Genomic DNA, 72,089 nt, shown 5'->3' with positions numbered 1-72,089 from the left:
AGGAAAGTGGGAAGAGCTAACATTTTACATAGGGTAGCAAGGAAAATTCTCAATGAAAAAGTAAATTTTGACTAAAAAGATGAAGGAAGTCAGGAAGCAAGCCAAGATGATATCAGGTGAAAGAACACTGCTGGCAGAGGGAACAGCAAATACAAAGGCAGGATTGTGCCTGTCTAGCATGTTTGAGGAACATCAAGTATGACTTATATGGCTGGTGAGAAGAGTAAGAGAGGAAGTCAGAGATATAATGGATTTGGGGCAGGAAAATGCCAATATATAACCTTGCATAGGTCATGGGAAAAACTTTGGCTTTCACCAAGTGGAAAGGAAAGCCATCCAAGTGTTTGAGCAGGGAAGCTCCATCATTCAGACCTACATTTTGAAGGACCTCTTGACTGTCCGGTAGAGACTGGTGACAAGGTAGAAGCAGTGTGACAGCTTAGGAGGCTACTGGGACAATCTAAACAAGAGGTGATTGTGGCTTGGAGTAGCATGGAGTGAAGGATTTGGATTCAGAGTGTATTCTGAAAATAGAGAGGACAGTATTTGCTGGTTGATTGGACCTGGAAGATGAAAGACAGAAAAGACTCAACGGTGACTCCAAGGTCTTCAGCTGGAGCAACGGAAAATAGGAACTGCACTTCTGATATGGGCAATTCTGCTGGAAGAGCAGGTTTGGAAGTAGTGACTATCAGAAGACGTGGGTTAAGTTTGAAGTGTCTGTGGCAGAAGTGGTTTATGTCCCTCATCTGTCCTCTTGTCCAATCCACTGTACACCTCCCCTACTTCCATTTCCAGAAATTCACATCTTTGCCTGAGAATGCTCTTTTGCCACAGGAGTCTGCTTTCCACCAAAAGTGGCTGGATGTCTGGGGGAATTAGTATCTTCCAGAAGCAGCTGTCAACCAGTAACTGACAGGATTTGGGGTATAAATACCCCCAGTTCCCTCCCCCTTCAGCTGGAATAAGTGAGGCTTGTGTTTTACACTGGTCCCCAGAATTCTCCCAGCACTCCATTTGCCCAGAGGGTTGCTGGTTTGATAATGAATCCTTTATTGGATTTCTTCATTTCTTTGTCTCATTTCCCCATTTCCTTACCTTTATCTCCCCTACTCCAAAATAAAACGTAACAACAAAAAATGTAACAACAGAAAAAATCTGCTAGTACTTGAATCCTTTCTGGTACAGCTGAAATGAAGACAATACCTATTAGACCCCGGAAAGGCAATGTCGTGGTAGCAGATGGACACCCAATCTCTAAAACTTACAGAAAAATCAGGTAAGGGATATAAATTTGGAAGTTACCAGAATATGGATAGCTTGGAAGTCATAAGAGTGGATGAGATCATTAAGAGTGAGTAAAAATAGAAGGAAAAGCAGTCAAAGAATGGGTTAGAACCTTTGGTCACACTAAAGTTTAGAGGTAGGAGAACTGAGGAGGAACCAACAAAAAATGCCAAGCAGCAGCAGCCAGGGAGCTCAGAAGAAACTTAGGCAAATGATAAAAATATTTCCAGGAATAATAGTACTGATTCCTGGGTCTCACTGCAGATCAAAAGAACCAGAGTCTCTATCGAAGCTTACATTTTTGAGGCCTTATCAGATATTCCTTAAGCACAATAAGAGTCAAGAAATACGCAACTAATGAATCATCGAACTTTACATCAAAAACCAGGGATGTACTGTATGGTGACTAACATAATATAATAAAAAAATATATAAAAAAAAAAAAGAAATACTGAACCTTAGAAAATCCTATCTTCTCAGGGGCACCTCTGTGGCTCAGTCAGTTAAGCATCTTCCTTCGGCTCAGGTCATGATCCTGGAGTCCCAAGATCAAGCCCCTCATTGAGCTCCTCATTGGACTCCCTGCTCAGTGGGGAGTCTGCTTCTCCCTCTGCCCTTCACCTCTCTCTCTCTCTCTCTCAAATGAATAAATAAAAATCTTAAAAAAAAAAAAAAAGGAAACTCTTATCTTCTCTTTTTTTGGGGGGGGGGGGGGGGGGTTGTGGTGTAGCTAGCATGGCACAGATAAGCTTTTATTCTTTCTTGGTAAGTTCCCAACATTATAGGTGGGCATTTAAATTAACTTCTCAAAAGTTTATCCTGATACTTAAGCATATTGTGCCCTTGTAATTGGAGGTTATATCTACGTACGATTTTGAATTAACTAAATATGGATTTTTTCTCTGTAGTTGAGATTATCCTGAGTTGATAATGTTAGTTGCTAGGTATTTCACGTTCTTGAACTAGATCATTTACCCAAAACAGGTCTATAGAAAATTTGCTTCTTTTTAAGATGTGAAATCATATCAGATAGCTAGGTTTCATCTTACCTTAGTTCTACAGATTATTTTTTTTGTAATCACAACTAATAATTATACTAATAAGACTGATTTTTTAAATTATCAGTATTTATACACCCAAGTGAAATCTCCTTGAAATAGTCCTCTTAGGAAGCCATATGCTACATTTCTGAAAATCTTTAGAAATACCCTCCGTACCTATGACAACCACATTTGACAAGCATATCTTCATTTTTTTAAGTACTTGATTTTAGAATTACTTATACTGATACTAATGATAGTTAACACCTTTTCATGATTTCCTGAAAACTGAATGTGTACCCCCAGATTCATATGTTGAAACCCAGCCCCAATACGATAGCATTTGGAGATGGGGCCTTTGGGAGGTGATTTGGTCATGAGGATGGAGCCCTCATGAATAGGAATTTGTGTCTTTATAAATGAGAGCCCAGAGAACTACCTTGCCTCTTCCCCCAAGTGAAGTTATAGAAAGAGGGCTATCTAAAAACTAAGAAGCAGCCTGTCACCAGACACTGAATCTGCTGGTGCCTTGACCTTGGACTTCCCACGCTCCAGAACTGTGATAAATAAATACTTGTTGTTTAGCCGTTCACTCTATGGTACTTTTGTTATAGCAGCCTAAACAGACTAGCTCAATGATTATCATAAACTGACTCTACAGAGTGGCCTCAAGAAGGTTTGCAACAAAGTGGTGTAAGTTTAATAGACGAGCATAACCACTTACAGGAGAAAATTCTTGAATGGCATGATGTTATTAGGAATAAAAAAACGATAGCGTTCCCCAAAGAGACAAGAGCAGTCCCGTACTTTGCAAAGCCCAGTACAAATGCAGGGCCTCTATTCAGAGAGCAGGGAAGGTGTTGTTGAAAGTACTAAATCCCAAAGCTGCTCGAGCACAGCCCCTGTCTCACCAGACTTCACTTACAGAGCACAAGTCCAAAGGCAATCATTAACTTTAAGATGGCATCAGCAGAGCATTAGTCCAAGTGTGGGTCCCTTCTGAGCATGGAGTCTATGTGGCAGCTCGGGCCACTCTCCCATGGAGCCAACCTGCCCACGGAGCCAGCCCTGCAGAGATCACTGCTATTCACACACTACCAGTTTCCACTGATGCGTATGAAAGTTACAGACTTTGTTTTTAACCTCCTCTTTTAGATATAAAACTTCTTGTATTTTTAATCTTTGTTTCCTTGTAGTAAAAGAATAATAAGATTCAGGATGTCAAGAAGAGGTGTACTAGTTAGGACGACAAAAGCAGACCTCTACAGTGGGGTGAGAGGCAGGGAACTACCTGGAGATAGCACCCTCCAGGCTGGCTTACTGAGGCAGGCCAGGAAGTGCAGGACACGGAAGTTTATTTTACCTCAAGTTCCAATAAAACAGCAACATTTCCCCTGTGGGTGAGTTTCAGCAAACATCCTAAAGGCCACTTAATACAAAATTTCATGGAAACACAGTGGGACAAAACTAGCATCACCCCTACCCACTCTCTGTTTGTCCAACCTCATTTCCTAGGCTTCCTGTGGCTGCCATGTCTAATTCAAGACAACCACAAAAATATGGGCTATTAAACAACTTACGGTTAATTTATATTCTCATCAAGTTCTAGGTTTCTGCTAAAACACACATGAGTGCTTTAAAGGGGTATACCAGCTCTGAACTTAAGTTTCTTTAATTCCCTGATATAGCGCAGTTTCCTGTGAGTGTTGTCTTATCTTTTCAATGATAATTTTCTCCCTGTGGGGCAGGGAGGAACACTTAGTTCTTTTGTATCTCCTATATTCTTTATTATAAGCACTAAGCATGGGACTAATTACATATTGAATAGAGTTTAGCTATATATCATAACTGGAGAAAAATGTGTAGAAACTATATATAAATGTTCACTTCTCCCCTTTTCTTCAAACGCAGCCTTTTTTATTTTATCTATTTTATTTTATTTTATTTTATTTTATTTTATTTTATTTTATTTTATTTTATTTTATTTTATTTTATTTTAAATAGAAGGCATGTAAGTTTACCCTCTGGCCAGTATTTTTTTTTTTAAGATTTTATTTATTTATTTGACAGAGAGTGAACACAAGCAGGGGAGCGGCAGAGGGAGAGAGAGAGAGAGAAGCAGGCTCCCTGCCTAGCAGGGAGTCCGATGCAGAGCTGAGGGCTGAATCCTCAATCCCAGGACCCTGGAATCAAGACCTGAGCCAAGGCAGCCGCTTAACTGATTGAACCATGCTGGCTCCCCACAGCCAATTTAAATGTAAATTTTGGGGTGTCTGGAGTGGATCAGTCAGTTAAGCATCCGACTCTTGATTTTGGCTCAGGTCATGATCTCAGGGTTGTGAGATTGAGCCCCACATTGGGCTCTGAGATGGGCATTGAGCCATTAAGACCCTCTCTCTGCCTCTTCCTCTGCCCCTCCCTCCCAGACATCCCTTGCTCTTTTTCAAATAAATAAATAAATAAATAAATAAATAAATAAATAAATAAATGTAAATATTAACCTTGAAGCACTTTCCTAACTACTACTGTACAGGATAATTTACAGTGTTACTCAAATCTGGTATATGCCAAGGGTTAGAGTATTAGAGTGAGGTTACTATATTTCTCTCTATATATACTATATAATTCATCAATTTCCTGGCCAATTTATGATACATCACAGATTTACTTAAATCATTTGGGATTATTTTCTGAAATTCTTGAAAGACTTTCAAAACAAAACAAACTTTATCTTAGATGATTTTAATCATGTAATAGTAAGATAGTGAGGAAATCATAAAATCCATTTTTTAAATATCAGGTATTCTTTCTACTTTCATAGAATTCCTCTGTCACTACTTCACTCATATTAATACTAATATTGAATTGAAGTTGTGCCAGCTATATTGCCTCACAACTTAGTCTAAGCAATAAAGAACAATATATTTTTATGCAAGGGAAATAACAATTACTAAAACAAAATCTGTACAATACAATAACATTTTAATTGACCTTGAGAAAGAAACTCTTAGACCAATGAGCTGAACTTTCCATGAAGTTTCTCAGACAAAAGAGAAGAAGGCAAATTAGTGAAGGAAGAAATTAGAACAGTAGGGACTAAAATTTCCCCAAAGTGAACATGAGGTAAAAGATTTTCCAGTCACAATGAAAATAGAATTTGCTGACAAGGTCATGATCACATCAGACAGCTCACAACTGGGAACAAGGGATTTACAAAAAACATTATTTAACTACAAATTTGGAAGGTTTCCAAGCTACATCTGGGAAATGCCTGCCTGCCCTTGACCATTATATTGCTCAATTTTCCCTCTTATATCTCATTTACCACACTCAAGCCACCTTAAGGGTAGTAAGGAGTTCACTGACATGAGGTAGCTAACATAGTAAAAGGCTCATAGAAACAGTAGAATGGTGGTTTGCCAGAGGCCAGGGGGACAGGGGAGTTGCTCTTTCATGGGTATAACGTTTTAGTGATGCAAGGTAAGTTCTAGAGATCTGCTATGCAACATTGTGCCTATAGTTATCAACACTATATGGTACACTTAAAATTTGTTTTAAAGGGTTGGTCTCATATTAAATGCTCTTACTACAATCGTTTTAAAGGTAGTAAGGAGGCACTCAATTGCATTTAATTCTAGCCATATTTTGCTCGTTTAACTGGTATAATTGATTCAGGTGATTCAGATATTCATCATTGGTAAGGCATTCCCTATTAAGTGAACTGGAACATCTGTGCTCCTAATTTAATGCAAAACCCACATGACTTTCTGATCTTTGGGGCCTGGCATTATTTTTGAGAAGTCCAACTGGGTACTTGTACTGTAACTGATTAACACACATCCTCACATTATAATTCAATGCAGTAAACCTTCCCTGACAACCAAGACTTTATTCACAATACAATGAATGATTCTGAATCCATCAGTGACAGTGGGAAATGGCCTGTATTACTGTTCATTGAGGGAGGATTCTACTGTTTTAAGATAGTAAATGGAACAAGGTGGACTTCTACTCATTTCCCAAGAATGACATTGATTTGCAGCAAGATATCTGAAGAATCCTTTCTCTACCATTAGAAGACATAGCTTCTTCCTAAGACCAAAAAAACACTTAGGATGCCTGGTTCCTTTGCAGATACCAGTTCTTTGGACTTCCCTGGACTGGTGGCATTCATGTAGATAGATGGTTAAAGTTGCACAAAACACAATATAATGCCTTTGAGGCAGCTGGAAGGAACACACTCCCTCCAGACCATGCAGCCTAGAGTACTTCTGGGATAATTAAATGAACTCCCTAACCCAAACAAAGTCCAGGGTTCATGAGGCCCAGTCTTTTCAGGTGCTGCTTTCAAAAAAACGCAATCAATTGTCATGGTTTCTAAATAATATGGGCTCAAGGAATTATATTATTGGAAGGGTGTTAGAGAGCCTATGATAGCCACATTTCTGTAGCATTTTACACAACATTGAAAAAGAGCAGATTATTTATCTCAGAGAACTGACTTTCTTGATGACACCACTGAAGTTCGAAAGTCAAAAGCAGGTAGGTGTAATTCTAACCCTTATTTGCTTCTGTAGTCCAGCATCAAAGGGAATTCAATTCATAATCCACATTATGTTTAAAATTCCCTTTTCCCATTTCTCTTTTTCTTTTCTTTTCTTTTTTTTTTTAAAGATTTTATTTATTTATCTGACAGAGAGAGACAGCCAGAGAGGGAACACCAGCAGGGGGAGTGGGAGAGGGAGAAGCAGGCTTCCCGCCTAGCAGGGAGCCCAATGCGGGGCTTGATCCCAGGACCCTGGGATCATGACCCGAGCAGAAGGCAGATGCTTAACAGCTGAGCCACCCAGTTGCCCCCCCATTTCTCTTTCATTCGTTTCTTCTCTCTCACAGCTCCCCCATCTTTCTTTCTTTCTTTTTCTTTCTTTCTTTCTTTTTCTTTTTCTCTTTCTTTCTTTCTTTCTTTCTTTCTTTCTTTTTCTCTTTCTTTTTCTTTCTTTCTTTCTTTCTTTCTTTCTTTCTTTCTTTCTTTCTTTCTTTCTTTCTTTCTTTTTCTTTCAAGATTTTTTATTCATTTGAGAGAGACAGAGAGCCCGAGCCAAACAGGGGGAGCGGTAGAGGCAGAGGGAGAGGCAGGCTCACCGCTGAGCGGAGCCCAATGCAAGGCTCGATCCCAGGACCTGGGATCATGACCGGAGCCAAAGGCAGACGCTTAACTGACTGAGCCACCCAGACACTACCCCCCACCCACTGCCATCTTTCTTACCCCACTCCCCTGAATGTTTTCCCTGAAGCCCACTGACTTACTGGACCCTTTTCTTCTATCTCTTCTCATTTTCTTCTATACATAGTAAATCTGAATTTTCAATTCACAAACTCTCCTCATCCATACTTTCTCCTATTTTTTGCCTTACCAATTACCTTGGTCTACATCAGTGTTTCTCAACCTTCTTTTTAGTATTGCTTCCCCTAAGGAGACTTTTTAGACATCCTTTTCCTAATTCCCTCCCATGAAATTTTAAAGTTACAAATGTACCATATATTTGCTTACATGTTATATATGTATATAAAATATCTGTGCTTTATTTTATATATATACATATATACATGTGTGTATGTACACATATGATCCACACACATACATATATATATATGTATATATAAAATAAATGTCTACAGGGAAGGCTTTATGTACAAAGCATGATTTTTTTATCACCCCTCCAAGAACCAGTCCTCCCCCTTGGGAGCAATATCAATATCATCTCAGCTGAGAAGGCATGGTCTGCAACATAGGTGGGACAGCAAAGGCGGGCAGGAACTGACAGGCAAGGAGTGCCAGCCGACTGCAAATTCCTTTGTGAGAGTCCCAAAGCTACTCCTTTTCTGCCTATGTCTTAGTCATTTGGGTATATCACTCTAGCCCATGCCTGTCCTAAGCAAAACTGTATAATCTGGCCTCCCTTCTTTGTTCCTGTCTTCTCTTATTTTCCCTGGGTAGCTAGTACCCTGCAACACTTCATTCAAAAATCATTCTTATTCCTGCACCCAGTAAATGCCTAAGCATTTGGAATCTCACATCCTAGCTATCTCTGGGGTAATTTTTGCATGTTATAGACTAATCCCACAAGGTTGATATACTACTCTTCTGGAAATCATTTACATTTCCCTCAAAAAGGAAACTATCTCTCCCACAGACGTTAAGTTTTGCTGGTAGTTCAGACACCATAGAAAGCAGGTAGGGAGATGACCTGGAATAAAACTCTTCTCTAAATATCCCTAAAATTGTAAAAGAATAAATCACTGAGGTGACCCCTACTCTGCCTCTTCACAATACTCAGGATGACTCTCTTACCCATCATCACTCTCCCCAATAATATCACCTGTTCTAGACTGGAAGCTTGTAAGGGAAGGGAGAGCATCGTTAATACCTTTGTAGTCACTGTTACCACCTAGTGCAATACGTTGCATATTGCTGTCACTCAGTGAAGCCAAACTGAATTCCCAATTCCATATATTTCTCGTTTTAAGAAGTAGTCCTGCCCTGCCTCACTTCTAGTCTCAATCTCTTCATCCCTCAGCTAAAAAAAAAAATCTCTATTTCTATCTTCTCCATATGCCTAATTAAGTTTCCTATGAGGGACAACAGTGTGTTGGCTGTACTTTTCAAACTTATTTTTGCCTCCAAAATATAGTAAGCATTACATTTCACATGATGACCCAATTCACTTACACACACATAGAGGTTTCACAAAACAATGTCATGTGGGATGTACCCTGCTAAATTCTATTTTATTTCTTAACATCATAGTTGTGATCCACTAAATCATCTGAATCTGAAATGGGTCCAAACTTGGACAATCTGACATTGAACAAATGATTTAGCCTCTAGAGGCTTTTGTGTTCTCTCCTTTAAGACAGAAGTAACAACAGTACTTACCTAGAAAGACTGTTGTGGGAAATTAAATAATGCATACAAGGCCCTTTGTTCAGCATAAGACATACAGAAAATGTTAATAATTCTTAGCTCTTATTATTCACTCTTTGAATTCTTTAGAGAAACTTGGAAAAAGAAGTTATGTAAATGTAAAATATAATACTTATATTTCACTCACTATGTGCTTAACTATGTTCTACAATTTTTTCAAAGATTTATTTATTTATTTTAGAGAGAGAGCACATGAATGGGGGGGGACAGAGGAAGAGGGAGAGAATCCTCAAGCAGACCCCCTGCTGAGCAAGGAGCCCAATTTGGGGCTTAATCCCAGGACACTGAGATTATGACTTGAGCTGAAACCAAGAGTCAGATGCTCAACTGACTGTGACACCCAGGTTCTATAATTTTATGCCCTTAATTTCATTCAATAATTTCATGTGCCTATAAATCTTGTCTTCTCAGTGATAACTATGCTGGAACTCCTCATGAAGTTTTTCTTCTACTACATGAAGCATTAGCCCAGAGCTGAGATTCAAGTACTATTAAAGTTCTCATCTAGCTGCTTTTTTTGCAAATGATTTTTATAACATGTAAAGGAAAATGAAAATGTAAAATAGATTAGGGAGTAGGGAAAGGGTAAATTACTTGCAACTTTGCATTAATACCTCCAACAATGGCTGAAATTTATCTTAAAAGAAGATAGTTTTCATTACTGTAATATGGAACTTTTCCCAAACAGTAACTTAAAATAAATATGAGAACCCAAAATCATAGAATCATGGTATTTTTGCGAAGTGCCACTTAGAATGAAAATGTCTTATGAAAACAAGTACTCTCCACTTGCTCTGCCCTCATAAATCAGGAAGCGGTATTCCAAACTGATGTAGGAAAACAGTGAAAACCAGTTTCTGAAGATTACAAAACCCTATATTGCTATGCTCAAGGTTATAATAAGATTACTCCCTAAGGGAAGAATATGATACTGTATCACACCAAAAATGCATTTTTATGAAGGCATTTTATACAAATAATAATAAAACAGTAAAATAAAGCTAATCTAAATAATGCCAGGAAGAGTAAAATCAATAATTATTCATTAAACATCTCAACTAAAAACCATGGAAGATTAAAGAATTAGGTGCTCAAAAAATTAACATGTGCTTGGGCAACTAAGACGAATACATGTAAACCTCATTATCAAATTGAGTTAAATAATATGCTGAGACAACATGAGAGACATCACAGACGAACGTATGGCTGATTGAACAAAAGAGGAAATATTGCTGTGGGTGAAGATGCTAGGGAAGAGTGAGAATAAAGACTTGACACCAACTGCTCTGCACAATTGTCCTTGTGGAAAAGGACTAGTACCATCTGTCTTAACCCCTACTGGGAGGAGTTAGTTAAAGGGTTATTGAGTATGTCAGGTTCACTATGAACTCAACCCTTGACTAGACCTAGGACATAATAGGGCAATGAAATGTTTGAAAATACTGATGACTTCTGTTGTTTACAAACTGGTGAAGAATTATATATTTTATAGTCAGTGGATGCCACTCTGGCAACCCTTTAGGATCCACACAATTCCCTCCCTTTTTAAATATAGTAGTTGTGTATTTAGGATTTGAGGTTAGACACATGTTAAAATATGACACAGTCTTTCCTGCTGGATAGCTCAGAACACCCAATTATAATTATGTAAACACTGAAAAAATGTTACAGAGGAAGTGAGAGGTTTACATATTAAAATGAACACTAGCATTACCAATGGTACGCAAATATAATTTAAATCTATTCTAAGTAAAAGCTCAAGATTTATTCCAATCATTTCTACCAAATTTTGCTCTCACTTTGTGCTAGAATTTAAGAGTAGAAATGTCTTCAAGAAAGATTTGTGTTTTATATTATCCAAGAAGGTGATTTCTATTAATAATTGTCCCCAGGTGACATCTGGGGCCTTGACAAGAGTAATGAGGACAATGGGACTAGTGACTAAGCATTTTTATATTGATTTTTCAATTTATCCTCCTTTGATCGGGTTTTCAGGGGACTTCCTGAAGTTGACAACCACAGCAGCCCACCAAAGAGGAAATGATTTGGAAAAATAACAAACCCAGTACTAGGGAAGATAATTTGCAGTTAACTAGAGTATGTATATATCTAAAATGACTCTGAAACATACTTAAAAATATTAATAGCTAGACAAACTATCAACTAATCAACTAACAAATTTGTTGGCCTTAGAGTAAATAAAGAGCCTTTCAATTTTCTTTTTAATTTAGTTATTTACTTTGGAGACTCGAAGTACAACCACAGATGAAGAAGAAACATCAACCCTTTGAAGGTTCAAGCAAACACTTTCTTTGTGTGCCCAATGTGAGTCCACACGAAAGAATCAACCAGGTGCTCTGGGCAACAGGTCTTGTATTCACACAGCAGATGCCCTAGAAAGATAGCATAAATATTTTCCTCTAATTGAACACATAGCTATCAGAACTATGCTCTTTAATTTAAAAGCTTGGAAGATGAGTTGACTGTAAACTCAACATGAACCAAAGGTTGGACATGTGTTAAAAGGCTAGGAATTATCTTAGTCCATTAAATATATACTCTAGTCAGATAATACTTGTATCTTGATGGGCTGGAAAGCCCATTGCATGAAGAAGAATGAAAGCGATGTGATTGCTCTCTTTGTAAAAGAGAAGATCATCTTAGGAATAGTGACAGGGGCTTCAAAAATTTTAAGAGCTAATATATATTTAGGAGTAGATATTGTCTATTTTATGTAGAGGGCAGCCCTCATAAGTGGAAATTAGAAGAAAGATTTCAGCTCAACAGAGAGAAGAACTTCTTAATTAGAGTAGAAATGATCTCGTAATAGTGAATTCCAACACAACTCTATAGGTTTAAGCTAAAATGCATGCCTTTCAGGAAATACCAGAGTGCTGATGGAAAATTGCATCAGAAGTGCTAAGGATCTGAAATTGTAAGCATGAAAAAATTTTATATGCCAAGTCTCATTAAATCCTATGAACACAATCTAAAACTTCTAACTCAAATGAAGTTGCTGGAATTCACAGAACTGGACAAAATTTAATACAGGATTATGGGAGAGTAGAAGTCTTATAGGAAAATGAAAATATTTTTTTTCTGCCAGTTCTTGGATTTGAAATGTTTCTAATCAAAAAGAAAGTGCTGAATATGAGCATGATTATACTTACTGGTTGGTTTATTTCAAATAGTACATTATTCTGTCATTCTTTTGAAGTCTAAAAGCACCCTGCCCCTTGAATTAATAAAATCTTTTATTTAGACACAACAGTGAAGGAACCTGTAGGCTGCACTTTGGTTTAAAAAACAAAACACTCTGCTTTTACCAGTTTCAAAATATGGAAAATTGTAAGCAGCACTGTTGGTTGCGCTAATCATAAGACTCAGTGCTTCTATTTTTCCCCTTCTCTGCACTCTACATAGACTTGTTGCTTTCCTTTGCTAAATATAGCTGGCTTCCTGCTATTTTCACAGGCGACTGGAGAATTTCATTAGGAAGGTGGAAAGCTAACACTGTCACTCTGATGAATAAAACAGTCAGCTGATATCTCTCCTTGCTCCAGTGGAAAAATTTACAACGACTAGAGGTGCTGAGAGACAGAATAGAGTTTCATTAAAACGGCCAATTAGTGCAATAAGCAAAAAGCAAAAGGTGACAGCCTTCCTCCCACTGTTTTCCCTTATCAGGCAGGTGTTAAAAGCTCTAGTTGAGAGTTCAAAAGGGGATGGTCTTCTCTTGCTCATATCTGGCCTCAAGGATGATTTCATGCCTGTAGCCTTGTAAAATATCATTAGCTATCACTCTTCCCTGACTCTATGAATGAAGTTCATTGAGTCTCGCATCCACAGATCAACTCTGCAAATTTTCAGGGCCTTCTTGTTGCCTACAGCATAAAGCCCACACCCCGAAACCAGACTTCAAGGTCCAGGTATATCTTTCCAACCATACGTGCATTTCTCCCCTACGTTAATCCTTTACTTCAACCAAAGTAATCTGCACACCTTTACATCTTCGTCATCTTTGTCTGGAATGCTAATCTCATCTGTCCTGTCTATCCCAATGTACAAAGTCTGGCTCAAATTTCTCCATCTCATCTCCGATTATTCTCCAACTAGAATTCAGCGGTCCCTCTATCACTCATATGTAATTCCCTAACCCAGGATCCTGAGCTCCTTCCAACTGACATGGATCATTGATCTAAAGAGCTGAAGTTCTTAATTGCTGTCCACTATCATTGGTTAATTATGTTCAGGGTTAAAAGTGAAAGTATCCCTCATGATTTAACAATTGCCAACCATAAGATCCTGCATGTAAATTAAATGTCCTCACAGAAATACTGAATTTGCATCAAATTTTTTCCCATCTTATCTAAAGCTATAGATAACTTTATTAGATTTTATTTCTATTTTAAAAATAATGCATTCTCATTTTTTTAATTGTAAAATTGTATATAGTTCATTATACTAGAATCCCATTCCCTCCCTAGCCACAAAAGCTGAGTTCACAGATTATGAAGTCTCTATATCAATACATAGAGAATTACTTAATACTTTGTAAAAACTGCATAGTAGTTCATCATATGATTATAAAACTATTTGATCAATCTTCTGCTAAAGGAAATATAGATGTTTTTCCCCAGCTTTTTTTTATTTTAAGTAGTACTTTAATGAGCAATTTGTTCATATATCCTTGGAAATTTATGGAAATTATCTCTGGAATAAATTTCCTAGAAGTGCAATTACTGGCTCATAGGGTTTTCTGCATTTTTAATTTAGAGAGATCTTGCCAAATTATACTTTGAAAACAATGCTAACAAACTCCACAACCGATAACTTATAAGTTGTTTTGGTACTCACTAGATGAAATGACTAATTCATAAGCTTTCCTTATGACTCAAAAATATTAATGCACCACATTTTTTTAATGCACCGCATTATTAGGAAGAAAGATATTACTTTGGTTCTTAGAGTCTAGGAATACATGACATTAATTCTAAATCCATGTAGAAGTGTCAAGGAACTTGTTGGTAAAAGTCTATAAACATTAATTTGAAGTTGTATTTGAAGATTTGTGAAAAAACTGAGAATTTCTTAGTAACTAAGGAAATTTAAATAGGGCTTGGTTCTTGTTCAGAGAAGGAAGAACAGGATGTAAGTCTTTCTATTGTCAAAGGGAGATTAAAAGTCAATGAAATAAATATAATATTACCATTCTGCAACCCTAAAGAATTAATAGATCTAAACAATGTTTATCAATCCCTGTTAACTTCAAAAAAGACACTCAGCACGAATCTCTCGATAAAAATACACAAAACCACCTATGACATACTCTTAACCAAAAAGTCGAATCTGCATCTGACCAAGATATAAAGTCTAGATCTAATCACCAATTCACAGGAAACACAGAAACATATTAGACAATAACAAAAAGGTACAATTATCAAAAATCAGAAACATGACCCATTTTTTAAAACAAACTACATAGAGGGAGAGAAGAGAGAAAGAAAGAACATACATATTAAAAGAGACTTACAGAGATGTATGGGCAGCGTTTGGATCCTGAGTCAAACAAACTGTAAAAATAAAATATAAGATAATGGGGAAAATTTAATATTGACTAGATGATTTTTTAAAGATTTTGTTTATTTTAGAGAGGGGGGAGAGCACTCAAGCGGGGGGAGGGGCAGAGGGAGAGAATCCCAAGGGAAAATCTCCCAAGAGACGCAGGGCTTGATCTCACCATCCTGAGATCATAACCTGAGCTGAAATCATGAGTTGGACACTTAACCAGCTAAGCCACCCAGGCACCCCTAATATTGACTGGATGATTCATGAAATTAATAAAGTATTGTTATTTTCAGGTGTTGTGGTTATTTTTTAAAGTTTTTTTTTAGAAATACACAAGGAAATATTTAAAAATGAAATTATATGATGCTTGCGATATGCTTCAAAATATCCTGCATGGGAAGAGAAGTGGACTGAGGTATAGAAAAAATAAGATTTGCTAAAATTTGTTAATTGTTGAAGCCTGTTGAGATGTACATGGAGGTTCATTGCATTACCGTGTGTATTGTCTATGTTTGAAATTCTCCACAATCAAACATTCAAAAATTAAAAAGGTTTGCATTAAGGGTGTTTTGAAATGTTCCTTTGTAACTATTAATATCCCTTTACAGAGAATAGCTTTAGGAAATTTGAAGGCTCCTACATAATGGCCACAAGCTCACTGAACACCCAGAGGCTTGCTTCCAAGCTTTCTGCCCGTGATTTTAGACAAGAGCAAGAACAGGAGCCAGATGGTATGGAAAACATACTTACCAGTGGATTCATGAGCCAAATGAAAGCTATAATTTTAGGGAAGGAACCAACAGTCCTCTTTAGTTTTAAAAATGTTTTTGAACTCAGAAAGGGGCATGTATAGCACTCCAACACAAACGTGTAATCTTTGGCCCAGACAAATGGATGCTCTCGTAGACAATGACAATGTAGAATTTGTCATCTCCTTCACATGGAATTTTTTCAGTTGCACCATCTCACCACATCCTTCCTGAGGGGGTCCTCTTTTTCCTCTTCCACTCTATGCATTCTCCACCCCCCTCCAACCTGTACCAAAGGAAAGTAAAGGTATTATTTTTTTTTGCCTAGCTATTCAAACATATCCCTGCAAGAAATAACTTTTTAAATACCTAATACATTGTATTGCTTCTGACCAGTCTTATAAATGAAGTCTTATAGCAGTCAAAGCCCAGACTGACTAGTTTATCAGAAGGCTGAAAACAGTGCCTCTTTAAGGTTACTAGTAGTAACCTTGTTTTCACAGTTTCTTGGTTTATTTTTCAACTGAATCTCAACACTGAGTGACCTTCGAATATGCCCTTAACCTCCATTTGATCATCATATGACTCCCTCAACTTCGCTATTTCATTTAGTATATGTAGAGTTCACCAGTTATCATATAGTGCAGTATTAGTTTCAGGTGTAGAATTTAGTGATTCATCACTTACTTGAAAAAAAAAAAACAAAAACAAACCAGAGAACTATAGAGAACACATTCCCAGAGGGGAGGTGGGTGAGGGATGGGTGAAACAGGTGAAGGGAATGAAGCACCAGGTGTTGTAAGGAAGTGCTGACTACACTACACCAGATTCTAATATTACACTATATGTTAACCAACTGGAATTAAACGCTTAAAAACACTTCTGGAAACTAAAGAAAAGACAAAGAGAAAATATTAAAAGCATCCAGAGAGAAAAAACACCATTTCTTTGTATGGGGAAAAACAGCTCTAATGGCAGATGATTTCTCATCAGAATTTATGGACACAACATTCTTCAAGTCTTGAAAGAATTTAAGTGACAGATTCCAATATCCAGTGAAAAGATCCTTGAGGAGTAAAGAAGAAATGAAGATACTCTCACATGAAGGAAAACTAAGAGGATTTGTTACCAGAAGACATACCCTAAAATAATGGTTAAAGAAAGATCTCCAAACAAAAAGGGAACAGTAAAAGAAGAAATCTTGAGATATCAAGAAGGAAGAATGAGGGGCGCCTGGGTGGCACAGCGGTTAAGCGTCTGCCTTCGGCTCAGGGCGTGATCCCGGCGTTATGGGATCGAGCCCCACATCAGGCTCCTCCGCTGTGAGCCTGCTTCTTCCTCTCCCACTCCCCCTGCTTGTGTTCCCTCTCTCGCTGGCTGTCTCTATCTCTGTCAAATAAATAAATAAAATCTTTAAAAATAAAAAAAAATTAAAAAAAAAAAGAAGGAAGAATGAGTGCAGTAAACAAAAATATGGGTAAATATAATTGACTTATGCTCCCCTCATAATTTCTAAGTAATGTTTAATGATTGAAGCAAAAATTATGGTTTCACTGAAGGTTTCTACCCAATATTTAAGAAAAACTAACACTAATTCTATACAATCTCTTCCAGAAATCAGAAGAAGAGAAAACATTTCCTAATTCATTGTACAAAACTGGTATTATCCTGATACCAAAACCAGACAAAGATAGTACAAAAAAGGAAAACTACAGGTCATAATCCCTCATGAATAGAGATATAAAAATCTTTAACAAAATATTAGAATATATAAACAATAAAAAAACAACATGAAAAAGTGGGTTCATGAGGAAATCGAGACTTGAAGAAAATAAGGGATTTATCTCAAGTTATAAAACTAGCAGTATGGAGCTGAAATTAGATTTTCCCCTCTCCAAGTCCCTGCATTCTTCATCCCACCAAACCATAGTACACAGGCAAATAATAATATTTTAAATGTGTAAAGATATTTGAAAATTTTAAATGGCTTCTGCATGTGTTGTGTTATGGAATCTTTGAAATGATCCTATGAGTTCAGAAGGGCAGACATTAGTCTTTCTACTTTACAGCTAATGAAACTAAAATGGCAAAAAGTTAATGACTTGCCTAACGTCAACTGACAAATTGAGGCTGAAATCAGGGTCAAGGCCAAATCCCTGTTGTTCCAGGCTAGAGGTATGTTTCACAAGATCAGACTCCCTCTGGTGTCCCTATAAAACAACAAGGTCATCACAGCCTAAGGAGTTGGAGGAAAATCCTCACCAGCCTCAGGAAGTGGCATTGGGCAGGGAAGAGAGGGTGACACAACTATGACTCAGAACTGACTGGAGCCTGGAGGGCAGGGAAACCCACCCTTCAGGTGAGGCAATAAGCCACATCCTTGACTATTTGTGTGAGCATTTAGAAGAGTTCCCCTACTACCTTCCTCAGGAATTTTTCTTTGGACTAAACTTGTCATTTTTGGTTGAAGCAAAATACCTTTCTGAGAATTTTAACTAGATACCCTTTCCTTGACTTCTTGACCTGCAAGTGTTTCTCAGCCCTCACATTTTGAGATGCCTCTGTGCACCCTGGAGGAGGCAATCCTTTCAGGATGTTGACACTATTCACAAGAATAAAGTTCAGGTAATAAGAATAACGACATAAGAAAGATAAAGAAAACGAACAGAGAAGGAGCTAACATTTGAGGGCTTACTCTCTGTCAGGCATTATGATAAGTTCCTTACATGGATATTTAATTTTCACACCAAAAAAAAAAAAAAAGGATTTTAAAAGGGAGGCATTAACTGAGGGAATCTTTACAATCATTCATTCAGTTGTCTGACAAGTCCATGAACATGATATACACCATATATCACCAAAAACAATAGTCGGAAAACCTCCATTTTCCTTAATACTGACTGTTCAGCACAGTCCCTCATTTTTCCAAAATGCATATTTTCTATCCTATGAATATTTCCTCATAAACACCAGGAAATAAAGAACAGTCCTGCCAAAAATAAATAAGAGTCGGGGCGCCTGGGTGGCGCAGTCGTTAAGCGTCTGCCTTCTGCTCAGGGCGTGATCCCAGCGTTCTGGGATCGAGCCCCACATCAGGCTCCTCCGCTGGGAGCCTGTTTCTTCCTCTCCCACTCCCCCTGCTTGTGTTCCCTCTCTCGCTGGCTGTCTCTGTCAAATAAATAAAATCCATACGGCGACTAACATAATATAATAAAAAAACATTAAAAAAAGAAATATTTATGATGCAAGAAAATCAATAGTAAAATTTTTAAAAATAAAATAAATAAAATCTTTTAAAAAATAAATAAATAAACAAGAGTCAAGTGTTCCTTGTCTTGGTTCTACCAGTGCAAGGCGAAGAATTGTTCTCTTTCAGGAAAAAAAAAAAAATAGCCTCTCTTCAAAGGTATTAGGGAAAAAGGAGAAATAAGGCGGCTGTGAATCTTATTTTGATCAAGCATACCTGCTTAGATAGCTTATCTAAGTCTTACCTTTCACACTTACCTCTATCTGAGCTTCCCAACACCACCTAAGGAATGTATCTGTCCTCCATTGATATAAGTTCAGGGAAAAACAAAATACCTTAGATCACTTACCGAAAAAACCTGGAATCATAGTTGGGTTGTTTTCGGGGTTTTTTGCTTTGTTTTGTTTTATTTTTTAAGTAAATCAATCTCCACAAATCCTCACTTCCCTTTGAATATTTCTTAAAGGATACAGAAAGGCAAAAGCTACCTTCTCATCTAGGAATTGAATTGTACTAAAGGCAAAATAAAGTAGGAGCAGGGGCATTTTCTTTCTCATGCTCAGTTTTTTAAACTAATGGTGAGATCTTGCTTGGCCTAAACTCTTTCCAAAGAAGACAGAAAGCTGCCCACATTAAAAAAAACTAACAACAATTTAAAATTCTTACCTCCCTTTTCCTCATTCAAGCTTAAAATATTACCAGTATTAATTTCAGTGCTCAGCCTAGTTATTAAATCACAAACCACACTGGCTGGTGAGAAACAAAGAAAGAAAAGAGCCATTATTTCAGTCAAACCAGACAGTCGCACACATAGTTCTGTAAAAGTCAACTAAATTATGATTTTTCACTCCCTCCTGAGTCAGAAAGGAAAGTTCCTAGCTACCCAGCTGTGCAAGTTTGGGGTAGAAATTATTAATTAGACAAGTCAACAGAGCTTATTTGAAAGAGATAAAAGATCTGCAGAGAAAGTATACTTGGTTTGGTAATGATTTGCCAACTTTTCCTCTTCCAGTGAAAACGCAGTACGGAGCCCAGAGAGCCTGGCATCAAATCGGGCTCCCAGACTTGTCTCCTACCCCACAGTGCACACCACAGAATGCCACACTTTGCCATTCTGCTCTACTTTGCTGTCACCATGTCTTTCCTTCTGCCTTGCTCTCCTCCCTTATCCTGCTTTCTATGTCTTTTCCTTCCTTCTTCGAGAAATTTCCCACTCACCCTCCTTCAATCACAAAGGACAGCTCTCTCTGTCCAATTCTTCTGAAGTATTTTATATTTCTAATATCACTTATCCTTGTTCTTCCTTCTGAATGTTAGCTGGAGTCATGTTCCCTTCTAGACTGTAGAAAAGTCTGAGAATGATGAATCTGTCTTTTCTCTTCCATTAGTTCCCTCATGTGCTTAGAACATGAACAGTATATTTTAAATTCTTTGTAATGTATGTTCTTTTTTATTTGAGAGAGAGAGAAAGAGAGAATTTCTGGTCTTGTAATGTTTTCACTCTTGCTTAAAATGCATATATACAGAAGAGGCTAATTAATAGTATAACGTAGTGCCAAATGGGCTTCCAGACAAGTTTATAAATACCACACAAACCCTTATATTTACAAAAGCAAAAGCAGACACCCATAGACAGGATTTAGGTAGGCAGATGGAGAACAGGCCAGCGAAAAAGAAACACAAACTAACAGTGTTATAGATAAATTAAATTCAAGGTCATCATTTCTGTAGGCTAGAAAAAAATCATAGTGTTGGCAAGTATGTTCTTCTCACCTTAAAGTAAGTCCCAGATCCTTATATTCCCATCACACAAAAACAAAAGCAAACAGACAAAATTCTTTTAAGTAACAGCCCCCAAAATATAAATTTTACCAAAGATTTAATGGAAGATATTCAGAAGTTGATATCATACACCATAGAGCAGAACAGCATAATGGAAATCCACACTAAACATTCCTTTTTTCGTATAAATTCTCTGTCAGATGCCAAGTTCAGGTGTTTCCGCCACCCCAATCCTTCCACTAGACAGTCTTTAAAACCTCCTCTAGAGGTTCGGCTCTGTCCCTAAACTTGCAACCTAATCAGAAATGTGAAATCCTAAATCCTAAAATGAGCCCAGTGGTAATTGAGCAAGAATCCGTTGTTCTTTCACTATGGTCTCAGAGATTTCTTCCCCATTCCTCCACTCCAAATAGACTGCAAAACACATTCACCTCAAAGTCATGGATTTATCCACTTTTATTAAACATAAATTAGATGCTGCCTATAGATTTACAATTGTGTTATGAGCACATGGTTGGGGATCTGGGTTTATAACTTAGATGTGGAATTGAAAATTAGCACAGTGATTTTATCTTCTCACCTGCCTGACTTTATCTCCTGCCTAATGTCACACAGATCCTTCCTGCTGGGCCACAAACACTCACTACTCTGTACTAATACCACTACTGAATGGGTGAGCACAATTGGAGATACTCAAGAGCCATTGCTTGTATAGTATATCTTGTCTAACTGCAACACTGATTATTTTTCACACATACATTCTTCCAATCTGCATCACGTTTTCATTTAAGTCCATTTTAAAGTACAAAAATGTGATCCTGTACTTAAGAAAGTCTTATTCTCACATCAAAGTCCAAATCAGAAGCTCTATAGAGAAAAAAAAATTCAGGTAATTTATTAGTAATCTTATCATTTTGTGATGTAGGGTATTCTTAAAAGTTTCTGGGTTTTGCCATCAGACAAAGCTAAATTTGAATATTGGTTTTGCCACTTATTAATTTCTTGATCTTGGACACATAGGTCTCTGAGCTACAAAAAATAATAATTAAACTTTGTATTACTTAGAAGAACAACAATAACAATTGACTTACAATAAAGTGTGTAAAGATTTAATGAGATGATGAATTTAAATTTCTTAGCCCAGTGTCTGGTGCATGTAAGTCAGTAAGTGTTAGCTCTTATGAGCCAGTCACTGGGCTAAGGAGTTAAAGTATATTATTTTATTTAATCCAGACAACCCTGGGACTTGGGCATTACTATTCCGCCATTTTAATTAATGAGGAAGCTAAGGTTTAAAAAGGTTAAGTAACTTACCTGGGATTGATTATTAATAAGTAATGAAGAGGAAATTTGATGCCAAGTGAAATAGGGATAATAATTCCTACCTTTCAGTATTATTGTCAGGATTAAATTAGCAAATCCCATAACAAGGAGCATATAGTAGTCATTCAATACATTTTCATTTTCTTTCCCTTTTTGCCTTTACATAACCCCTGTGTTTCACATTCCATCCCATTAAACAACAAATTATTGTTATTCCTTGGTATTGCTACCTTCTAAAGGCTTATCAACTTTTGCCAAGAAATTTTTGTGAGTAGGACTGCCCATATTCTCATATAGAGCATGGCAGTATGTATCTACTGTATTGTCATATTCTCAAAATACACCAAGATAAATGAAACACTGAAGTTTACTATTTCCTTATTATCAGAATAGATATTCAGATGGTAAACCAAGTAGCAATTTATTCACATTCAATACATTTCTAATAATCACTAAATAATTCACAGATTAAAAAAATACTGTCACGAAAATTGATTTATTATTTAGGATTATTTTTCAAAGGCTCATTTTCCTTTTTAGCCATCATAAAATCCACACATTTTCATCTTCCCCCAGGTCTCAGGCAAAGCCAAGCCTGTTGTTTAAATTCTTTTCTCCTAGAGAATCTTTTTTTTCTGAGGTCAATCCTACTCCTTATTCATTAGTCTGCAATGGTTCCATGCCTCCCATTAAATTAATTGCAAAATCTTTAGTCCGACATTCCAAGCCATCTATGACCTTACTCAAAATGAATATTTCTGCCTAATCACACTCCCTGTAATGTCTATCCCACCCTGTACTAAACTATTCCCTCAAACACCCATTCACTGTATTTATTCATGGTATTCCCTTTATCTACAATGTCTTCTTTCCCCATCCCAATGGAAAGGCATCTCCATTGACCTTTTTTCTGTATTTTCCAAATATTCTCCATAAATATTTTGAACATTTTTATTAGTTTATTCCTTAATACTTGATAAATTTTGTTGCCACCTTTTTTTCCTTATAGATTTTCAAATAGATCACTCCTGGATAAAAGAACATTATTGATTTTTATGTGTCAGTCCTACCTCTAACAAGTTTGCCAAACTCTTATAAGGTCTTTCAGCAATTTCCTACAGAGTATATATTATTTTTAAAATAATTTTTTTCAAAAAATAATAGTAGCAAATATTTGCATACTATTAATTCATACAGGAACTGTTCTTTTTTTTTCTTAAGATTTTATTTATTTATTCGACAGAGAGAGAGAGTACAAGTAGAGGGAGCAGCAAGCAGAGGCAGAGGGAAAGGGAGAAGCGGGCTCCTCGCTGAGTGGGGAGCCCAATATTGGGCTTGATTCCAGGACCCTGGGATCATGATGTGAGCCAAAGGCAGATGCTTAACTGACTGAGCCACCCAGGCCCTCAGTACGTACAGGAACTATTCTAAATGCTTCATGTAGGTAAACTCATTTAATCTTACTTAAGTAAATTTTTATTTTTAACCCTGGTTCACAAATGAAGGAATGGACACACACAAAAATGAAATAACTTGCAGAAAGTCCCCAAACCAGGAAGTAAGGAGATTGGGATTTAAACTCAGTCTATCAAGAGTCCACATTCTTAACTTTAGGGCATACTGTCTGCTTTTATAAAAAAGAGCCATGGAGTCAGATAGACTTGGGTGTAGGTCCTAGGTCTTCTAATTTGGGAACGTCACTATCTTCCCATGCTTCAATTTACTGATCAGGAACATGAGGCGAACAATAGCTAATTTACAGGGTTCTTCTAAGGACTCAATGAGAATGTATGTGATAGCATCTTGTACAGTGTAGCATAATAATAGTAGCTATGGATACCATCGTTCCCTTCTCTCTCCAAAGAATTTTATTCTTTTTTTTCTGTTGATATCCCACCCATCTGTCTCTGAACTCCCAAGAACTCTGTACTTTTCTCTTGGTAGTTACCATGTAACTTCCTGCCAACCAGCTATTTGGCACCAATCTGATCTTCCCTGCTAGACTGTAGTCTCCTTGGGGACAAGAATTACACCTCATTTTTCTGGTTTCCACACAACACCAGTGCCTTGTCTTACACATAGAATCTGCTCAGCAAATATTTGTTGAAAGAATTTTCCAATTCACTGGTTGTAAAAAATATAAATACATCTGAATCTGGTTTGTATCAGCTTGTTTACAAAACCATGTGATCATCTCAGAATGCAAATTTCCATGTAGGTAAACCCGCAAGAAAATCAGCTTACCTTCCATTTACTCATTTGTAGGTATTCATATAGTCCAATTACTACAAACCCTTTGTATGCTCTACAAATTACCCGTTAGCTTTCAGGTAAAAAAAAAAAAAAAAAGTCCCTGGTTGTTTTATGTGAAAATGGGTTAATCACAGCGACCTGCCTTGTTTCATTCACATGAGGCAGTGGCATTGGTGGAGGGAAAACAGGGAAGCTCTGTTGAAATCATTGTAAGAGGAAGAAAAGCTGTCTCCTCCGAGTGGTGCAGCCTGTGCTGCCTCATGCCCAAAGAGGTTGATTCATTTCCTTCACCTCCCCTCCATCACTTCAAAAGCCTTTTCTCCTTTCTCTACTTCTCCCTGAACCCCTCCACCCTCACCACTGACTCAGTGAATCACAGACGGATCACCCAACCAAACAGGAAGAAAATCTAAAGTAGAAGAAGAAGAAATATGCTGGGTTGTTTTTTTTTTAATTGGAGAAAAAGCAAGGAACTCTTCATTGGGAGATTTCCGTAATTATTAGTACAGTTGATGGTGAGAATCTTCTTAAAAATCTTCTTACTGAGGTATAACATTTATACTGTAAAGTGCACAAATCACAGTGTACAATGCAATGAATTTTCATGTATGTATGCAAGGTGTTTGCATGTAAACCATGTAATCCCATACAGATCAAAAGATAAAATACTTCCAACACCCCAGGAAGACCCATGCCCCTTCTCAGTCAATAAACACCATCTGCTTCCACAGAGGTAACTATTCTGACTTCTGTTACCACAGATTTGTTTTCCTTGCTCTGGAACTTCTTGTCATTGGACAAGTCATGTCATGCCATGTAGAATATATTCTTTTCTGTCTGGCTTCTTTCATTCAGCATTATGTCTATGAGATTCATTCATATTTTGTATAGTAGCAGGCTCTTTTAATTACTATTTATTATTCCACTTTATAGATTTTATGAATAAAGCTGCTATTATGAATGCAGTGCTATAAACATTCCTGCATGTCTTCTGGTAGATATAATTGAAGTATTCAAAAGCCTTTTACCTAATCTTCCTACTCTGCTTCTCTACCTCAGTTGCTACCATTCCAGGAATCTCCCTAAGTCAACTTGGACCCTGGCTCCCCACAGAGCTTTCAGAGGACCCCCGCTGTCTATAGAGTTTGTTACAACTCCAACCAGGCTTTCAAGGACCTCCAAGATTTGGCCACATTCTACCTCCCCAGGCTTATTTCCTGTCAAACTTCAGGATTTATTACCCTCCCATAGTCTCCAATCAAAACACATAGCTCACTGTTTTCCACACACACCCCGAACTTATATTCTTGAATATACCAATCCCTCCCTATCCAGAAGGTATTTTCTTACCAATTATAAATTAAGAATAAATATTTGAATTTTTAAAAACTGTTTGCCTCAGATTATTTTAAAGACATCTTCCCGATATGATGTTATGGAAAGGTTATAAAATTAACAAAAACTTAAATGGAATTTTCCATCCAGTTTGGAAGAAGCTAGGAGCATACACCTGGGACAATTTTGTACACAGGTTCAGGTAGGGGGTTTGAGGAATACTGATTCCATAACTTTCTAATTTATAATTAATAAAGAAGCTGTACAACATGGAGGCTAAGAGTAAGAACTTGGGAACCAGATTACCTACGTTCAAATCCCAGCTCTGCAACTTTCTAGCTGTAAGACTTGGGCACATTGCTAACCAAACTGTGCCACAGCTTCCTCATCAGTAAATGGTGATTAGAATAGTACCTTCTTCAGAGGGCTGTTGGGAGGCTTCAAAGAATTAATATATGTAAAGCACTGTATCCGGCACCTAGTAAGTGATATGTACAACTCAGCTACTTATAATACTGCTAGTATTATATATCAACAACTACTGTTACTAACCTCATTAAGAGAACACTAGTATTCTTGGGGATTTGAAGTCTTGTGAGACAAGGAAAGTATTAAAGGAAATTAGCCTAGTGATATTTTTTGAGAAGAATCCTTCCAAATGAGAGAAAAAATTCTGTAGAGGCAGAATAGTGGACCCAGAAGAACCAGTGGTTTGAACAGAGTATAGCCAGTGAAACATGCCAACAGTTTCAGGGGTCCCACAAAACAGGGTTACCAGTGTCCAAGGTGAACTCATGATTCAGAATAGGCATCTCTGAGAGTACTTGTTTCTCCCTGACAAGTGGGGCTGCCCATTGTGCAAAGGGCAGAACGTGATACCTAGTAATTCACAATGATGCCATCTGTGTGTCTTGAGACCCATTATCAACTTTATCTTTAGAACTTGATCATCTCAGGAAAACAATGCTCCCTACAAGCAGCGTTCCAAGGTATCCGAGGGTAATCTATATTTTCTGAAGACAAGTTACAAGTTAATAAGAGAAGGGCTAGAGTTTAGTGTCGATTGTTAGTATAATGATTCTACTTTGCATTATTTTACTGCCATCTCACAGATAAGTAAACTGAGGCAAGAACAAGTTAATTCCCTAGAAATCTGTAGGTAATTTGTAGGTAATTTTATGGTCCTACTGTCACATTTATGCTCTTAGAATCCTTCTAGGTTTCATTACTCCTTCTGTGTCCCTACCTTACCAAATTTTTCTCTTCTGCTGAATCATTTTTAACACCTCAACAATTATGAGTTGGTAAAGAGAAAAGATTTGAAATGTCTCATTTTTTAAAAGGGTGACATCTGTGTATTCTACTTAAGGGTTGGAAATTTTCTCCATAAGCCCTGTTACGACTTACAAATGTTAAAATAAAACTTCCTTTTTAGAGGCGCCTGGGTGGCTCAGTTGGTTAAGCGGCTGCCTTTGGCTCAGATCATGATCCCAGGGTCCTGGGATTGAGCCCCGCATCAGGCTCCCTGCTCAGTGGAGAGCCTGCTTCTCCCTCTCCCTCTGCCTGTCGCTCTGCAAACTTGTGCTCTCTAACTCTGTCAAATAAACAAACAAAATCTTTAAAAAAATAAAAATAAAAAAATAAAACTTCCTTTTTAAATGTCTAAGGCACTATATTTATTCTTAACCTGAATCGTCACCTGAAGCATTAATTGGCTTAATAGAACTGTGTTAAATATTTTTTGGAACTCATGGTTGTCTTGGATAGAAACACTAACACTGACAGAAAAAGGAGAAAGACAACTAAACAGAAGCACCACATGAACTAAATACCCTCCCATTTATACTGTATTTAAGGCAAGTGGTAAGAGTGTTTTGTGTGGTGGTGAGTGAAGCAAGTTGAGGACATGCTTATTTCAATCAGTTACTTCTGGTGGAGAAGGCCCCATTACTCCCTCTCCTTTATTCAGTAGGAAGTACTTCATGGAGGGAGGTGGAGTTTAAGGAAGGAAAAGAAGAGTCAGAAGAAAGCCATCTAAGGAATAAAGGGTCACTTACAATAAGGTTTCAAGAAGACAGAGGACAATAATTATTTTGTAGAATGGGAACTCTGAGATTGCTTCAGGAAGCAAAGGGGTTGGGCACGTTTCATGTGGGCACATCACGTCTCTGGGGGCTCTAATTCCTCTTGTATCCACTGCTCCTATTCCAGGGCTTTATCTCTTTTAGGATATTGGCATTTTCTGAGTAAATGAATACATTTCCATTTTCCATTATTCCATACTCTGTTCCTGAGTGTGACTGCTCTTACTGTATTTCATATTAAATAATGACAATTTCAGGCTAAGTTAAAATCTCTCTCTCGAATTACCATTTTCTGTATATATATAGGCAACACCTGTTGTATTATTTTCTGTTGTTAACTTCCATTTTTATGCACTCACACACTCCCTTCCCAATGATGTCAAGTTCAACGAAGCCAAAGAGCAACAACTGTGCTTCTTTGTTGAATCCCCATAGCATCTGCTCTATGCACATTGCACATAATAAATATGGTAACATAGATTTACAAATCCAAATGGTGTATTTGTATCTTTCAATGGAAACCCTAATGTTTTACATTCTATTTTTATGAATGTTGCTGTTCCCCATATTTCAACCTATTGTTCTGAAAAACCAGCTATACTGAAATGAAATTTACCAAGGGAAGGAGTTCAGTACGTAAAAGTAAAATTGGGGCGCCTGGGTGGCACAGCGGTTAAGCGTCTACCTTCGGCTCAGGGCGTGATCCCGGCGTTATGGGATCGAGCCCCACATCAGGCTCCTCTGTTATGAGCCTGCTTCTTCCTCTCCCACTCCCCCTGCTTGTGTTCCCTCTCTCGCTGGCTGTCTCTATCTCTGTCAAATAAATAAATAAAATCTTTAAAAAAAAATAAAATAAAATAAAAGTAAAATTGCCCTTCTTATTTTTGGTTAACACATCAAATTCTGCAAATTTATAATTAGGACATATGTAGTATGGAAAATCCTTCAAGTTCCTTTTGCAAAGATTTTTTTTCCACTGAGGAAAGAAAATGTGTAACCTAATTTCAAAACAGAGAAGTTGAACTCTGCTATAATGGGACATTCATTATTGCAAAATGTTCACCGCCTCTTCAGGATGTTCTGCTGCAGAGAGGTGACCAGGAAGTATGGACTCCAAGCTATAAATATTCTCAGAGAACTACGGAGCATCTGCTTTTAATTTGTGCTTGGTTGGCTTATACATCAGACAGGAAAACATCTCTGGTTTTAAGAGGTTTGAACAGATGCCATAGAGTAAGTCCCCATTTCCGAGTGTTTGTTGTCATTTTGGTTAGTGAACTCCACCTACCAAAACAAAAATGAACACAGTGCTTCAGAAGCTCCCCTTCAGCTTTAACGTTTAAAGAAAGAAAAAGGGGAACAAATCTTTTTGCCTGCTCTCCTATACAGATATGTTTTTAACCAATGATCTAAGAAACATTTTCAACCCTTTACATATGCAAACTCTGTAGTTTTTATATATCTATTTAAGTCTGGAGTTGTCTCAACCTTCGTTTTGTTGTCTCCTTGCCCTGCTGTGGTTATTGTTGCATTCTAGATCTTTGCCAGATTTGTGTTTAACTCATTAAGTTGATTAATGTTCCATTTGATCATTTTTATGAGTAAATGCAATGTTTTAACAGCCTAAGAAATGGGGGTAGCTATGGTTGGATCTAAAACTTAGGTAGAAGTTGCCACTTAAATGAGAAAAATTCAGTCATGTTATGGGATGTCGACCACACACATTCTCTGCAGGTATCAAAAATGCTTTCTTGTTGAACAACAAGTTAACCAATAATTTGGTATAACAATTTCTCAGCATGTAGCTTGCGTGAAAAACATCTTTCTAAAAAATAACCATAATTAATATATCCTGACCTATGTATACTTTGAGTGGATTCCACAAAATATTTAACTTTCTCTAGCCCAGATTTTAAACAGTTCTCCCAAGACTTTGACATTTATTAACTCTTTATTACCAGAGAACAGTCTTTTATCCTGAACTTTTGGGTATTTACTTGTTGATTAACTATACTTAGTTAATATTTACTGAAGCTTGATTATGCATTGTGTATGTTTAGATGGGTAGAAAAAACAAAAGATGCATAATAATTCTAGTCTTCAGAAAGCTTTGTTGTATGGTACAGAGATAAAACTAACATCTGTAGCAACATTACAAGACTAGTGAGTTCTGAACGATGCAAGAACCAAAATTTTCAATAAGAATTGGAGAACATAAATATTAATGTGATCTGGGGGCAAAGAGAGTCTTGGGAGAGTTTGGACTTGATCTCATCCTTAAACAATGGAGGGGTAGAGATGGCTAAAGGGAAGCTGAAAGACGTTAGCTCCAGATGTGAAAGCAAAGGGCAAGAAATAGACTTATTGTATCAGAAAAACAGTGAGAGGCAAGACTGAAGAGATGAAGGCTCATTTGTTCAGATTCCTGAGAACCTTCTCTGAAAGCCCTTTTGTTGCCCATTTTAACCTCTTTACTTTTTTCTTTTTAAAAAATTTATTTAAATTCAATTAATTAACATATAGTATATTATTTGTTTCAGAGATAGAGTTCAGTGATTCATCAGTTGTATATAACATTCAGTGCTCATTACATCCAACCTTTTTACTCTTGCTGGTGGATCCCCATAGTTTTTCCTTAGGGCAACAAACAGCTCTCAGTGGCCTACATGAGAAAGCAAAATGACAGAGCATTTAGTCTTCCCAGATAGTTACTAGATGATGTACATTTTGGAAGTGTATTAGTGCCTTACTCCCTTGTCTAGTCTTTCAGGTGCACTCTGTTTAAAAAAGAAAAAAAGAAAGAAAAGAAAGGTGGCCACATCTGCATGATTAGTGGTGATGACCAATCTTTATTTCAGAGATAGTTCAGAGATGCTAAGGACAATAGCACAGAATGTAGGAGACATGGCTATGAAGTCATGGGACTGATTCTTTTCTAAACACAGTATAAGGTAAAACTTCAGATGGTTTTGTCACCTTCAAAGTAAAGCCCTTGAAAAGCTGTGTGATTATTCCAATGATGCTTCCATTCTTCAAGTCATTTTTAGAACCCTTCTCTTTGAACTGTTCTAGGAGCCTGTGATGAAGTTTTTAAATGATCTTTCCCAGAGGCAAACCCTCTACTCTTCCTCCTGCTCTCTGCATCTGCATGTGCCTCACCTTGCATGCTGAATTCTTCCTCCCCACACTGGTGCACCTTCCGTTATTTTGTCCCTAGCCTCTGTTCTGTCTTGTCTTACCCATTAGTTCCTTCCCCAGGGTTCAGGAAATTTAGGATAGGGGGAGAGGACACATGGCCTGAATCTGAGGAGGTATTCTAAATGAGCAAGAAGACAGTGAAGTGAAATAGAAGTCAGAGATATGGGAGAACTAAAAAAAGGTGTTATCTTAACAACCACCACAACCAAAAAATACTTTGGCAATGGATGGATGACTAGGATAGTGTGGGAAGTGGAAAATGGATAGAAATATCAAACAACACAGGGAAAGCAGCACAAACACTAGAACTAGTGATAGGAAGTATTAGCATTATAAACTAAATATGATGACAGATATTTATATGGGATTATTCAGATTCTTAACTGACTCCTAATTTATCAGGCCAATTTCAATCCACTTCTTCTGAAGTCAGTCTATCTCTGACAAACTCTTCGAGTTTTGAGGAATGCAGAATTGGAAAATGGAGACTTACTACAGAACCCAAGAAGCAAGAGGACAGGAAAGACCTAGCAAGAGAGGAAATTGGAGTGGGCAAGTGAGTGTCAAAGAGTATGAGATGTGAAAGAATGGGGACCCAAGAAATACCCTAAACAGACCACATGTTGTATGCACTTCCATGCTTTTCAAGATATGCAATTAATACATCAAATACCTTTAAAACATGTTTGGGTGAGAACTCTGCTTCTTGAACAGAATGCAACTCTGAGACGGGACCACATGTGAGGGCTTCAATAAGGTCATAGAAACAGATGCAACCACTACATCGCACTAGGCCTGTAGGCTCTGAGGTACTCACCGGTGCTCTCCCACAGGGCAGGACTACAAGTGCTGTTGCTGCTGGCCTGGCATGGAAATGAACACACTGTCCAGTCTATGAAAGCAGACTGCTGACCAGAATGCTGAATAGGCAGATGCCTTAGAATGCTGTGACATCTTTGGAAGCCCCCGGGCAGGACCCAGGACTAGAGATTTTACAACATCAGTGGCACTCAGTCATCTCCTTCTCTTCTTTGGTGAGCTCACTCAACCTTGATGGGGAGAAAATGCATGTGCACATATGCCTGCTTTCTAATCCTCTCATCATGCTTATCCCAAACCACCTTTTCCACTCATAGAAAAAATAAAAGGAGTTTGTTGTACTCAGTAAGCCTGGAAGTGGAGGGCTTCTTTACACTTTCCACTGCTCCATAAATGAATGGATATTAATGGAGTTTGTAGAGCTGCCCTGCAAAAGCAGACAATGGAGGCAAAACAGAAAATTTCCATCTTGTGACTAGAACAAAACCAAAACAGAACCCTAAACACCAGGATGATGTGCTACGTTCTCTTGGGTATTTTTTTTTTCTCTTCTCTTCTCTTCTCTTCTCTTCTCTTCTCTTCTCTTCTCTTCTCTTCTCTTCTCTTCTCATCTGCACTTGCAAATTTTAGGTTAACTCTGCAAGAATCCAAATATCCACAGTTCTTTACAGAACGTACTGTCTTCGAACAAACACAGGCTCTACTATTTATAGCTAATTGCTTCACCGCTTGCTTGTCTTGCCTGTTTCTTGAATGCCCCTTGCCATAAACAAAGCAGACTGAAGACAGATTTTCTGTGCATCTTAAAACATTTCTTTACTCTCTCAAATGCTGATAAAACTGAACCATTCCGGGAATTTACATCATGAATGTCACAGCAGTTGGAGCACCAGACATGTGACTCACTATGATATCACTTCTCTTAGTTACCTCCAGCCAACTTTGTTTACCTCTACTTAAGTGCTCTTGGTAAAAGGTGCCCTGCAACTTTAGCTAGAGTTAATGGATATGCAACTGACATAAACATTAAAAAGGAAGATTCAGACAAAGACATCATTTAACCAGAGCCATTGATTCTATTGTCCCTGTTGAAAGAAAAGTCATTTCTGTTGCTGAGTAGTGAATACATGTATACCCTGACACTAAATATGTCTAAATGCTTGTGAACAACAATATAGCTGGAAACCCTGGACAGAGTAAGGAAATGGGGACAAGAAAGAATTAAAAACCCATATTCAACATCCCATATATTTTTTTAAGATTTATTTACTTTAGTGAGGGGTGAGGGAGAGGGAGAGAGCATGAGCAGGAGGTGCAGAGGAAGAGGGAGAGAATCCTCAAGCAGACTCCCTTACTTAGCATGGAGCCCAATGCGGGGCTTGATCCCATGACCCTGAGATCATGACCTGAGCTGAAACTAAGTGTCAGATGCTTAACCAACTGCACCACCTAGGTGCCCCCAATTGCTTGTATTTTTTAAAAAGAAAGTAGAAAATCACAACCTATTTATGTAGCACACATGCAAAAACAGAAGCTGTGTAGGAAGATGAGGCATTCCTGATGAATGAGAAAATGAAACTTGGGGGCACCTGGGTGGCTCAACCGTTAAGCGTCTGCCTTCGGCTCAGGTCATGATCCAGGGTCCTGGGATTGAACCCCACATTGGGCTCCCTGCTCAGCGGGAAGCCTGCTTCTCCCTCTCACACTAACCTTGCTTGTGTTCCCTCTCTTGCTGTCTTTCTCTGCCAAATAAATAAATAAAATCTTAAAAAAAAAACAAGAAAGAAAATGAAACTTGGAACTTTTAAATGAAAATCAACTCCATTTTTTCAATATATATCTAGATCTATAATGATAACCAATGCCTTTTATATAGAATTGAATCAAATCAACAAAGTTGAAGAATTCAGCACAAATGCAATTAGAGGGAAATATTTGGAAGACCCCAAAATATAACACTGTAGTTAAAATTAGATATATATTTGTTTAAAAAATATCTTAAACTCTATTTAAGGTTTACAAATCTGTTCTCTAATGTATTATGGGGGGATTTTAATGATTTTCCTGAAGAATATTATGTCTAAATGAATTAATTTGAATTCTCCCTGAACAGGGATAATCCGTAAGAGTTAGAGTGGACAAATGACTGATCTACCCAAATGCAGCCACTGTAGTCCCAATTTGAATCCTAGCAGCATAGCTCTTTAGGCACACCCATTACTGGCTTACAAGTAAATTACTCTACTTATAATTTCACCTTTACACCCACTGAAGAGTCACCTGTCAAAGGACTACTGATTGGTTTTCACTACCTAGTGAGCTGCAAAGCCTGAATTTAAAACCAGTTATATAGAGAAAACCAGCTTTTCTTAGCTGCTTGTGCTGTCCATATATGAGGACATTAAGCTTACTAGAAAGGAAAAGGACACGTCTCTTCTTTCCTTTTCATAGGGTCTGGCTTCCTGGTGACCTTGCTCCATCAGACTAAAATAAAAAATTGACATTAGTGAAGCTGGTTCAGGTAATCTCTTTTAACTAACCATGAAAAAATTGGAAAGCTCAACTAAGGTCATAGTAAATATTAACTTCTACCAGGAATTGAGGCTGCAATGTTCACCAGTAGACAGGGAAGCTGCATTTTATGAATTCATGGTCACTGGCCTCTACCATGTACAGAATATGGGGTGACATAGAGAATCCGAAATGGTTAAAAATCAACAAATAACTTCTTTTCTTGTCTTTATAATGTTTTGTGCTCTCTTTTTATTGTTTTGATTTCTTTCTAACTTGGTGAATCCCTAATATCTTAGAGCTTTAGAATTTTAGAATTGGAAGGGATCATCTAAGGTGATGGCCCTCTGATTTTTAAATTATGTTCACTAGTAAAAATTTCCCAAATTGGATAACTGGTTTAAAGTTGCCAACTTTAGGGATGCCTGGGCGGCACAGTCGGTTAAGCATCTGCCTTTGGGTGAGGTCATGATCCCAGGGTCCTGGGATTGAGTCCCACATCAGGCTCCTTGCTCAGCTGGGAGCCTGCTTCTCCCTCTGCCTGCCACTCTCCCTGCTTGTGCTTTCTCTCTCTCTCTGGCAAATAAATAGCAATCTTTAAAAAATAAATAAATAAAGTTGCCAACTTTATATTTGTCTGATACACTAAAAAACAAGACAGAACAAACAACTACTCTGTGTGTGTGTGTGTGTGTGTGTGTGTGTGTGTGTGTATAAACTGAGACAGAGAGAGAGATTTAAGAAATTGGCTCATATGATTGTAGGGAATGGCAAATCCAAAATCTATAGGATAGGCCAGCAGATTTGAGTCAAAGGTTTAAAACTCAGGTAAAAGCACTGGGTGTTATACGCAACTAGTGAATCATTGAAAACTCCATCAAAAACTAATGCTGTACTATACACTGGCTAACTGAACATAATAAAAAAATAATATAAATAAAAATCAGGCAAAATTTCCATGTTGCAGTCTTGAGGCAGAATTTTCTCCTTCTTGATACTATATTATTCTTAAAGAATGTATCCAACAAGTGGTTATGATAATTATAAATATCTATGCCCCCAACAGGGGAGCCGCTAGATACACAAGCCAACTCTTAACCAGAATAAAGAGACATATAGATAATAATATGTTAATAGTTGGGGACCTCAACACTCCACTATCAACAATAGACAGATCACCTAAGCAGAAAATCAACAAAGAGCTTTGAATGACATACTGGACCAGATGGACCTCATAGATATATACAGAACACTACACCCCAGAACAACAGAATACTCATCCTTTTCGAATGCACATGGAACTTTCCCCAGAATAGACCATATCCTGGGTCACAAAACAGGTCTCAACCACTACCAAAACACTGCATATTCTCAGACCACAATGTTTTGAAACTGGAACTCAGTCACAAGGAAAAATTTGGAAGAAACTCAAACCCTTGGAAACTAAGAACCATCCTGCTCAAGAATGACTGAGTAAACCAGGTCATTAAGAAGGAAATTGAACAATTTTTGGAGACCAATGAAAATGAAAACACATCAGTCTAAAACCTATGGGACACTGCAAAGGCAGTCCTAAGGGGAAAATACATAGCCATCCAAGCCTCACTCAAAAGAATAGAAAAATCTAAAATGCAGTTTTTACATTCTCACCTCAAGAAGCTGGAGCTGGAACAGAAGAACAGGCCTAACCCACACATGAGAAGGCAGTTGATCAAGATTAGAGTAGAGGGGCGCCTGGGTGGCACAGTGGTTGGGCGTCTGCCTTCGGCTCAGGGCGTGATCCCGGCGTTGTGGGATCGAGCCCCACATCAGGCTCCTCTGCTGTGAGCCTGCTTCTTCCTCTCCCACTCCCCCTGCTGTGTTCCCTCTCTCGCTGGCTGTCTCTATCTCTGTCAAATAAATAAAAATAAAAATCTTTAAAAAAGATTAGAGTAGAGATCAATGAATTAGAAACAGGAGCACAGTAGAGCAGATCAACAGAACTAGAAGCTGGTTCTTTGAAAGAATAAATAAGATCGATAAGCCTCTGGCCAGACTTATTCAAAAGAATAGAGAAAGGACCCAAATTAATAAAATTATAAATGAAAGGGGAGAGATCACGACCAACACCAATGAAATAGGAAGAATCATTAGAAACTTTCATCAACAGCTTTATGCCAATAAATTAAACAACCTGGAAGAAATGGATGCCTTCCTGGAAACCTATAAACTACCAAGGCTGAAAGAGGAAGAAATTGATTATTTAAACAAACCGATTAATTATGAAGAGATTGAAGCAGTGATCAAAAACCTCCCGAAAAACAAGACTCCAGGGCCTGATGGATTCCCTGGGGAATTCTACCAAACATTCAAAGAAGAAATAATACCTATTTTCCTGAAGCTGTTTCAAAAAATAGAAACAGAAGGAAAACTACCAAACTTATTCTATGAGGCCAGTATTACCTTGATCCCCAAACAAGGCAAAGACCCCATCAAAAAGGAGAATTATAGACTGATATCCCTGATGAATACAGGTGCCAAAATTCTCAACAAGATCCTAGCTAATAGAATCCAACAGTACGTTAAAAGGATTTTGCATCTTGGCCAAGTGGGATTCATCCCTGGGATGTAAGGGTGGTTCAACATTCGCAAATCAATCAGCGTGATATATCATGTCAACAAGAAGAGTCAAGAACCATATGATCCTCTCAATTGATGCAGAAACAGCATTTGACAAAATACAGCATCCTTTCCTGATTAAAACCCTTCAGAGTGTAGGGATAGAGGATACATTCCTCAATTTCATAAAAACCATCTATGAAAAGCCTACAGCAAATATCATTCTCAATGGGGAAAAGCTGAAAGCCTTTCCCTTAAGATCAGGAACACGACAAGGATGCCCACTCTTGCCATTATTATTCAACATAGTACTAGAAGTCCTTGCAACAGACAACAAAAAGGGATAAAAGGTATCCAAATTGGCAAAGAAGAAGTCAAACTGTCTCTCTTTGCAGATGACATGATATTCTATATGGAAAACCCAAAAGACTCCACCCCAAACTACTAGAAGTTATAGAGCAATTCAGTAATGTGGCGGAATACAAAATCAATGCTCAGATCAGATGCATTTCTATACATGAATAACGAGACTGAAGAAAGAGAAATTAAGAAATCCATTCCATTTACAATAGCACCAAAAATCATATGTTATCTCAGAATTAACTTAATCAGAGACGTAAAGGACCTATATTCTAGAAACTACAAATCACTCTTGAAAGACTTTGAAGAAGACACAAAAAGATAGAAAAATATTCCATGCTCATGGATCAGAAGAATTAACATAGTTAAAATGTCTATGCTACCCAGAGCAATCTACACTTTCAATGCCATTCCGATCAAAATACCAATGACATTTTTCAAAGAACTGAAACAAACAGCCCTCAAATTTGTGTGGAACCAGAAAGGCCCCGAATCACCAAGGAATTGTTGAAAAGCAAAAACAAAGCTGGGGGCATCAAGTTGCCAGATTTCAAGCTGTACTACAAAGCTGTGATCACAAAGACAGCATGGTACTGGCACAAAAACAGACACATAGACCAATGGAACAGAATAGAGAACCCAGAAATGGACCCTTGGCTCTTTGGGCAACTAATCTTTGACAAAGCAGGAAAAAACATCCAGTGGAAAAAAGACAGTCTCTTCAATAAATGGTGCTGGGAAAATTGGACAGCTACATGCAAAAGAATGAAACTTGACCACTCTCTCACACCATACACAAAGATAAACTCCAAATGGATGAAAGACCTCGATGTGAGACAGGAATCCATCAAAATCCTAGAGGAGAACATAGGCAGCAACCTCTTTGACATCGGCCACAGCAACTTTTTTCATGACACATCTCCAAAGGCAAGAGAAACAAAAGATAAAATGAACTTGTGGGACTTCATCAAGATAAAAAGCTTCTGCACAGCCAAGGAAACAGTCAAAAAAACTAAGAGGCAGCCCACGGAATGGGAGAAGATATTTGCAAATGACACTACAGATAAAAGACTGGTATCCAAGATCTACAAAGACCTTCTCAAACTCAGTATGCAAGAAACAAATAGACAAATCATAAAATGGGCAGAAGATATGAACAGACACTTTTCCAATGATGACATACAAATGGCTAACAGACACATGAAAAAATGTTCAAAATCATTAGCCATCAGGGAAATTCAAATCAAAACCACACTGAGATACCACCTTATGCCAGTAGGATGGCAAAAATTGACAAGACAGGAAACAACAAATGTTGGAGAGGATGTGGAGAAAGGGGATCCCTCTTACATTGTTGGTGGGAATGCAAGTTGGTACAGTCACTATGGAAAACAGTGTGGAGGTCCCTTAAAAAGTTAAAAATAGAGCTACCCTATGATCCAGCAATTGCACTACTGGGTATTTACCCGAAAGATACATAGTGAAGAGAAGGGCCATATGCACCCCAATGTTCATAGCAGCGTTGTCCACAATAGCTAAATTGTGGAAGGAGCCGAGATACCCTTCAACAGATGACTGGATTAAGAAGATGTGATCCATATAGACAATGGAATATTACTCAGCCATCAAAAAGAACGATTTCTCAACATTTGCTGCAACATGGACAGCACTGGAGGAGAGAGTGCTAAGTGAAATAAGTCAAGCAGAGAAAGACAATTATCATATGGTTTCACTCATTTATGGAACATAAGAAGTAGGAAGAGCAGTAGGAGAAGAAAGGGAAGAAGGAAGGGGAGTAAACAGAAAGGGGAATGAACCATGAGAGACTATGGACTCTGGGAAACAAACTGAGGGCTTCAGAGGGGAGGGGGTGGGGGAATGGGATAGACTGGTGATGGGTAGTAAGGAGGGCACGTATTGCATGGTGCACTGGGTGTTATACGCAAGTAATGCATCATGGAACTTTACATCAAAAACTAGGCATGTACTGCATGGGACTAACATAATATAATAAAAAATTATTATAAAAAAAAGAATTTCTCCTTCTTCAGGAAATATCAGCCTTTGCTCTTAAAGCCTTCAACTGATTGAATAAAGTCCACCCATATACAAGCAGAGGATAATCTGATTTACTTACAGTCAACTGATTGTAAATGTTTTTTTTAAGATTTTAATTTTATTTATTTGACACACACACAGAGAGAGAGAGAGAGAGAGACAGAGACTGCACAAGCAGGGGGATTGGCAGGCAGAGGGAGAGGGAAAAGCAGGCTCCCCACTGAGCAGAAGCCCATGTAGGGCTCAATCCCAGTCCTGGGATCATGGCCTGAGCCAAAGGCAGATGCTTAACTGACTGAGCCACCTAGGCACCCTGTAAATGTTAATTACACCTAAAAAATACCTTTACAGCAAGATCTAGACTGGCATTTGACCAAACAACTAGGCACCACAGTCTAGCAAAGTTGACACAAAAAAATAATTATCACAGTCACAGAATTGATTCATTTGGCTGGTCAGGTCTCCTGACTTCCTATAGTACATATTCAGTCCTACCCCCTTGGCCCCAGCTCCGCACCTCAATTAGGTTAATGCTACTTCTTTTATATACCATTCAAGGTAATTTAGAGGATTAAATAAGATTATTTATATTTTTTAAACCTGACAATTCCAAAAACATAATAAGACTATAAAAACTAAGACTTTATTCTGTATCTGTAATGATTGTAAATGAGGATTAAAATTCCATAATTTTGTACATTCCCATATTTGAAAGCTAAGTAACAGTGTCAGGCAAAGCAATAATTTTATCAAAATTGCAGATGATGCAAAAACAATGTTTTTAAATTATTTTGTAATGAAGTTAATAAAAAAATTATACCAAATTATATGAAAGTAATTATCTCAAAAAAAAGAAAAAGATATATTTTTAAAAAAATCTATACCCAGTTAGAAGATTTAAAGACCCTACTCCAAAATATTAGTTATATCTGATGGTGACATTATGGATACTTTTTTCCTTTTAAATTTTCCTGTAGCTGTTAGCCTGAAGTTTAACAAAGTTCATATATTTACTTTTTTGTAATCATAAGAATCAACTACAATTTTTAAACCTAAAGAATAAAAAGAAGTCTAATATTATGTTTGTGTTTGTATGTAATGTCCACATGCTCTTAAATTTTTCTAAATAACACAGTTGTATCCACTCAAATAAGTTGACATTTTCATTTTGGTTTCATCTTGATTGACTGGTTTGATGAAAATCCAAATCACGTGCCAGTGAGTAAACTCATTGACCCACATGATCCTGTTCCGTAAAAGCTTTTTAAATGTATTTGTGTTTCACAAACATTTGAGAAGCAATAACTTTGGGAAAAGGGGAGCAACATCCCTTGACCAACATTTGTGTAAAATACATGTGCCAGAAGTTTTAATGACAAAAAAAGAACCCTGATGTCAAACATTTCAGCAAATTATACTCTGTACTCTAGAAACACTTTCACTGGGAGGAGACCATCAATTTGAGTGGATGTGTACTTTCTGTTTTTATAATGCAATGTAGGCAGATTATTATAAAAGCGTGTGCAGCTGTGTGAGTTTTTAATGTTTAAACATCAATGTGTCGAGTGTTTTTAAGTTAATACAACTTAGATTAAAAAATCATACATTTTATTTCACTTCCCATGAGTTAATTTTACAAAGAAAATGAAAATCTAAAACAACTGAAAAATTTATAGGAAAGAAAAATGGAAGTAACAGTGTCAAATTCTGTTCTGACTTCAACTGATATTAAAGAGAAAACAGATGCCTGGCCCTGTTAGTAGAACTTTGGATCACAGTAATGAACAGCCTCCATGAGGATTATATGGGTTAGGGTTTGTTTTTTTTTTAAGTATTATTTATTTTAATAAATAAAAGTATTATTTATTTTAAGTTTTGTCACGAACGCATAATAAGATAAAGGACATAAGAATAGAGAAAAAGAATACAATTTTATAACAGTTAGGATTTCAAAAACTCAGCCCAAATTGGCTTAAAGAAAAGGAGAGTTCATTGGTTCATACAACTGAAAAATCAAGGGGAGTTTTGGATTCCGATTGTAGCTGGATCCAAGAGTCTGCATGATATCACAAACACCCGGTCTCTTTCCATCTCCTAAATTTGCTCTTCTTCATTTTTAATTCTATTACTCAAAGTCTTCAATTGCAAACAACAGAAACCAACTGTGGCTAGTTTAAGCAGAAACATTAATTTATTAAGGGATTTTAGCTAGCTCACCACATTTTCAGAAAGACTTGAGAACCAGATTTTGGAGACTTGTCAGAAACACAACCCCAAATCATATTAAGACTCAGCCCACTGGAGACACCCCTGCCAGCACAACAGGATGCAAGAATTCTAATCTCAAGCACTGGGAACTCTTGCTAGAACCACTGCCATTGATGCTTCTACAGATGGGATAAAGTTACCAGTGCCTTCTAAGAACGGAGTCCTTTTCCTTGCCTCACTGGCTTCTGAATAAAAGTCTGGCAAGAGTGGGTCCAATTGACAGAGCTAAAGAACACACATATCCTAGGACAAGAGAGACTAGGAAGGTAAGAATCCAGCTCTTAATAACAATAATAATTACAGTAATAGTAATAACAATATATGCCTAACACTTGTGTGGTGATAGATGATAGATCGATAGATCGATCAATCAATAGATACAGATAGATATCTTCTTCTCAATAACCTTATGCTGTGTATTATATTACATCTATTTTACTAATGAAGGAACTGAATAATCTGGTCAAGTTCAGATATTTGGTTGAGTAGAATAACTGAGATTTGAACCCAGGCAGTCTGACTCCAGAATCGATGCTCTTAACAACATACTATAGATTCTATAGAGAGTGCATTACCTGTCATTGGTGATATATAAGAAGAATCTAGGTGACTCCTAATTAGGAAGATGTGAAAGGTATTTTGCTGTTTGAAAGATGATTGACCATCTTTCTCTTATCCTCCCAGCAGGCTGTATGTGGAGAAGTGCCCTGTGATGAACTTAACAACTATTCCTCCATGGTCCCAGCAGTGTGGATATTAGTGCATAGGAGCAGGTCAGATGAAGGGGACTGTGTGATTCATGTTTCCCAGGCTGGCCCAATTCATCAATATGTTGCAAAGACAGCTACTTCTGGAATTTTGTAGCCTGCCTGGATATTAGCAGTAATCCCCCACTCTAAAAATTGCCCTAGAATGTATTACCATTGGCCAATGGATACCCATGTCCACACTTCCAAACAGCTTCTGTAGTCTGGGGCTGCTCAAAGATCTGCACCTATGTGCAAAAATGCTTTGCCATCCTGGTTGACCAGCCACTCATTCCTCTCTCACATACCCACATGATGTCAAGGAGGAAACACAAAGCCTCCACAAGCCTCTTATACGAACCTATTAGTCACAATACAAATTGCACTTGAAAGACAATCTCATACCAATTAATTTTTATTGTCTCCACATTTTGGCGTAGTAATTTATACGTTTTTCTAAATTGTTCTCATCATGTTAAACATTAAACCTGTGGCAGCAAAGTTAATTAGGTTCCTATGTGCTATGGAACAGATATTGCTGTCTCCTACCCAAAAATCACTGCCTCCCCTTTCTTTCAGCTGGCAGAGCCCTGTTTCTGTGACAGAGGCCAGAAATGTCAGATTCAGTTATTTTTGCTATAACATCATTACCAGAAATCCTCGTTTTCTGCAAGATTAGACCCTAGTAACAGGGTGCTCAGCATAGCTGGGGCTACTCAGGATATAATAAAAATGCATTAGAACAACATGTACTACTCACTTATGGTTCATGCATTTTCTCTATATATGTTATACTGCAATAAAAAATTACTATAAAAAAGAAAAAAACAATATGAGAAACATTGTGGAGTTCTGAGCCAGTGAGACTGCTGATAAAATGAAGGTAGCATTGGAAAACGCCACAAGCTTAGAGCTGTATAAAGCTGGAGGGGAGGGGATGCCTCTCTGGGGGAGTAATCCCTCAGTGCAGGCACTTATTTTCAATTTTCTTTTTAAAAAGTTGAAAGGGTTCCTGTCTATACACTAAAGACTTTTACCTTTCCTGTTGGAGGTTATTAATTTTCTCCTGCTATGTTGCTATATACTACTCCTTTGCTATACCATCACAACTTCCACATTGTACTGACATTATTCTCCTACTTACCAATGTGTATGCACTATTTCATTTCCTGGAAATGGGTGTTGTAGAGAACAAACTGTACGCACTCTCCCAGCCTTCCTTGCAGCTGAGAATGGCCCCGTGACCTGGTTCTGACCAATGACTAAAGAAAAGACTTTGCCGAGATAGCTCTAAATAGAATGCCATGCCATCCTTTCCTACTTCTGCACTTTGTCACATAAGGATATAACACTTGGAGCAACTGCTGCCATTTTATAACCATGAAGAGACTCATTGCTATCACACTGCAGCAGTTAAAGAAAGCAGGAAAAGAGGCTGGGTCCTTCATGACATCATTAAGACCCTGAAACAACCTTGGAACTACTTATATCCAGTCCTAATTTTTAAGTCATTTTGGTCTTACACTCTTCACTTGAGGCTGAAAGCACTAATCCCCCTAACATTTCCTATAGAGCACTCATATACCCACTGTATTAGTTTCGTAGGTTTGCTGTAACAAAATACCACATACTGGGTGCCTTAAACAATAGAAACTGATCAAGGCTTTAACTTTCAATCTATAGGAAATTCAGAGGTGGAGGACTAATAAAAGACACCACAGGGATTCAATTAGCAAAATCCAGGTTGTTAACAACCTACTGGACCAGTTTTTTTCAACAAATAAGTTGCAGGGCTAGGGTTACTGGGGGTGCATGGGGAGGGGCAAAAGAGTTAGGAGAACCTATATATCAAAAGATACTTAAAATAAATGAAATGGAGGTGAAAAAAATTAGAAAAGATCAATGAAAGTGAGAGCTGGTTCTTTCAGAAGATAAACAAAATTGATAAACCTTTAGGTAGACTCATCAAGGAAAAAGATAGAAGACCCAAATAAGTAAAATCAAAAATGAAAGAGAAGTAACAACCAACTGCCTAGAAATACAAAGGATTATAAGAGAATACTAAGAAAAATTATATGCCAATAAATTGGACAACCTGGAAAAAAGGATAAATTCCTAGGAATATACAATCTTCTAAAACTGAATCAGGAAGAAATAGAAAATTTGAAGAGACCAATTCCTAGTAACAAAATTAAATTCGTAATCTAAAAACTCCCAACAAACGAAACAGGGCCAGATGGCTTCACAGGTGAATTCTACTAAACATTTAAGGAAGAATTAACACCTATCTTTCTCAAACTATTCCAAAAAATAGAAGAATGAACATGTCCAAATTCATTCTATGAGGCCAGCATTAGCCTGATACCAATATCAGGTAAAGACACCACTAAAAAAAGAGAACTATAGGCCAATATTCCTGATGAACAGAGATGCAAAAATCCTGAACAAAATATTAGCAAACTGTATTCAATGACACATCAAAAATGAAAAAAAAAAATCATTCATCACGGTCAAGTGGGATATACTCCTGGGTTGCAAGGAGTATTCACAAAACAATCAACATAATATTGTATTCACAAATCAATCAACATAATATTGTATTCACAAATCAATCAACATAATACACCACATTAACAAAATGAAAGATAAAAATCATATGATCATTCAATAGACACAGAAAAAGCATTTAACAAATTTTGACATCTGTTCACTGTAAAATCCCTCAACAGAGGAGGTTTAGAAGGAACATACTTCAATATAATAAAGGCCATATATGAAAAACCCACAGATAACATCACCCTTAATGAGGAAAACCTGAGAGCTTTTCCCCTAAGGTCAGGAACAAGACAAGGATGTCCACTCTCACCACTTTTATTCAACATAGTACTGGAAGTCCTAGCCTCAGCAATCAGACAACAAAAGAAGTAAAAGGCATCCAAATCAGTAAGGAAAAAGCTTAACTTTCATTATTTTTAGGTGACATGATACTATACACAGAAAATCCAAAAGTCTCCACCAAAAACCTGTTAGAACTGACACGTGAATTCAGTAAACTCACACAACACAAAATCAATGTACAGAAATCTATTGCATTTCTATAAAGAAGCAGCAGAAAGAGAAATTAAGAAAATAATCCCATTTATAAATTGCACCAAGAACCATAAGATATCTAGGAATAAATCTAACCAAGGAGGTGAAAGACCTGGACTCTGAAAACTATAAAACACTGCTGAGAGAATTGAAGATGACACAAAGAAATGGAAAGACAATTCATGCTCATGGATTGGATGAACAAATATTGTTAAAATGTCCATACTACCAAAGCAAGCTACACATTTCATGCAAGCCCTATAAAAATACCAATAGCATTTTTCACAGAATAAGAACAAACAATCCTAAAATTTGTATGGAACCACAAAAGACCCTGAATAGCCCAAGCAATCTTGAGAAAGAAAAGCAAAGCTGGAGGCATCACAATTCTGGACTTCAAATTATATTACAAAGCTGTAGTAATCAGAACAGTACGACACTGGCACAAAAATTGACACATAGTGCAATGGAACAGAATAGAAAACCCAGAAATAAACCCAGAACTACATGGTCAACTAATCTTCAACAAAGCAAGAAAGAATATCCAATGGAAAAAAGTCTCTTCACAAATGGTGCTGGGAAAACTGGACAACAACATGCAAAAGAATGAAACCAAACCACTTTCTTAACAAGAATAAATTCAAAATGGATGAAAGACCTAAATGTGAGACCTGAAACTACAAAAATCCTAGAAGAGAACATAGGCAGTAACTTCCTTGATATCAGCCAAAGTAACTTTTTTCCAGATATGTTTCCTGAGGCAAGGGAAACAAAAGCAAAAATAAATTATTGGGACTACATCAAAATAAAAAGCTGCACAGTGAAGGAAATAACAAAACTAAAAGCCAGCCTTCGGAATGGCAGAAGATATTTGCAAATAACATATCCGATAAAGGATTAGTATCCAAAATATATAATAAGCAATAAACTTACACAACTCAACACCCAAAAAACAAATAATCCAACTTAAAAATGGGCAGAAGACATGAACAGACACTTCTAAAGAAGACATACAGATGGCCAACAGATACATGAAAAGATGTTCATCATCACTTACCATCAGGGAAATTCAAATCAAAACTTCAATGAGATATCACCTCATATCTGTCAGAATGGCTAAAATCAACAACACAATAAACAGCAGGTGTTGGCGAGGACATGGAGAAAAAAGAACCCTCTTGCACTGTTGGTGGGAATGAAAGTTGGTCCAGCCACTCTGGAAAACAGTATGGAGGTTCTGCAAAAAGTTAAAAATAGAACTACCCTATGATCCAGCAATTGCACTACTGGGTATTTACCCAAAGAATACAAAAACAGTAATTCAAAGGGGATACATGCACCCCTATGTTTATAGCAGAATTATTTGCAATAGCCAAGATTTGCAAGCAGCCCAAGTGCCCATTGATTGATATATGGATAAGAAGATATATAAATATATATCATATATATATATATATATAACTAGAATATTATTCACTCATTAAAAAGAATGAAATCTTACCATTTTCAATGACATGGATGGAGCTAGAGAGTATAATGCTAAGTGAAATAAGTCAGAGAAAGACAAATACCATTTGATTTCACTTCCATGGAATTTAAGAAACAAAACAAACAGGGGCGCCTGGGTGGCACAGCGGTTAAGCGTCTGCCTTCGGCTCAGGGCGTGATCCCGGCGTTATGGGATCAAGCCCCACATCAGGCTCCTCCGCTATGAGCCTGCTTCTTCCTCTCCCACTCCCCCTGCTTGTGTTCCCTCTCTCGCTGGCTGTCTCTACCTCTGTCGAATAAATAAATAAAATCTTAAAAAAAAAAAAAAGAAAAAGAAACAAAACAAAGGGGGAAAAAAGAGAGAGAAATCAAGAAATAGACTCAATTATAGAGAATGAACTGATGGTTACCAGAAGGAAGAGGGAACAGGGCATGGATTAAATAGGTGGTGGGGAGTAAGGAGTGCACTTGTGATGAGCACCAGGTGATGTATGGAATATTTGAATCACTATATTGTACACCCGAAACTAATATAACACTGCATGTTAACTAATAAACAAAGAAAATAGTTCATGAAACATTTGAGAAATTTGAATACTGGTAGGATATTTGACGATATAAAGAAAAATTGTTCATTTTCTAGGTAAGAACATGCTATTGTGGTTATGTTTAAAGAGTATATCCTTTAGAGATAGTTTGATGTTTGTTATAGGATCTTTGAAACAACTTACCAAGTTGCCACCATGCACACACAGTGCTTCCTGTCACAGCTGAGCTTTGGGAGCTCCCAGTCTTTTTTTTTTTTTCCCCAGTCTTTTAAAGGGGCTGCCAGTGAACCTGACCAACCTTTGCTCTGCAGGGAGGTATTATCTTTATTTTTCTAATGAGTAAATAAACCTGCCCTCTGACCGAGAAAGAAAGACTACCCCTAGATTCCAAAGTTATTTGTTGCACAAACATCCTTAAAAATATAACCATGGTACACAAATTCCCTGAAGAATTGTCTCCCAATAATTTCTATTTATGGATTTAGTACATAATTTTAATAGTTACGTTAATAACTCTGATAGTTACAAAACTATTCATATTTTCTGTCTCTTGTACTTGTTTTTATACATGCGTTTTTGCAAGTTTGTGTATTTTATTCACATTTTTATTCTTTTTTATTCCTATTTTATTCTTTTTTGTTCCTATATTGGTTATTTATATTATCTTTTTTTAACCAGTCTTTCTTAAGTTTTATTAATTTTATTAGCCTTCTCCAAAATGTTGGCCTTTGTGACACCTCTTTACGGTTTTCTAAATAATTTTATTAATTCATGCTCTTATCATTACTTTCTTTTATTTTACTTGGGATTTTATATTGTTTTTGTTTTGTTTTTACTGTCTCTTTTCTAATTTCTTGAGATGGATGCTTAGGTTATTAAATTTCAGTCTTTGTCCTTTTTTAATGTATGCATTTCATGCTGTAAATTTCTATTTAAACCATAGCTTCAACTGCATCCCACAGGATTTTTTTTCAACTTCGGTAAAAAGCACATAACACTGAATTTATCATGCTAACCATGTTTATGTGTACAGCACAGCAGTGTTAGCTATATGCATTTTGTTGTGCAACAGATTTCTAGAAACTTTTCATCTTGCAAAACTGAAAATCTGTAACTATTAAACAACAACTCACCTTTTCCCCCTCTTGCCTCTGGTAACCACAATCTCTTTTTTAAGAGTAAATTTTCTTTTTTCTCCAGTTCTATTGAGATATAACTGACATATAACACTGTGTAAATTTAAGGTATACAACATAATGATTTGTTATATGTATGTATTGTGAAATGATAGCCACTTTCTACTTTTTATTTCTATGAGTTTGACTACCTTAGATACCCCTAAAGTAGAATCATAAAGTATTTGAGTTTTTGTGACTGGTTTATTTTACTTAGCGTAATGTCCTCAGGTCCATCCATGTTGTAACGTGTGACAGGATTTCCTTTTTTAAGGCTGCATAATATTTCAGTGTGTGTGTATGTACCACATTTTCTTTATCCATTCATCCATTAATGGCCATTTAAGTTGCTTCTACCTCTTGGCTATTGCAAATAATGCTGCAATGAACACAAATGTGAAATTATCTTGAGATCTTGTTTTTTAATTCTTTTATATATACACCAAGAAGTAAGATTGCTGGATCATACGGTAATTCTATTTTATTTTTTAAGCACCTCCATATTGTTTTCCATAGCAGCTGTACCATTTTACGGTCTTATCATCCGTGCACATGGGTTCCAATCTCTCCTCATCCTTACCAGCACTTATTTTTTGGTGTGTGTGTGTGTGTATTTTAATAGTGGCCTTCCTAATGGGTATAAGGTGATGTCTCATTGTGGTTTTGGTTTGCACTTCCCTAGTAATTAGTGATACTGAGCATCTTTTCATGCTCAAATGCCCATTTGTATATCTTCTTTGGGGAAATGTCCACTCAAGTCTTATATGCATTTTTAATCAGGTCACTTGATTTTTTTGTTGTTGAGTTTAGGAGTTCTTTACATATTCTCAATATTAACTCTTCATCAGATATATGGTTTGCAAATACTTTCTCCCATTCCACAGCTTGCCTTTCAATCTGCTGATCATTTCTTTTGCTGTGCAGTAGCTTTTCAGTTTGATGTAGTCTCATTATCTGCTTTTGCTTTTGTCGCCTGTGCTTTTGGTGCCATAGCCAAGAAATCATTGCCAAGACCAATGCTATAAAGCTTTTCTTCTATGGTTTCTTCTAGGAGTTTTATAGTCTTAGGTCTTAGGTTTAGGTTTAGGCATCTCGCAAGTTTTCATGCATAGTTTTTTTTATTGTCATTCAGTCAAAATAGTCTCTAATTTCAACTGTGATTCCTTCTCTGCTCATAAGTAATTTCAAAGTTAGTTTCTTAATTACAAAACAGTTGAGTAGATTATAACTGAATCTCATCAAAAAAGCATGAGTTTTAGTAATGTCCCCTCCTCTCATTTAGCAGGAGCTACCTTTAATTTTGTACCCCTTAGCTTTGTAATGGTGCCAAAAGTGCTGCTCAGAATCTCTGCTTCTCAATTGCCTCTTAAGGAATCAACAGCTCTCCCTAGAAGAAGAATCTCTGAACAGTATTTTAGTTCTTCACTGCTATTATAGCTATCTGATGCCTGCAAGCTGCTATTTTTTTTTAAGATTTTGTTCAGATAACCTATTTGTTCTCAGTGGATGAATTGATCCAAATGAATTATTCTGCCATTTCCAGAAGTAGAAGTTTCTTGGATTAGATAAATAGATATAAATATAGATAGAGATATAGATTATATAGTTATAGATAGAAATACCTAATATGCAGTTTAAGTTGCATGGTTTGAAGATTATGTGATTCCTCTCTCCTGCATTTTGGTAGTAAAATCTGCTATCCTCATGAATGATGTGGGTGTATATGGAGGACAGTAGTATACATTGACAAAAGGATGCGTCATTGTGGTGCAGAGCATCCAGAACCAGCAGAGGCCCTGAGAACTCACAGAAATCTTGGGGAGCGTTTTGGATATCCTCAGGGCAGGTTTTTAGAAAGCTTTTCTTTAATTGAAGTGTAATTAATATGGAGTGTTGTATGAGTTTCAGGTGTACAATATAATGATCCAATTCTATACATTACTCAGTGCTCATCATAGTAAGTGTTCTCAGGGCAGTCTTTCTTAAGTATTGAAGGCAACAGGGACCTCTGGAAGGCAATGGGGTTCAAATACAAAGAGAACAAGGCAAAGCTAGAGGTAAGAGGGGAACCTGAGCGGCTGCTAACTATATTAATGAAAAGATAAGGAAGATGTTGCTAAGTCTGTTTCTTGTCAGTTTTGATCAGCTAACTTATTTTAGCATATAATAAAATCATGTTATAGTTTGGAAAACACTTTATTATTAAAATTTCTGTGGAAAAAATAACTTTATAATAATAAAGTTACTATATTGCTATAATATTATTATATTGCTACTCTTCTATATCCTAGTGCTAAGTTCCTTTTTCTCATTGAAACATCTATATTACTCAATTTTTTATATTACTCTTATTATAGCAGAATGGGCTACACACTACAGCAGTGCACTGTAGGGGAAGTTACGACTATCCGATTCCTTTAAAAATTGTCTGGACCTGGACAGAAGACACTGTAATAGGCTTAAATTGTTTCAACACTTCTACCAGAACAGGAAGACTGTCAGAAATAATACATGGTTTGACCAGAGAAATAAAAAATCGGCAGCCTCATACTTGAAAAAAAGAATAAGACTTTCACAAAACTGAATAAGCCATACATAAGAACAAATTCAGAAGATGCCAATACCAACACACTTACTCTTCCTTTCCCACACACAGAATAATTCATTAATAAATTTATCATTGTAATAAAATTGTTCTGTTAACATGATGCCTATTACAAAAGACTTAATTAAATATCTACCCACTGTGTACCAGGAAATACATGTTCTATGAGATGTTAATAGAATTCTCAAAAAAGTATTTTCTATCCTAATCAGGTTAGGTGGCTTTGTATGGTACATCTGCCTCCTGGAAACTCACAATGTATATATCAAGTGCTCTGGGAACTCCCACAGTAAAGAGACATGCTCAACTCAGCATTTAACAAAGTTATTTTGGCCACTAAATCATGAAACACTTCCAACATCTTACTAAATTGTCCAGTGGAATTTGGGGGAGGAAATGGTAATGTAATAACAGGAAATAATTCATTTCCAAACCAGAAATGGGTTAAGAAGTTAGCAGGCCCAGCATTATTTTTCCAGGAGCTTTCGGTCTGACATAAATTCAAGCTGTACTTACTACCCATCCCCATGCCATTCTATCTCCCATGACATTTTATTTGTTATTTGTGTTGTTGTTGGTTTTTTTAGATTTTATTTTTAAGTAATCTCTATACCCAACGGGGAGCTCAAACTTACAACCTCGAGATTGAGTCACATGCTCTACTTACTGAGCCAGCCACATGCCCCATTAATATTCAGTAAACCAGATGGAGAATGGACCCTAGTATATAAATATCGGAAGCCACAGATGGTGATTCTGTCCATAATTTCTGTGAGACCTTGAGGAATTTAAAATCTGAGCTTCTGTTACGTTATTGATACAGTGGAGTTAATCCTGCTTTTTACTCAATATCAACAAATATTAAAAGCCAGTTCTCAGAAAATTTACATTCTAGGAAGGAGGGAGGGAAGAACAGAGGGATTTAGGGAGAGAAAGATTTTATAAGTATAAAAATAAACAAGAAAATATCAGTAACTGATAAGTTCTATGAGAAGAGTTAATATAGGATGATGTGATAGTATTTGGATGACTACTTTTATTGAATGGGAAAGACTAGGGAGAGATTCTCTGAAAAGGTGACATTTAAACTGAAAATTGAATTATAGGCAGGCAGATCTTTGGGATGAGATCTCAGGAGAAAGAGCAGAGAGGGGTCTTAAAGTGGCTGAGTGCAACAGGTGGGGATTCAGGGTAGAGATAAGAGATCAGCTTGGAGAAAGAGGCAGAAACCAGATCAAGTAGGGCTTTGTGAACCATGCTATTTGGGTTTTATTACAAGTACAAACACGGAAGCAACAAGATCTACCCAATTTATATCACAGAATAGTTGTAAAGATTAAAGGAAGTGTTGTATATGAATCAGACCGCACTCAGACCAGGAAATTTGAGAATTTTTTTAAAGAAACTATTTGCCAAAAGTAGGTTTTAGGAAACAAACCAGAAAAAGGTTAGTACCCATGGGCTACCAAAAAAGGGAGCCCATTACAGTCTAAACCTGAAGGGAGTAGCTATCCAAACTCAGAGAAAGTAATTATGTGGAGAATGCCTACTGAAATTCAGGAAATTGATACAGACAACCTGCAGCCCTATGAAGGGGAGGAGGCACAAGTCATTCTCCTCTGCAACCCCATTGGCTGAACCCAACCAGGAGGAAAGAAGTCCATTGATGAAGATCTGCAGAGAGAATAACAGGAAGAGTGGAGAACGGAGACAGAGGAGCAGCAGAAAGGATCCAGCACACTTAAATTTTGCCTCTCAGCATCCACTCTCATTCTTTGCCTAGGTAAAAAATTTCTGTCCCAATCAGCTACCATATCATCACAGTCAGTTTGGTCATATCACCATTTGCAACCTAAAGCGTTAACCACCAGCAGTGTTCTTCATAAAAGGAGTGGGAGGAGACATGGGGAAAAGAAGCAATTGTCATAAGACAAAGCTGCTACAATCTCTGCTTCTGTAGGTGGTTAGTAGGCCTAAGTTGTCACCATAGTGACTTTCTTCCAATTTTCATTCCATATTTTCCTTGTTCTCCCAAAGCACATTAGTTGCATAACTTCTCAACCTAGCTGCCTGAGTCAAATTTGTAGTCTTGTAGGAGCTGAGTCCTTTGATGGCCCTATCTTTACTGTGTTGCCAGCGTTTTCCATTGGAATAATAAAGTCCTAAGTAGCTGAGTCCCACTTGTGTTCTGTACAGCAGTAACTCCATTTCCCCTGGGTGATCAAGATCATCATTCCAGCCAGTACAATAAGCTCTTCTCTGTCTATTGCTTCATTAGCCTAAAACTGCCAGTGGGCAGTTTCTGTTTCTAATGCAATAGAACTTTTATTGAATTCCCTAATGGATGGTTTCCACCCTCCAGTACTATAAATTCACTGAAACTAAGGTTGCATGGATGGAAAAAAAAATCCCCCAAATACACACTTGGTATAATAGTTGGAAAGTCCATTCTCACTTCCAGCCCTTGGCTCCTGCATAAGTGGTTTCCAGTACTAGAGAAGATGGTTCCTTATACTGGCCCTCCATTCTGTAGATAACACTCTGTCCTCATAGGATTTATCTCCTGGTGGTGCCAAAAGTGAGCCTTCAGATGCCATTCCATAGTTCTAGGAGACTGACCTGAATATCATGAATGGTGTCGTATTGAGAGCTCAGCAATGGCTACAGGCAGACTGCATCCACAGTGATAGTGTAGACGAATTAGCCTTGATGAGAGTGTGCCATGTTGGTGAGTCCATGCATAGCCTCCATTCCTGCCACCATGCCCACTTTATATACCTCCATTGACCAACCATATGAATGGCTAGGAGAAGAGGCTGACAGACATCCCTAGAAGGAGTACTCTTATCCATTTAATTATTGAAAGCATTTCTTCACCATTGGGATACCGTCTAGTGGACATCTACACGGAACACACATATCTTTCCACCCTGTGCCCATTCTGCGAGGCCCATCCACATACCTCTCCCCCAGACCTTGCCATCAATCTTCCTATTTTTCTGTTCCAAAGCCTTAACTGCTGGCCTATGCAGTTTATGTAAATTAATTCTTCAGACTATCTCTTCTTCTACCTTAAGTAGATAACCAGATGACTGCTCAAAGTTTTGCCCACTGAGAAAATTTTCTCTCATCATTGTCTCTCAGTGCTACCCCTAAGTGATACGTTAAAGCTGTACATTTCTTTTTAATGCCCACATGCTATCTGTTCCTAAACCAGTCCCATTCCTTTTCCTCTTTCATCAGCTGATCATAGAGAAATCTCCCATGAGACTGCAGGTATAGTCTGTGGAAAATGCAGGAAAGCAGTAAGAGCAGCTGCCATGGGAGTCTGTGCGTGGACTCAGCCACTTGATCATGTGGTTTATTTTGCCTTCTGACTCTCCTAGACCCTGTCTCATACATACCATTTTCATTTTATACTGGAATGGTGTGCAAATGTCTAAATTTACGATGCAAGCAATTATATAATATCCAGTTCATAATGAGCAGTTTGGGTCACATATTCACTTATTCAAAGGTTGGATGTGCAGTTTTTGCCAGGCTAAATCGTAAGCTAAAAGGTGTTTTTCAAGTGGAGAATAGCTGTCAGAAGGATTCCAAACACCTAAGGGCCTACACTGTGAGCTTGCCAGAAGTTCTGTACAATATCTCTGAAACAAATGCTTACCACCATTGGATCTAATAGGTCATTAGTGTGAACAGCGTAGACTTGCCATAGAGCCTTTAGCCTTTGTTGGTTTTTTGTGCTCCAAGCTCCAAAACTGGCACCCTTATAGGTCTTCCAACAAATGGAAGCACCAGTATCCCTGTATGTTATACATGCAGCCTCCCAGCTCCAAAGAGACTCACAAAATGTTGTGCTCATTCTTTGCGGCAGGTGTGTAAGATGCAGAAACTTATTTCTCAGTTTAGAAAACAGATGCCTGGATACCTAGAAACTTCACCTAGTGACAGATCCTTGAAATCTCTTACCCTTTGGCACATGCATGTCTTAGGAAGCCACGTAGTTCCTTGATAGTTCCTGCTGACTAGGTCCGTTAGTATAATTTCCTAAAAGTAATGCAGTCGAACAATGTGCTCTAGAGAATCAAGATGACTGAGTTCCCTCTCAACCACATTAAACAGAGATGAAATGTTGACATAGATAGCAGGCGGGTCAGTCTTCTGCTATTCCTAACTTGAAAGCAAACTGCATTTTGTTATTTAGCTGATAGAGGTGTCAAAAAACATTTACCAGATGAAGAGCTATACACCAGGCTGGGGGCTATCTTTATTTGCTGCTTTGGTGAAGATGTCACATCCAGACCTGCAACTACAACCGTTACCATCTTGTTACGTCTGTGAAAATCTACAGCCCTTGATAAATAGTAACAAAAAAACAAATAAATAAATCTTAATGAATTTCTTCCACTGCTAAGTGGATTCATTAGCAAAAGAATGAAAAATTCTTCTCCTCAAATAGAAATAATACCTGGCCTCTCTTTCCTGAATGCCGGGTTCTCTTGCCCAATGAAATGTTAATAGTTTTTGGATTTTGGGGCTACAATAGGAATAAAGTAAATTGTCCTATTTGTGGTTGGTAATGTTGGGAAATGTTGAGATTTGAGGTCAGAGGGAGGTGTGGTCTTATACCAGGAGAGATTTGGATTCCTTTTAAATTTAATTAAATTTAAATTAAACTTCATTTAAATTTAAATTTAAACTCCTTTTAAAAGGATGAATAGGTAGCAGTTCCCATAAGAAGCAGGGTTCAGTGGCCTATCCAGGGCAGCACCCTTGGAAATTGCCAGGCCTCTGAATGGAGTAGCAGCATGGATCTGGGATAGAGCCACTAAGTACCCTTACCTCACACAGTGAAGGTGCTGATGGCCAAGCTTGGCACAAAGGAGCCAGTGCAGTTACCTGCCTGAAAATGTTCTTAAGAGCTTGCACAGTTAGCACTTCCATGGTGACGAGGGTGGACCCAAGCCAGTTCTTGCACAATCCTAAGAAAGAAGAAAGAAAAGTCCATGAGAAATTATTGGATTTGGATGTCCCATTATTCAGGCAGGTAAGACAAATTACATTTATTTAGCAAGATTTTAAAGGTACTTTTGTTCTGGTGTGTATATTTATAAAGCCCACTGAAGCCTGGGTGTAAAAGTACACTGAAAGCAGCAGCCTAACCATGTTCTAACAATAATGCAAGCCTGTTGAGGCTAATGCAGAAATGAGCTTCTAATAAGGGACTACACTTCACTTCCCTCTGTGTAAGTCTGTCGCTCTTGCTTTCATGCTGCTTCCTCACAAGTGTTTTTATAATAGTCTTAACAGTCATGTCAACATATCAAGTTTTAAATATTGTTAAAAAGGCATCACTCTTGGAAGACTATTCAAAGGAGAATTTGCTGCCCTGCTTTCTTGCATCCTTCTGAAAGAAGGTCAACAAAATTTTACTTTAACAAAAACTGAAATGAAAATTTTTCTTCCATGAAATGTTCTCACAAGACAATTTTTAAAGTCACCCTTGCTATGTGAATAATGCTGCTCATTCCATCAACTCTTAATTAAATGCAGACTTTTCAACACACTTACAGGAGTAATTTGCCCAAGGTCTGTGGCTTTCTCCATTATTCTAGCATGACACAAAGAAAGCATTCTCTGCTTGCCTTTCCCAGTTGCATAATCGCTAAAAAAAATTTAAAGAAAATTGTCTTCGGCCTGAAGTTGGAAGTTATGTTTCACTGGATTTTTAAAACAAACTTTAAAACACCTAAGCATTATGTATTTTTAACAAAGTCAATAGTTTTTCTCTAATTAGCAAAATCAATGGCACCTTATATATATTTTTTTTAATTTGACTGTAGTTGACATACAATGTTACATTAGTTTCAGGTGTACAACTTAGTGATTTGATAAGTTTAGACATTATGCTATGCTCACTACAAGTATAGCTACCATCTGTCCCATTACATCCCTATTATAATATCACTGACTGTACTCCTTATGCTCTGCTTCTTAGTCCCATGACTTACTCAGTCCATAACTAGAGGCCTGAATTTCCCTCTCCCCTTCACCCGTTTTGCCCAGCCACACTCCACCCCACCCCTGCCCCTCTGGCAACCATCTGTTTGTTCCCTGGATTTATAGGTTTGATTCTGCTTTTTGTTTATTCATTTGTTTAGATTCCATAAATGAGTGGAATCATATGGAATTTGTATTTCTCAGTCTGACTTATTTCACTCAGCATAATACCCTCTAAGTGATTGCATGTTTTCTCAAATGGGAACAACCTCATCCTTTTTTATGGCTGTGTAATATTCCATTATGTATATACACCACATTTTCCTTATCCATTCATTCCCTGCTGGACATTTAGGTTGCTTCCATGTCTTGACTATTGTAAGGAATGCTGCATAAACATAGGGACACATTTATCTTTTCGAGTCAGTATTTTCATTTTGCCTTTGTGAATACCCAATAATAGAATTATTGGATCATATGGTATTTCTGTTTTTAATGTTTTGAGTAAATTTCATATTGTTTTCCACAATGGCTGTACCAATTTACATTCCCGTCAACAGTGTACAAAGGTTCCTTTTGCTTCACATCCTTGTTAACACTTGTTTCTTGTCTTCTTGATTTGAGCCAATCTAATAGGTGTGAGTTGATAGCTCACTGTGGTTTTGATTTGCATTTTCATAATGATTAGTGATGTTGAGCATCTTTTCATGTGTCTCTTGGCCACCTGTATGTCTTCTCTGGAAAAATGTCTGTTCTAAGCCTCTGATCTGAATATTGTTTTAAACAGATTTTTAAAAACATATTGTTTGGTCTCTTTTGGCGTTGTGTGAGTTCTTTATGTATTTTGGATATTAATCCCTTATTGGATATATCATTTGCAAATATCTCCCATTCAGCAGGTTGTCTTTCATTTGTTGATGGTTTTCTTTTGCTATGCAAAAGCTTTTTATTTTGATGTAGTCCCAATAGTTTATTTTTGTTTTTGTTGCCCCTGCCTTAGGAGACATACTACCTAGAAAAATGTTGCAATGGCTGATGTCAGAGAAATCACTGCCTGTGTTCTCTTCTAAGATTTTTATGGCTTCAGGTCTCACATTTAGGTCTTTAACCATTTTGAGTTGTTTTTGTATACGGTGTTAGAAAGTAGTGCAGTTTCATTCTTTTACCTGTAGCTGTTCAGTGTTCCTAGCATCATTTATTGAAAAGACTGCTTTGCCCCATTGTATATTCTTTTTTTTTCAATATTTTATTTATTTATTTATTTGTCAGAGAGAGAGATAGCGCACAAGGGAGTGGCAGGCAGAGGGAGAAGCAGGCTCCCTGCTGAGCAAGGAGCCTGATGCAGGACTTGATCCTAGGACCCTGGGATCAGGACCTGAGCCAAAGGCAGATGCTTAACTGACTGAGTCACCCAGGCATTCCCCTCATTGTATATTCTTGCCTCCTTTGTCATAGATTAATTGACCATAGAAATGTGGGGGCTCTATTCTGTTCCGTTGATCTATGTGCCTATTTTTGTGCCAGTATCATGCAGTTTTGATTACTACAGCTTTGTAATATATCTTGAAATCTGGAATTGTGATACCTCTAGCTTTGTTCTTTCTCAGGATAACTTTGGCCACTTCCGGTCTTTTGTGAACAAATCTTTATATAATTTGTTCTAGTTTTATCAAAAATGTTGGTGTTTTGATAGGGATTGCATTGAATCTGTAGATTGCTTGTATAATATGGACATTCTGACACTATTAATTATTCTAATCTATGAGCATGGATAGCATATTTTCCTTTGTTTGTGCCATCTTCAATTTCTTTCATTAGTGCTTTATAGTTTTCAAAGCACAGTTCTTTCACCTCTTTGGTTAAGTTTATTCCTAGGGATTTTATTATTTTTGATACAATTGTAAATGGTGTAGCTTTTTAAATTTCTCTTTCTGCAACTTCATGGTTAGTGTATAGAAATGCTACTGATTTCTGGGTATTAATTTTGTATCCTGCCACTTCACTGAATTCTTTTATTACTTCTAATAGCTTTTTGGTGGAATCTTCAGGATTTTCCATGCATAGTATAATGTCATCTGTGATTGGTGACAGTTTAACTTCTTTACCAATTTGGATGCCTCTTATTTCTTTTTCTTGTCTGATTGCTGTGACTGGGACTTCTAGTACTATGTTGAATATAAGTGGTAAGAATGGACATCTTTGTCTTGTTCCTGGCCCTAGAGGGAAAGTTCTCAGTTTTTCACCATTGAGGATGATGTTAGTCATGGGTTTTTCATATGTGGCCTTTATTATGTTGAGGTATGTTCTCTGTAACCCCATTTTGTTGAGAGTTTTTATCCTGAATACAGAATCTTGTCAAATGCTTTTTCTGCATCTATTGAGATGATCATTTGTTTTCATCATTTGTTTTGTTGATGTGGTATATGATTGATTTGTGAATATTGAACCATCCTTGCATCCCAGCAATAAATCCCAACTGATTATGGTGAATGATCTTTGTAATGTATTGTTGTATAAAGTTTGCTAATATTTCATTGATAATTTTTGTATCTATGTTCATCAGGGATGTTGGCCTGTGGTTTTCTGTCTTTTGTGGTGTCTTTGTCTGGTTTTGGTATCAGGGTAATGCTGGCCTTGTAGAATGTACTTAGAGGCCTTCCTTCTTCAAGTTTTTTTAATAGTTTGAGGAAAATACGTATTAACTCTTTTTTTTTTTTTTGAGAGACAGAGAGAACAGAGAGGAAGGGACAGAGGAAGAGGGAGAGAAAGAATCTCAAGCAGGCTTCATGCCTATCATGGAGCCTGACATGGGGCTCAATCTTATGACCCTAAGATCATGACCTGAATCAGAATCAAGAGTCAGATGCTTAACTGACTGAGCCACCCAAGCACCCCAACTCTTCTTTAAATGACTGGTAGAATTCACTTGTGAATCTATCTGATCCAGACCTTTTATTTTTTGGTATTTTTTTTATTACCAGTTCAAACTGTTTACTTATAATAAGTCTATTCATATTTCCTATTTCTTCCTGGTTCAGTTTTGGAAGATTGCATGTTTTAGGAATTTGTCCATTTCTTCTAGGTTGTCCAGTTTGTTCAAATAAAATTTTTCATTGTATTCTCTTATAATCCTTTGTATTTTTGTGTTATCAGTCGTTACTTCTCTCTCATTTCTAATTCTATTTATTTGGGTCTTTTCTCTTTTTTCTTGATGAATCTGGCTAAGGATTTGTCAATTTTGTTTAACTTTTCAAAGAACCAGCTCTTGGTTTCATTGATTTTTTTTCTTTTTTTCCCTTCTTCCTTCCCCTACTCTTCCTCCTTCTCCCCTTCTTCCTCCTCCGCTGCTGCTGCTGCTTCTTTTTCTTCTTCTTCTTCTTCCTCTTCTTCTTTCCTCTTATTCTCTTCTTCTTTTCCTTCTTCCCCTTCCTCTTTCTCTTCCCCTTCCCCTTCTTCTTCTCCCTCTTCTCATTCTTCTTCTCCTTCTCCTTCTTCTTTTTCTATCTATGTCATTTATTTCTGCTCTGATATTTATTACTTCCTTTCTTCTACTCACCTTGTGCTTTGTTCTTCTTTCTCTAGTTCCTTCAAGCATAAAATTAGATTGTTTATTTGAATTTTTTGTTTTTGAGACAGGCCTGTATTGGTATATACTTCCCTCTTAGAACTGCTTTCATTGTGTCTCCAAGATTTTGGACCATTGTGTTTTCATATTCATTTGCCTCCATTTATTTTTTTATTTCGTCTTTGATTGCTTAACTAACCTTTTAGTTGTTTAGTATCATGTTGTTTAGTCTCCACATGTTTGTGGAGTTTTTTCCAGTTTTTTTCTTGTAATTTATTTCTAGTTTCATACCATGTGGTTGGAAAGATGCATGGTATGATTTCAATCTTCTTGAATTTATTGAGGTTTGTTTTATGGCCTAATAAGCGATCTGTTCTGGAGAATGTTTCATGTGCACTTGAAAAGAATGTGTATTCTGTTGTTTTTGGATGGAATGTTCTGTATATATCTGTTACGTTCATCTGGTCCAATGTGCCATTCAAAGACATTATTTCCTTATTGATTTTCTGTCTGAATGATCTATCTATTGATGTAATTGGAGTGTCAAAGTCTCGTTGTTGTATTGCCATCAAGTTCTCTCTTTATGTCTATTAATATTTGCTTTATGTATTTAAATGCTAAGTGTTGGGTAAGTAAATATTTACAATTGTTATATTACCTTGTTGGATTGATCCCTTTATCATTGTAATACCCTTCTTTGTCTCTTGTTACAATCTTTGTTTTAAAGTATTTTGTCGGGGGCGCCTGGGTGGCACGGCGGTTGGGTGTCTGCCTTCGGCTCAGGGCGTGATCCCGGCGTTGTGGGATCGAGCCCCATATCAGGCTCCTCTGCTATGAGCCTGCTTCTTCCTCTCCCACTCCCCCTGCTTGTGTTCCCTCTCTCGCTGGCTGTCTCTATCTCTGTCGCATAAATAAATAAAATCCTTAAAAAAAAATAAAGTCTATTTTGTCTGATATAAGTATTGCTCTCCTGGCTTCTTTTTCACTTCCATTCACTTATTGAATATTTTCCCATTCTTTCACTTTCAGTCCATATGCGTCTTTAAGTCTGAGGTGAGTTTGTTACGCGGCATATAGATAGGTCTTGTTTATCCATTCTGCCACTCCATCTCTTTTGATTGGACCATTTAGGCCATTTACATTTAATGCAATAATTATAGCTTTGTATTTATTGCCATTTTAAAAATTTGTTTTCTGGTTGTTTTTTATAGTTTTTCTTTTGCTCCTTCTTCTCTTGCTCTCTTTCTTTGTGATTGATGAGTATCTATAGCGTTTTGTTTGGCTTTATTTCTCTTTATTTTTTGTGGCTCTATCATAGACTTTGGGTTTGTGGTTACCATGAGGCTCATATATAACACCCTACATAAATAGCAGTCCATATTAATTTGATGGTCATTGAAGTTCAAACTCATTCTAAAAATAGAAAAGAAAAAAGAAAAAAAATCTTTCACCTTCTTTTCCCTCACCTCTTCCCTTTTTGCTCCCTCCTCCACATTTTATGTATATGTTGTCATATTTTACATTTTTTAATTCATATTTTTCTTATGTCTAATTATGGCCATATCTTTTCCACTTAAAGATTTCCTTTTTAACATTTCTTATAAGGCTGATTTAGTGAGGATAGACTCCTTTATCTTTTGTTAATCTGGGAAACTCTTTATCTCTCCTTCAAATCTGAATGATAACCTTGAAATGGCACCCTATTTAACTCTATATATGTTAACACTGCAAGTCCATTTGCCTGTCCACACTCTTGTCTGAGTTGAAATGATACAAATCCCTAGAGAATTTTTCTTGCTCTAGGCCAATGAACACTTAACACAAGCATATTAAAAAATGCAGAACTTTCCAAAAAACAATTCTATAAAAAGTATTTTTAAAGTCATACTGCAAGATATTCATGGGAATCCAAGGACATTTAAGCCATGGCCACAAACTATTCAAGAGCCATGCCTTCCACAAACATCCGAAAATCTGGCATCAATGTCATTACATGGCACATGCTGGGAGGTTCAGAGGTTTAAAGGAAAAAGGAGAGAGTGGAAACGCCAAAATAACTTTTGTAAACACAGTTTCTTTAATTTACTCCCATTTGTTTTTTTTCCACTTGTGGCCTAATAATGATGTAATAGACTCTGGATACATCATTCATCAAAATGACAGGTTTTTCCAAGGTTTGTGATTTTCAAAAATTAAGAAAAAAAATTTAAACTCTTAGAATATTATACTCTGGTGACTGCTGTAGATCATAAATGTTCAAAACACCTAGAAATAGCGTTTTCTAGGATATTTTCCAAAAATGCGAGAGGTCCAGTCCTTGATACCTCTAAGAGGGGTTTGTCTTTTAATACATTTACAGCTTTTATAAGCACTCAATAAATAGCCAAGTCGTCTCATCCAGGACACCAGTGGATCAGAGCTGCACATAAGCACCAGTGGATCAGAGCTGCACATGCATTATTTCTCCTAGGATCCAAAGTCAGTGTTTAAAATTTTTTTTCAGCTAAAATTTGAAGGATTTTATAGCCCTTAAATCTTATAAAAGAAAAATTACCACTAAAAATAGCACAATGGAAATCATTGGTAAAGGAGCTTTTGAATCTACTACCAATAAGGGAACTGAGTAAACAGGTAAAATAGGACCTGTTATGGCTCTTCTATGATTTTTTTAATTAAAAATCATCCTAAATCAACTTAAATTAGTGAAATGTATTAGAACCAACACCTGATGCATCACCACCCCTGGCTTATTAGCCAAAAAATGAGATCATCAAAGTTTACTTTGGTGCTAACAATATAAAATGTATCTTTGGCAGATGGATACAGGCTACTTCTTTCTTTTAAATATTTATCTTCTCTGTAGTACTCTTTTAGTAAATATAGTATGTTGCAGGTTTTTAAACAGTGTCTTTGCAAAGGAAAAAGACTTTAGTGATGATGGTAGTAGTTGATTAGTGTTTTAGGGAGTCTTCTATTTTCTCTCCATGAATAATAATGTTGATTCAAGTTGATGTAAGACTCACAAATAACCCCAAGTTAGCAAATATTTTATGATTTAAATGAAATCATACAAATTTTATTTTTTCTGAATGGGTGATGCAATGCTCTGAAATTTAAGAAAAAAAAAAGCAGACACAAAATTTCAGTTTCTCAATGTCAGCACAACCATTCCCTGATATAGTGTCACTGACAAGAGCCTGAAATCCCTGATCCCTGCAATCCCTCCACAAAAGGGATTATACAAACCAGCCGTTACTGTCCTAAGGAATGCTAACTTGCTCACTTCCATTCTTCATCTCTAGCCACATCACTCTCACTCTCGTTAAGTTTCTCATTCCTGTTGTTGAATAAGAAAGAACTGTAATCAAACTCAACGGTATGTCTATCTGGTGGGGGAAGGGAGGGTAAAAGTGGAGGGTGTGCTTCTTCCTACCAGTCTGTAGGCAACCTGACAAGTGTCAGTTGGTTGGTTGATTGGTTGGATTGTTTGGTTTACTATAAAAGACTTACCAAAGGAAAATAAGATATTTTTCCAAAGTCAGATAATATTATGTTTTGGGGAAGCCTGGTGTAGGTAGGCAATCTACTTCAACTAGAGCAGCACTCTTTTGAGAAAGAGCTCTGTTACTCTCTTAGAATCATGTCTGTGTGGTTCTAAGAACAGACACATATGACCCATCCTACTTTCAATATTGGCAAAGCAAGTCTAAATTAAATCAAAACATGTCCACTTACTGTGTTCTTCCCATCTAATATAACCATTTTAATCAAGCCAATAGCAGAAGAAAGTACAAAGACCAGTACTTGAGCAACTTCATGGAACAGGTGGTATGAGAAGATCTAGGAAAATAGTTCAGATTAAAAGCTTAGCTTCTTTCTCTTCCCAAACTCAGTAACATGGCCATAGAACAATACCAAAGCTTGTAAATCAGAGAGAGAAAGTAGAAAAGGAAACAACAGTGGACCAAAAGATGTCAGCACATTGGAAGATGGGAAGTAGGAGTAATAGTAACTGCGATGGCTGATACAGGAAGTAGCAACCCCAGGGCACAGAGGAGGAAATGTGATACTCCTACAGAATTAGAAGGGCTGAGGATTTGAAGCATTAGGTATTTTTTACGGTGGGCCCAAGGTTTGAGTCTGAATCCAACAGACTATTTGAAAGCCTATATTGAAGTAACCAGGTAGTTTCCTCCACTTTGTTGATCATGGCGACTAACCCTCATTCTCCTCACCACCTATGTGGCCGCCGTATGGACCACAGACATAGTTCCTGAAGGACTCCATCAGAAAGGCTCCAGATCTGGAAACATTGGCTGGAACGAGTATGGAGAAACTTGAGGCTGAAAATGAGATTAAGTGAAATTTGTATAGTGAATTGTAGGACTTCATTGCCTCCTCCCCTTACCATCATGTAAGAGATTGGAGGACTCCTCTCTGGAGACATTAACTGGCCGTAAAGAGAAGAGCTGGAGACACAGACCCTGAGGAGTGTCCTAAAGAAAAAAAGGAAGCTCAACCCTGGGCCAATTTACAGTGAGAATATCCATTAGAAAACAAGACTCCCCCAAAGACTGAGAGTGTTCAATCAGAGAGACAGGGGAGGTGTTGGTTAACAGCTCAGACTCTGGACACAACTATCTAGATTCAAATCCAGGCTCTACCCATGCCTCTATTTGGCCTTGGGCTAATACTTCATTTTTATTCATGTATGAAATTGGGATAATAACAGTTTCTTCTTCATGGCTATTGTTGGGATATGTATTAGTTTGCTAGGGCTACCACAACAAAGTACCATACACTGGATGGCTTAAACACCAGAAATTTATTGTCTCTCAGTTCTGGAGGCTTGAAGTCCAAAGTCAAGAAATCAGCAGATTTATTCCCTTTGAGGCCTAGCTCCTTGGCTTGTAGATGGCTGCCTTCACTCTGTGTCTTCACATGGTCTTCCTTCTGTATGTGTCCATGTCCTAATCTCCTCTTCTTAAACCAGTCATATTGGGATAGGGCCCACCCATATTTCCTCATTTTAATTTAATTACCCTTTTAAAAATCCTAGCTCCAAATATATTCACATTCTGAGGTACTGAGAAATAGAACTTCAACATATAAATTTTGAGAGGACACAATTCAGCCCATAACAAGATTAAATATGTTAATTATGCAAAGGGCTTACTATGTTTGATATATAGTAAGTGCTGTCTAATATCCTTTTGATACCTCACTCCTAAATAAGAACCGATGGCCAAAAATCACCTCGCAGTCTCAGTAAGTCCTCCAATTTGAAAGACTAAGACCAAAAAACCTTTTTTAAAAGAGAATGTGGAATAAACAGAGATAGCTCAAAGAAGAAAAGGTCAAAGACACTAAAATTAAATTGTTAGAGGAATTAGTGAAGGTATTGGGATTAATAAGAAAAGGCGAGTAATGGACAATATGAAGAGAAGATAAGAAAATCAGAGGATCAAACCAAGAGATGAAGATGTTCATGCAGGAAGTTGTTGGAAAAGTTCTCATGGCTCAGCATCTGTAAGGGGAGGGAAGGAAGCAGGATTGGGCAGACAGAGAAACTGATCTATAGTGAAGTGACAATAAAGACCCAACTGATCCCAATGCGGAGAACAATGACAAAGGGAAAAAAAATTAAACTTCTTTATAACTTACAGCCCATTGACAAGTACTTAAGACAGGGTAACTTTTCTCCAGGAACTCAACTGCCTCAATCTTAATACTTCACTAAAGGCAAAAGGCTACCTTAGTGTGACATTAGCCCAACCTCCTCCATCTTCTTTAACATATGAAAATCCCTTTGGAAACTTCCTTTATCTCTACCTCCCAAGATATATGTTGGCAATCATCCCCCAAGCATACGGCCCACTGATACATATCTGAAGGGTCTCATGACTAACATTTTACAGACAGTAGTAAATGACCTTATCCTAACAGCAGCTAGCACCTCAAGGTCTTGGAAAGCTTGCTTCCAAATTCCTTAGAGACTTATGCTATCCCTAAAGCCCTCCCAACTTGAAAGTATATAATCAGTCACTCCTTACAACCCCAGTGCAGCTATTTCTGCCCACGGGTCCTGTCCTTGTGCTTTAATAAATCCACCGTTTTGCACCAAAGACATCACAAGAATTCTTTCTTGACCATTTGCTCCCAGACCCCAACATTTCACTTCAATCCTACTGGAAAGTCTGGCTGGGATGCCCCCTCAGAACTGTCCTGAATTGGACTACTACAGTTGGGCCTTTAAAATGTCACATAGATCCAGTTATTGGATGTGGGCTGCCCCCAGGAAGGGGAAATGACCTTGGGTGTTGCAGCTCTCCCCAGTCACTGCCTGTGCTCAGAGAAGGGCCCAGCTGAGAGCTATCAATTGCCAACACTTCCAGCTGGAGGGGATTGAGCACTTCACTTCCAAAGGGGGCATGAGGAGGGGTAGGAGGGGGATTCTGGGCAGCACAATGTTGCATTCACTACAGATTTCTAGCCTTCCTTTGATCTCTTCACTCAGGTAAATCATATAATTTATCATCTCTGTAGTTTTGTTATCATGCATTTTGCTATCTCCTTATTTTATTTTCTCAGGTTTGAAGGGTTAATTCTCTTAACTATTGAATGTTTTCATTCTATGTTTATCATTTCCTGACAGGATTTGCAAAATTTTCTTGTAAGCTAGTCTTCCACAGTTCGCCTCAGAAAGGCCTGAGGAGGTATTTGCCTTATCTACTGTTTACCACTATGTGTTTGAGTTCCTTCTTGGTTTCTAGTTATCACAGGATTTTCCTTTCTTGATCTCAAGTCTAGCTGTTTTTTTGTTTGTTTTGTTGTTAGGTTTTATCCAACATTTCTGTGTCTGTAGTGAGAGGGGACTCTTCTCCTCAGCTTAGTCCCCAGTACTACCAGAAGTTCTCCCAGAGAAGGGCTTAATAGCAAAACAAGTAAAATAATTTTCAGATTGTTAAAAAATTTTCAGTCATGTTAGTTACTGCTTTGGATTTGTTTCAAGAATCTGAAATCAAAGAAGAGGGTATTATGCTAAGCAAAATAAATCAATCAGAGAAAGACAATTATCATATGATCTCACTGATATGCAGAATTTAATAAACAAGGCCAAGGATCATAGGGGAAGAGAGGAAAAAATGAAACAAGATGAAACCAGAGAGGAAGACAAACCGGAAGAGACTCTTAATCTTAGGAAACAAACTGAAGGTTGCTGAAGGAGAGGGGTGTGAGGGGATGGGGCGACTGGGTGATGGACACTGCAGGTAATGTGTTGTGGTGAGCACTGGGTGTTGTGTAAGACTGATGAATCACAGATCTGTACCCCTGAAACAAATAATACATTATATGTTAATTTAAAAAATAAATAAAATAAAAATAAAAACAAGTTTAGAAAAAAGATGAAATCAAAGAAAAATATATAATGCAATTCTAAAGGAATAAGAACTTAGTTAATACAAAGTTTTGAAAATTACTAGATGCTACTAGATCATGTAATACCATTGCACATGGCTCCTTTGACATTTATCTTAATGATATTTACTGGTGTTGTATCATCTATGAATTTAGTTTTTGTAGCCTAAGGCATTTTGTGCTTGAAAAAGCTTTGTGGTTTCTCTTTTGATGATGTTTTTGATCAACCTAATATTGCCAAAACTTTTCTTGTCAAAAGAAACACATTTCCTATCATAACAAATTGATGATATATGTTGAAATGGGCAGTCTTGTTAATCTTATGAAACAAAAATTCCCATTTAAAACTTCAAACCTGATTTGTTTAAAGTGTTCTTTATCTGGGCGCCTGGGTGGCTCAGTCAGTTAAGTGTCTGCCTTCAGCTCTGGTCATGATCCCAGGGTCCTGGGATGGAGTCCCGCATGGGGCTCCCAGGGAGCCCCTTTTTCCTCTCCTTCTGCCTGCTGCTCCCTCTGCTTGTGCTCTCTCTCTTTCTCTCTCTTGCTCTCTCTGTCAAATAAATAAATCTTTTTTAAAAAGTGTTCTTTTATCATATCAATTATATTGTAGTTCATGACTAAATTGTACATTCATTAAAATTTTTAAAGGATTATATTTTGTCAGTCCATGCCTGACATACCAAGTTGCTCATAAGGATTTTATTTTTATTAGAAACCCATGTGCCATCCCTATTTGAACTCCAGTGGAACTGGCCATATAATTTGCAGAGTTCGGTACAGAATAATTATGTGGGGTCCCCTGCTGAAAGAGTATTAAGAATTTCAATGTAACAACAGAATATTAAACCAAATGTGGCAGTGCCCTTCCAAGCATAGGACCTTACTTGACTGCACAGTTCCTAAGCCTTGACTCCTTGTCTCCTCCCCCAGGCTAAGCCAAGCACATGAAAATTCTGCAAACTAGTTCCTATTAAACACCAGGCAACGTTAATCAGGTAGCAGATTATGATGCCATTACAGGGAGCAACCATTTCAGAAGATCGTCCAATAACAAGGACAGACACAAACAGAGAGTCAGAGGACAGAGAAAGGGAGCAAGAATGCAAGAGATAGCCCTCTTTCTGTAACCACACAGTGAACTTCCCAAGACCACGCATTGTATACCTGGTTTTTGAATTAGGAGAAGGTTATGATTCTAGAACGGCATGATGTATATTAATGAGGATAAGCACTATCTCACTTATTTGGCCTTGATATTGGTAGGAATGCTCTCCACCATTCATGCAACCTTGAACTGGTTAACTCCTGCTTCCCCTTTCAGGTCCCTTGCCTGATGTCACCAGGCAAGGTTAGCTGCCCTTCCTATGTGCTTTTATAGCAATAGTGTGCTGATAAATGTTTTTAGCTGGCTCTCTGAGGGGAAAAATTGGACTTAGAGCAATTTCATTGGTATAGATACACCATAGTTAATTTCAAACTAGTAATGTGAAATCGCTGAATTCAGAGTTGGGGAAAGATGCACAGTAACACATCATTATATGATGATTCCACCAAACAGATACAATAGATGTAAATAACTTCAAGAGCCAGATAATTAGGAAATGACAAATTTTGAGCATTTATTACCTTTGCTATTAATATAAATTATATGATTGCAAGTTTACATATTTCGGTTTTTAATAATGGCTATATTTAATAATAGCTTGCAAAGTTCCTAGAAATTTAATAATCAGCTCTCCTGAACAGACAAGAACTAGTGACAACATACCACTGTACACAGCATCCTGTATTTGTCTTATAATAGCACCTACCATTGTTGATTTTAATTGCTTGTTTAATTGTCTGTCTTCCCTCATAGACTTTTTACCTGATAAAGACAGACTCCTGACTTGCTGATGAGCTATCATGGTGCCTGCCACATAATGCTCCAGAAATATGTGTTGTATAAAGAAACAAAATGGAGAAATGAATGCCACAAGTACCACGCTGGACCACTTTCAGCACCAGCTGCCACTAGCCTACCCTGTGATTTGGATCCCATTTCAAAGAATCAGTTAAGCATCATCTAACAGATTTTCAATGAATTAAGAATCTATGATAGCATGAGAGAATATAAGTAAAGATACTACAGTTTGAATGAATACAGAGTCATTTATTCATTTGGCAAAGATTTTCTTAAGCACTACCATCTTCCAAGTACTATTGATAAAATAGTGAACAAAAGAGGAAATGTCCTACTCTTAGAGACCTTATTTCAGGTGAAGGAGACAGACAACAAACAAATTAATTAATTAATGTATAACAAGATTTCAAGTGAGGGTAAGTTCTATGAAAAAGAAAATGGGGGAAGATGATAAAGAGTGAGAAGTGCTAGGGTGATCAGCAAAGCTCTCTTGAGGAAGTAACATCTGTTCAAGGTACTTGAGTGAAGTGAAGGAGCTAGCCATATGAATATCTGAGGAAATATTCCAGGCAAACAAAGTACAGATGCAAAGGTGCTGTGCAAAATTAGTCAGAGATTGTTGGAGAAATGGCACAGAGGTAAGTACACCTGGAGTGGAGTGAGCAAGAGGAGAATATAAACAAGATAACATAAGGTAGATAATATAAGGACCAACAGGTCAAGGAATAGTATTACATTGTGCATGTGACGCCATTCAGTTGTCAGGAATACACTTTAAGATACTTCACCTAAATTGTGTGTGTGTGTGTGTGTCTGTGTGTGTGTGCATGTGTGAACTTTAATCCACACCCCGGGGGCAGTTAATTAATATTTATAATACTCTGAGACATAATTCACACTCAGGTGCTTTAATGTTTGGAAGACCGTAATCAGGAGTCCACATTCCAGAGTTGTTTCAGCAAGTGCTTCAAATATCATTATCTGAATCTCTACTAAAAGTGTTCTAAAACAGCATTAAGGATGCTGTTCATCACATGACTGGTAATATTTAATAAATGTATTTAACCAGAAAATCTGTATAAGCATTATTGTCCTTGCTTGAAAAAAGTATGAAAATCTGGCAAGCTCAAGACACATGAGATTTACAAGGCAGGGCTTTTGACCTGGAGTTCCATAAGGTCCTTTGTCTCCCCAACCCTTCCCACTGCCATGGGCACACATACACACACAGAAACCTAACAAGGAATCTGTTGTTTGATCCTATTAGTAGTTTGGCTCATCCTACATTGGAATAGTAACATGGCTGCCTTAAAGTGAATCTTGTGATGTGACAAAAGTCTCAAAACTAAATGAGATTAAATAACTGCTTTTACACCTGTTTGCGAATAATTGTTTATACATGTGGCAGAATTTTTCTGAACATTCCCAATATACTACTAGGGAGGGAAGCTATGAGAAAGAGGTCATATAACACTCATCCAACTCTAAATTTAAGTGGTAAATTGTATGGAAAGACTTAGAAGGATGTTGAGCCAGGTGGTGACATGCTCAGACCTACATTTTAAATTCCGATTTAGTGGGGCACCTACCTGGGTGGCTCAGTTGATTAAGCGCCTGGTTGGTGATTTCAGCTCAGGTCATGATCTCATGGGTCATTGCATCCAGCCCTACATCCACTGCACTCAGCTGAGAGTGTGCTTGAGATTCTCTCCCTCTGCCCCTCCCCCCACTCACACTTTTAAGCATGTGCGTGTGTGCACACTCTCTCTCAAATACATAAATCTTTAAGAATAAATTCTCCTTTAGTGTAACAGTTATTAATTTTTGAAGACTTTTAAGTGTTCAGTAGTAATTAGCCCATAGACTTCAAACTTCTCCATATAATACAAATATAATAATTGTTCCCTTCCAAAGAGAAAAGTTAGCTGAAGAACAGTATCAAACCATGAGTAACTGTACTTTGATATATAGGTGATAGGGGCGTTCAGTGGAAGGCCCATGCTTTTGAGACCCCTAACTCCTTCCAAAACTAAGAACATTTCACATTTTAGTGTTTTTTTTTTTTGTGCAAGCAAACTTAAG

General features: G+C 37.3%; 1 long non-coding RNA gene across 1 annotated transcript; it reads right to left on the bottom strand.

The window, feature by feature from the left end:
- Nucleotides 1–14,842: 14,842 nt before the first annotated feature.
- LOC117804334 lies at nucleotides 14,843–47,570 on the bottom strand. The gene is made up of 3 exons (XR_004628662.1): nucleotides 47,521–47,570; nucleotides 15,631–15,915; nucleotides 14,843–14,885 (listed from the first exon to the last, which is right to left on the bottom strand). It is a non-coding gene; the product is annotated as an uncharacterized LOC117804334 (long non-coding RNA).
- Between the last annotated feature and the right edge of the window lie 24,519 nt (nucleotides 47,571–72,089).

Source organism: Ailuropoda melanoleuca, chromosome 11, assembly GCF_002007445.2.
Source record: "Ailuropoda melanoleuca isolate Jingjing chromosome 11, ASM200744v2, whole genome shotgun sequence".
In the NCBI taxonomy this organism is placed as follows: Eukaryota; Metazoa; Chordata; class Mammalia; order Carnivora; family Ursidae; genus Ailuropoda; species Ailuropoda melanoleuca.
Note: the sequence above shows the minus strand (reverse complement) of the source record. Positions and strands in the feature narration are given on the sequence as shown.